Source organism: Notechis scutatus, chromosome Z (assembly GCF_049901735.1).
Source record: "Notechis scutatus isolate UNSWTSFEM ecotype Mainland chromosome Z, rNotScu1.2, whole genome shotgun sequence".
Taxonomy (NCBI): Eukaryota; Metazoa; Chordata; class Lepidosauria; order Squamata; family Elapidae; genus Notechis; species Notechis scutatus.
This window is the reverse complement of record NC_142025.1, coordinates 61,380,430-61,452,518: the sequence shown is the minus strand read 5'-3', so window position 1 is coordinate 61,452,518 and position 72,089 is coordinate 61,380,430. Positions and strand designations below refer to the sequence as shown.

At 39.3% G+C, this 72,089-nt stretch overlaps 1 protein-coding gene across 3 annotated transcripts; it reads right to left on the bottom strand.

The window, feature by feature from the left end:
* Window positions 1-32,159: 32,159 nt before the first annotated feature.
* Window positions 32,160-59,322, bottom strand: ARPP21 (cAMP regulated phosphoprotein 21). Of its 3 annotated transcripts, none has more exons than XM_026679534.2 (7): window positions 58,999-59,322; window positions 57,374-57,509; window positions 56,944-56,985; window positions 56,248-56,331; window positions 52,880-53,030; window positions 44,839-44,898; window positions 32,160-32,279 (listed from the first exon to the last, which is right to left on the bottom strand). In XM_026679534.2, the coding sequence occupies exons 2-6, from the start codon at window positions 57,506-57,508 to the stop codon at window positions 44,888-44,890; spliced, it is 423 nt and encodes a 140-aa protein (XP_026535319.1). In that variant the 5' UTR covers window position 57,509; window positions 58,999-59,322; the 3' UTR covers window positions 32,160-32,279; window positions 44,839-44,887. The 3 variants fall into 3 exon arrangements, with proteins under 3 accessions (XP_026535319.1, XP_087804180.1, XP_087804179.1); XM_087948054.1 differs by having other exon boundaries at window positions 32,166-32,270; XM_087948053.1 differs by lacking the exons at window positions 32,160-32,279; window positions 44,839-44,898 and having other exon boundaries at window positions 52,757-53,030.
* Between the last annotated feature and the right edge of the window lie 12,767 nt (window positions 59,323-72,089).

Here is a 72,089-nt window from a genome sequence, read left to right as displayed (position 1 = left end):
TAAAAGACATTAAGACTTCTAGAAGATCATCATGGAAGTGTGTATTTGAATTCTACCCCAGGAGGTGAAAATATAGAAAGAAGAAAGTGCTAAATGAAACTGTTTGTTCTGATTTGGTTTGCTTTGTGACTTTGAGATTTCTGTGAAATTTTGTTTTAAAAAAAAGGGGGACTAAAGATATTAGGGTTGCGTTAAAAAAGAAAGAAAGAAAAAATGGCATTATCTTTTGAAGGACTACAAATGGAATTTCAAAAACTGAAAAAAGAGGATAAGGGCTCTTCTGGATCTATCTTTCGCTTTTTGGAAATGGCGATTTCTACCTATCAAGAAATGTGATGACAGGAAGGCTGGGATGAAGGAGAAGAAGTCATCTTTAATGGACAAACACACTTAGTGAGGAAGAAAAGCGGAAGGGGGGCAAGGAAAAGATGAAATTAGAACTTAAAAAAGCAACCAAGAAAAAGAAAAATGAGATGAAAAAGCGATATGATGTCAGAAAGCAACAGAAAAGAAAATACAACAGAGAGGGAAGACTAAGAGAGTGAAATTGGAGAGACGGGGGTGGGTCAAAAAGTTAGAATGGAGAAGAAAGAAAGGGGGAAAGGAAAGAGAAGTCATAAAGGCTTTAAACAAGATGCAAAAAAACAATTTTTTTTCAGAGATAAGGGGTGAGATAATTTTTTTAAAAAATGATTCTGCAAAAGTACATAAGAATGCATTGTAGACATTAGTATTTGAAGCTGAGTTAGAAAATTAGAATATTATATGATTTAAAAATGTATTAAAGGGAAGTCATGATTTAATTATAGAGTTTAATTTCTTATGAAATATTATCTTTATTGTTTAAGAATTAATAATAGAATTTAATTTCCTACGAAACATTGTTTTTACTATATTATACATTTAATATTTCTTTTTTATTTGTTTTTAGTTTTATTATTACTTATCAAACTCAATATTATTTGTTTGTTTTACTATTTTGAAATGTAATACTTTGAATGTACGGAGCAGAATCAGCACGGAAAATATGTATTATTTTAAGTCTTATATAGGGGGAAGATAAAAAGTTGTCATACTTCAATCTGGGTTTACAGGAGAAATATTGTATTAGACAGAAAGGATAAGTAGGTGATTGAAAGAAAATGGACCAAAGATGCAAATATAATTATTTAATTGAGATGGAATAAATAAAATAGAATTAAAAGAATGAGTAGGAGAGAGAAAATATATGGAAAATAGAGAATGTTAAATAAGATATGAGATAGTATATTAAGTGAGTATAAATTTTGATTGATGGCTGTATAAAAAGAGTTTATTTATTTATTTATTTATTTATTTATTTATTTGATTTGTCAATTGTTTACAAGATAATAAGTACAAGTGTATACATAGTTGTGAATATATGAAATGGGTACATATAAGAAAAATAAAAGAATAAGAGAAACAATAGGACAGGGACGGTAGGCACGTTGGTGCGCTTATGCACGCCCCCTACAGACCTCTTAGGAAAGGGGTAAGCCGCCTTCCAAAAAGAAGTTTTATGTATTTATGTTTTGTGTAATGTTTGTTTAAGTCTGACAGGATGTGGAAGAATACTAATGAAAATATATTCAATGAGTATACATTTTTAAGGCAGAAGAAATATGATTAAATAGAAGGAAAGGGAGAAATAAAGAAAAGTTTTGAAAAGATATGAAGTTGATTAGATAAGATAAATATATATATAGAAGCGTGATAATTTGGAATTATCTTTTTTTTAAATAAGATGGTTTATTTATTTCTTCTAGAAAAGGTATTTTATGTTACTACATCCTATGTTTTGTTTGTGTGTTTAAAAATAATAATAATAAAGTTTGTTTAAAAAAAAAGAAAAGAAAATGCAACATTATTTAAACTTTCCATAACTGAAGACACATTGTCTCTGCATCTTGTTTTTCTAATTCCACAAGCTCAACAAAAATCGTTAGTGAGGTAACTGAATTCTCAACTTGAAGTGTAAGTATAACTGGTGAAGTGTAACTGGTGTGCAAGATATCGTTGAGGCTTTGTCAATAATTAAACATATTTTAAGATTTCCCCCTCCCAATAATTTTAGTAAATATTTTCTAATGTCTTTTGCAATGAAATCAATTATTTTTACTGCAGTTTTATGTGAATGCAATCCTATTCCCAGATCTACTCCATTTTTATTTTGCATTTCTATGTCAGAAAATGGTTTAGAGATCTTTGTGCTAGGTCTTAAACTATATTGAATACTCTACAAATAGTACCTAAATATTTTTCAGTCATCTTGTCTAGTCCTTTAGTTATTACATCCTGTTCACATTGCTTTAACTTCTCTGTGCAAAAGTTGTGAGTTTTAGATGAGAAATGCTCTTTCATTTTTTTCTAAGAGACGCTTGTTGCATCCTTTTCTCTACTGCCTCAATTTGGAAATGTTTCCATACCTTTGCTATGTGAACACTTTTTTTTTGGTAATCTCAATTTTTTTTGCAATACTTGCAACCTAATTTTTTAAAAACTTCTAGTCCATCATATTTCTCCTTAAAGTTGGTATACTGCTGCAATGTCCAGCAGTCAGGAAGATATTTTCAAGTCCGAGTTGTCAATTCTTTCACTAGTTGATGTGCTGCTTTCCCCAAGTTGGAGTGGTTGTAGTTGTGACTCTTTTGGATCTTCCAATCCTGTTTCCAATCTTGTTTTCTTGCTGAAAAAAGTGGCCAAACTCTGTTGCCTTTTCATCCTGTTAGGCTACTGCAAAAAAAAAAACAAAAAAAAAACAATGTTGTAGTTTGGACTCGTTTGTTGTTGTAAGTTGAGGACTACAGATAATGGAAGGGATGTATTTTCCCCAAACATTGTATAATCTGTTTTCATCCATTGCTGTGGACAATTTGTAATGAAAATACGAATTGTCTGAAATGGTATAGGGTTTCCTGCCTGAGCAGGAGGTTGGACTAACATCTCCATGGTCCCTTCCAACTTTGGGTCTACTGCTGGGCTCATTCCTCCCCTTTCCTTATTTTAACAAGATTAAGAAACAGACCTTGTAGGTCCAATCCTTGCCCCACCCAAGCAGGAGACCCTACACCATTTCTAACCAATGGCAGTCCAGTCTCTTCTTGAAAGCCTCCAGTGATGAAGCTCCCACAACTTCTGAAGGCAACTTTTGTTCCATGGGTTGACTGCTCTCATTACCAGAGCATGGGTGGGACAGTCCCTGGACATAGCAACTTACCAAAAATTAAGTGAGTAGTGAAGGCTGGCAAGTAAAGAAAGTGGGCAAGGAGCGGAGATCAGTAACATTCAGTTACTTTTAAGCGTGTCTGACAGTATAGTTAGTTAGTGTTTAAAAGATGTTATGGAACAAGTTTCACCAGACAAGACTGAGACTGAGTTTTTTTCTTTCCTAGCCAAGACTACTTTAAATTAGCTCAAGTCTTACCTGGACCAACAGTCCCTAATGTCTCTATAGCAGAGAGAGAAAGAAGCCAGAGGAAGTCATGTTTAGTTGCCTAAGCTTTTAGACTTTTCATCTTAAAAATGTACTGAAGCTTTTTACAGCCTTATGCAGGTATATATATATAGTACAAAAAAAGATATAATACAAAATCATATAAGAAATTAGATTAAGAATGAAATTCATAGGTATATTCACAGAGCAATACTGAATTCTTTTTCTGAAAATTATTCCTCAGTTTAAAAAACAGGAATATATGAATTAGGTTCAGTGTTGGGCTCAGCTTGTATTCAAGTCAAGTAGCTATTCAAGAGTTAATAGTGTCATGGTTAGAAAAAATGGTAAAGCAACATGCAGATTAACACAGTGCTAGAATTATGTTTGCACAACAATGGAAAAACAAAGAGATCCTTATAGATAAAAATGTAATTAAAAATATTAGAATGTGCAGAAATGAATACATTAAAACACTTAAAATTAAGGAGAAGGTTTTGGATACTTCTTAATGTGGGATTTGTTTTATCAATGGCTAACAGAAACAGAAGTTAGAAATCTAAAAGTATAAAAGACCAATTATTTGGGGGGCACAAAATTAACTGTACCCAACTGTACACCATGTAAATATTGACTTTTTAATGCTTATTAAAAAAAGAGCAACTTACCAAAAATTAGGCGAAGGCAGGCAAGTTGGCTGGCGGCAGAGGCAGATAGGCTGGAACCCGACTAGGGCTTGCCTGGTGGCGGCTGGCCCAGGAGTCAGGATTCAACCGGGTCTTGCTTGCAGTGGTGGTGGCCAGTCCAGGAGTTGGGACTCAATTGGAGCTTGCTTGTGGGGGCGGTAGCGGTAGATAGGCCGGCCTGGGAGTTGGGACTCAACTGGAGTTTGCTTGCGGTGGTGACGCTGGTGGCAGCCAGCCCTGGAGTTGGAACTCAACCAGGACTTGCTTGCAGGCTCAGCTCATTCACCCAGGAAGATCAGGGTCGCGGCAGAAGGCAGGCAGCAATGGCAGGCAGCAATGGTGGGTGAAGTCAGGCAGCAATGGCAGGCAGGTGAGATGAGGAGTGACTGAATGGGGCGGGGGTGGGGCCAGCCAGTAGCATGATTAGCCGGTTCTCCAAACTGTGCAAAATCATAACAAGCAGTTCCGTCCAAACCGGCTGAATCCCACCCCTGAAGATAATGATGGTCGCAATTTATTAAATTTATATGCTTCTCAGATGATTTTAGAATTTTTTCAGTATTGGTGTATGTGGGAGTGATTTTACCTGAATATGCTAAGTAAGTTTGTCAAATAATTGCTGTTAACTTATAGTGGGAAATGTATTATTTTGTTATGCCAGGTGAAAAAAATCCTCATCACTCTATTCTAATTATAGAATGTCCCTAACAGAGGCTATGCGGATTCCATCAAAATCTTTAAACAACAGCTTGATTGTGTATCTTAAGATCTTCTTAGAATAGAATGAGTTGGAAGGGACCTTGGAGGTCTTCTAGTCCAACCCCCTGCTTAAGCAGGAGAATCTATACCATTTTAGATAAGTGACTGTATAGATTCTTCTTAAAAACATTCAGTGATGGAACACTCACGATTTCTGGAGGCAAGCTGTTCCATTGGTTAATTAGGAAGTTAGGAAGTTTCTCCTTAATTCCAGGTTGCTACTCTCTTTCATTAGTTTCCAACCATTGTTTCTTGTCCAAACATCTGGAGCTTTGGAGAATAATTTGACCTCCTCTTCCTTGTGGCAGGCCCTAAAATTCTGGAATACTATCATGTCACCCCTAATTCTTTTTTTCTTTAGAGTAGCCAAATCCAAATCCTGGAGCTGTTCTTCATATGTTTTAGTCTCCAGACCTTTCATCATGTTAGTTGCTCCTCTCTGACCTTTTTCCAAAGTCTCAACTTCTTTTTTGTAGTATGGTGACCAAAATTGGTTGCAGTATTCCAGCTGTGGTCTTATTAGGGTTTTATAAAGTGGTACTAGTACTTCACGTGATCTGGATTCTATGCTTGCTTATACACCCTAGGATTATATTAGCTTTTTTGGCTGCTGCTGCACACTGCTGGCTCATGTTCAAGTGATCATCCACTAGGATTCAAAGGATTCTCTCACAATTACTGTTTTTGAGCCAAGTCTCACCTAATCTGAATTTATACCTTTGAGTTTTCCTGCCTAAATGTAAAACTTTGTTTTTCTCCATACTGAAATTCATTTTGTTGGATAGGGCCAATTGTTCAAGTTTCAAGATCTTTTTAGATCCTAAGCTTGTCTTCTGGGCGTTGGCTATTTCTGGCAGTTTAGTGTCATCTGCAAATTTGATGAGTTCCCCTTTTAGTCCCTCATCTAAATCATTTATGGTGATATTGAAGAGTTCTGGGCCTAGGAGCTGGAGCCCTTAATAATTTTTATGAGATTATGTTTTTAATCTTTAAAGATTACTAAACTGTTTTACAATTTTTAAATATTGTATCTTTAATTTCATTGATACAGATTGAATGCAGCTATCAATCAAATGAAGGAAAAGAAAATTAAAATCAAATAACAAAAAAACAAAGTTGAAGTAACCTCATTGATGAGGGAGGAATGTGCTTTTAAGAATACTGTGCACAGGAGATTTAATAATGGTAAAACAATCCTTAAACTTTTACTACAAGCAAGAGAAAAAACATTAATAATGTCCAAAAAGCATTAAGAGTTAAATGGGAAAGAATCAATCCATAGAAAGTTTCATATTACCAAATAACCTTCATGTACTCTGCTTCAGATTTATTTCACTAACATTGTCCCTCCTTCATAATCTCCCCCCATATTGCTCAGTGATTTGGGCTTATTTGTCACAATTTCTCCTCCCTATATAATATTTTTGCTTTGCAGAAAAAGCAAACAACTTGGGCCCAGGAAAGCTATTTTCTATTAAAAACAAAATAGTAAAAATAGAAAAAAATCTGATGGTTTTTTTTTGTACAAAGTTTTTTATTTTATTTTTATTGCAAACATATCTTCTTCCATTTGATGATGTGCCATCTGGATACAAATATCTTGTGCAATACCAGGGATGGGATTCTACTGGTTCTGTCCGGCTCTACAGAACCGGTGGCTCTGAAAAGCAGCAGACACAGAACTGCACTTGTTTTGGCTTCAAAATTCATTTCTTGAAGTGGACCATGAGACGAGACTCCTAAACGACTTAAAAAAACTATCTAGTAAAAAGAAAAATCAACCAAAAGAGCAACATGCAAATAAAACACCCCCAGGAGCAAAACAAATTAAACCATCACATCCAAACTTTAATTTTTAACTCTTTGCTTGCAAGAGACCCTCAGCACCAATACTTCTGTGCTATAGTGATCCCTATTTTTTGTAGTGCTGTGTTTATTGGTAACTTACTAACAGCAATTTTTAATCCCTAGGGGACATGTCAAGGAAAAGAAAAATTGACTCTGAGTGCAGGATCTTCAAAGAACAGTGGATTTAGGATTACTTTTTCATGCAGTACAAGGAAAGAGCTGTTTGTCTGATTTGCCAGGATTTAGTGGCTGTATTCAAGGAATATAATTTGCGTCGATATTATGAGACTCGACATAAGGACAAATATGATTGTTTGGTCGGACAAGCGAGAAAAGACAAAATATTAAAACTGAAAAATGGATTGACAACTGAGCAAAATGCTTTTGTGAAGCAGAAGCAGGAAAATATTTCCTCACTGCGAGCAAGTTTTCAAGTTGCCAAGCTAATAGCACGCACTGGTAGACCATTTGTAGAGGGAGAATTTGTTAAAAAATGCCTTCTTTCTGTTGCCAAAGAGATGTGTCCAGAGAGGACTGATTTATTTGGTACGGTGAGTCTTTAGGGACCTACAATTACACGAAGGATTGAAGAAATGGGGGACAATTTACATCTGTATTTGCAAAAAAATTTTTGCTATTTTTCATTGGCACTCAACGAAAGCAATGGTGTTGATTGATTCTGCACAACTTCTAATTTTCATTCCTGAGATAAATGATTGTTTTGAAATTACAGAGAAGCTTGCTGCACTGAAAAGCATCAAAGGAACAACAACAGGAGATGATATTTTTGAAAAGGTTCATCAAACTGTGAATGATTTGGAGCTGGACTGGGCTAAACTAGCCAGTGTGACAACTGATGGCACTCCTAGCATGGTGGGGTGTGTGAAAGGAGTGATTGCACATATTAACAAAGAGATGGACAAACACAACCACTTGCATCCAATAGCCATACACTGCCTCATCCACCAACAAGCTCTGTGTTGTAAGTCACTGAAATGGGACTCTGTCATGAAAGTTGTGGCGTCTTGTGTTAACTTCATTAGGGAACATGCACTAAACCATAGACAGTTTCAGGAATTTCTATCTGAGCTAAATGTTGCCTATGGAGATATTTTGTACCACACAGAAGTCTGTTGGCTGAGTCGAGGGAGTTTTGAAATGTTTCTATAACTTACTTCCACAGGTTTCTGCTTTTCTGGTTTCACAAAATAAAGAAGTACCAGAGCTCAAAGATGAAGAATGGATCTTTGCCTTGCCTTTCTGACAGATGTAACAGAGCTACTCAACAGTTTGAATGTGCAACTTCAAGGAAAGAAGAAGCTCATCTGTGATATGTAAAGTAAAATTGGACCTCCTCATTAAGCAAGTGAAGAAGGAAAACTTCTGTCATCTCCCTACTACTCAAAAGCTGTCAGCTGAAAAACCAACTATTGCATTCCCAAACAAAAAGTGTGTAGAATCACTGGAAATGTTGCAAAGGGAGCTTCAAATTAGATTTAAAGAGCTTCGTGCACATGAACAGGACATATAGCTTTTCCAGAATCCATTTTCTATTTACATTGAAATTGTTGATTCAGTTTATCAAATGGAACTGACTGAATTACAGAATTGTGACTCTCTTAAGGATACATTCAAGTCAAGCAGCCTTATTAATTTCTGTGCATCTCTCCCCTCTGAGACATATCTTAATTTCAGGAATCATGCATTCAAAATGGTAACCATCTTTGGCAGCGCTTATGTCTGTGAACAGACTTTTTCCAGAATGAAACACCTGAAATCTCCAACCAGATCCAGATTAACTGATGAACACTTGCATCACTTGCTACAACTAGCAATTACAAATATGGAACCGGACATTGACTTTCTCATCAGCCAAAAGCAGGCCCATACTTTCCACTGAATTAGTAGTAGATTTATGTTGGTTAAAATTGTTCTTTGTTTTAAAATTTAAATATTGTATTATTTCATTTTTTAAAAATAGAGATATGTACAGTGTTCATAGGAATTTGTTCATGTCAAACTATAGACCGTTATCCCTCCTTAATGCACTATTGGAGGCTGGGGTTGGGTGGGATTGTGTTGATTCTTGCCTTCTTCCTCCTGCTTCCAATGTCTCTCAATGCCCATCTTGGGGTTTTTAGTTACAGTCTTAATTGGTGTAGTTCTCAGTCTGGTTTATTTATCTGAAACATATGATCAAGAGTTTTTTTGAAGGAAATCCTGTTTGTTTTATTCTTTTTTTAATGGCCTATTTTAAGGAACCTGAAACTGCTGTTGTAATGAAGTTAGGCAAGTGGCAAGAAAGAAAGAAAAAAGAGTGCAAGAAAGTGCACTCCCCCTTTTGGGGGGTTGTATTAAGTAAATAAATTTCTTGGATTGAGCAAGTACAACTTAAGGACAAAGGCAAAATGGACTGCTAAATTGGCCACGCCCATTTCACCATACCCACCTAGTCACATGACCACTTGGCCATGCCCACCCAAGCAGTCCGGCCCCCCAACAGTCTGAGGGACCGTGAATCAGCCCCCTGTTTAAAAAGTTTGAGGACCCCTGCTTTAAGCTATAATAATAATAACTATATAATGCATTTCTAATCCTCAAGGAATACTGTGAACTACTTTAAAACAAAAATACAGCAGTCTGTGTTTTGGTGAAGTTTAAATAAAAGAAGTTCAGAAAAAGTGCATAAGAAAACAAAGAAGTGTCCTAACTCCACAAGTTATTCCAATCCTTCATGAAATGAGGAAAATTACATAAATAGCCAAGTAATTAATTTCATTTTTAAGGAGTATTCAATTTAGAATTTTGGAAGATTGAAAAATTGTAGATTGACTTTGCCAATCTCAAATTATATTATCAAACTAATTTAACATGAATCTCAGAATGACAGGACCCCAGAAAGCTTGCATTTGGTATCTTTGTTTGGAAAGAAAAACTCTATATTGAGTTAGTTTATTTTAAGTAGGGCACTACAAATACGGAGTAAATATAGAAGTCCAGGTATATCATTTCTTGCTCTAACACTAAATATTTATGAAGATAAATGATTTATATATTGCAAAATTTAATAGAACAAAGGTGAAATATTTTAAATTCTCTTCTTGGAAAGCTTAGATATTTATTTTATTCCATAAAATTCAGAACATTTGATGGATATTATTTATACATTTATAATAGAATGGGAAGAAAAAGAATGCAAGCTTAAATATATGTAGAATTTAAACAAATCAACTGATAAGAAATAATGTAAATATCAATAGAAGAGAAATGACAAATTGATTGTGAATATTACAGAGAAAACAGGTACAGGATGTTTCTTTATTGGTAAATAACTCCACTTTAATTGCTACTGGAAATGTAATAATCAGTTACACTGAAATCCATCATATGTATGTATGTATATATGTATGTATCTATCTATCTATAAAAAAAATGGTGTCAGTATCATAACCTTCAATAGTTCTCAAGATGATTCATTAAAGAATAAAACTAATTTTAAATACTTTCCCCACCTTCCATCTGTCTTCCTGGTAAATATTATTCAGCACTATATTCCTACAAATTGAGTTTGCTATAAATACCTGCCATGATACCTCATGCTTCTGAAAATAATATATAACTTCTTTTTTAAAATAATGTTGGAATGAGGCAAATATAAAGTTGGATGAGTCAATATAAAAATAAGTCTGTTTTTTTTTAAAAGTAGGATACAGAATTTAATTGAATCTGAAAATCATTTATCGGTTATAATTTTCCACATGATCTTGTACTATGTCTGAAGTTTGGATTTCCCTTACCATAAAGCTTTAACATAGTAGACTTTGTTTAATTCATTATAATAAATTATAATATTATAACAAAGACAAACTTTCTTAAATTAGATAAAAACTGCTATTGTTTTGTCCTATTATTTTTATTATACTGGTTGTTTTTGTTAATTATTTTTGATATGCTTTCAATAATAATTACAATAGATGTAAGGCCACCTTTTGTGTAGTACTAGTCTAAGGTTTCTTTGATAAATTATTTACTTTTGCATAACTTTCTTGTTTCTTTCTTCTCTCTTTTAGATTATACTTTTAATGTACAAAAATAAAATAAAAATGAAGGCTTCCTATGCATTAAAGAAACTTGTATATCCCTAAATAATTCTAGTGGGTCAAGCTATTGCTTCTTAACAATTACTGAATCAATTAAGCAAATGTAAGAAGACAATATACTGTATAGCAATAAGAATAGTACTTAGACATATACTGTTTTACAGCCTTTCTAACCATTTTACAGAATCAGCATATTGCCCCCAACAATTTGGTCCTCATTTTACCCACCTCAGAAGGATGGAAGACTGAGTCAACCTTGAGCCTGGTTGGATTTAAACTGCCAAATTGCAGGCAGCCAGAAAGCAGAAGTAGCCTGCAGTATTGCACTCTAATTACTGAGCCACTGTGGCTCATACTGTGAGGGCAGAAAAGGACTGAATCTGTGAAGCTATCTCCATGTGACAATACAAAACCATGTGGAAAGGCCTTGCCCATGCCATAAAATGTATTTATCATTATATCCTTTCTCAGGGATTTTCACATTGATATGGGAAGAGGTACATATACAACATATACTCCAAAGAACACATAGCAGATTTCTTTGTTCCTAAATATACAGATACAATATTCATGTTTTCAGGTGTTATCCTGAAGGCTAAGTATACCTTTTCCAGCTTTCTGGTTCAAGCAAAACTTTGCGAAGGTACTATTATTACGACTTTGTACTGCAGAGTTAGTGACATACAATAAAATGCATGTCCATTTGTTGAAAAGAAATTTAACAATTTCATTTGTTGTCTTTCTTGCAGGGATTATAGGATTAAAAGAATAATAGAAGAAAAGGAATATTCATCCTTTAATAAACTAGATTTATTAATGTACTAAAATCATCTCACTAAATGGATTTATTTCAATCTTGGTAAAGTTTGAGTAATATTTCCTTTACATTGATAGTGGGATTTAATTAATGGAAGCCAACTAACCAACTAACCAAGTAACAAATATATGTAGGAAACATACTACAATAGTAATGGGGGACTTCCATTATCCTGATATCAATTGGAAAGCTAATTCTGTACCAAGTGAGAAATCAAATAGATTTCTAACCAACCTAGCTGACAACCAAAAAAGATAGAACAGGGAACTACATGGAAAACCATACTGGATTTAATTCTTACAAACACAAAAGAAATGATAGAGGGAGTTGAAACTGCAGGAACCTTGGGTGAGAGTGACCTTGTGATGGTAGAATTCAACAACACAAATACAAGCAATAGAACATAATGATACCAGAGTCATAGATTTTAAAAGAGCTGATTTTAATAAACTCAATGAGAACTTTGGAAAGATTTCTTGGATGAAAATTCATTGAAGCTGATTTTAATAAACTCAAGAATCTTGGGAAACTCTGAAAATTACGATCATAAAAGTCCAGACCAGCACAATATTACTGAGAAAGAAAAACAAGAAATCCAAGAAGAAACCAGCATGGCTGCACAAAGTTCTCTGACAAATTGAAAGACAAGTACAAAAAAATGGAAAGAAGGACATACAACTAAGGCAGAATATCAGCAGATAGCCAGAATCTGCAAAAACGAAGTCAGGAAAGCAAAGGCTCAGAATGAACAAAGATTTGAAACAAAAGTCAAAGATAATAAAGAACAATTTCTTCCAACATATAAATAACAAGAAAAAAAATCAAGGAAACAATTGGTCCACTAAAGAGTGAAGATGGCAAGAAAGTAACAGGCAACAGAGAGAAAACAGAGTTACTTAACTCATTTTTTGCATCCGTCCTCACACAAAAAGAAACAATAGTCCAATCTACATAACTGTAAAAAAAGAGAACACCTATCTGATCTTGATGACGGATTACATCCCAGAGTTGGCAGACGTAATCTCAGAAACACTGCACCACATCTTTCAAAAATCCTGTAGCAACAGGGAACTACCAAAGGACTGGAAAAGAACTGATGTGGTTCCCAACTTCAAAAAAAAGGGGGGGGGGAAACAGAGCCAGGAAACTACAGATCAATCAGCCTAATATCAATACCTGGAAGATACGATAAGGGGCATGCATAAGTGCACAATTGTGCCTACTGTCCCTGCCCTATTGTCCCCATTTATTTGTACCTATTTCCTGTATTCTTACTGTCAGGCTACAGAACTTTTCCCATTCAATCAACTAGAATGAACTTCTGAGAACATATCAAAACGTATCAAAAGGAATCCTTTATTGAGATGAATTCATGTAGAGGTTAAAAGCAACATCTAATGTCTCTCAGGCATGCAGAGATAGATAAGGGTGTTTAAAACCCCTCCCCTTATCTTGATGTGTATTTAGTAAAACAAAGAGCCAAGGTGTTAATTTCCCCCACCCCCTTTTTACAACGATCTTTTTCAGAGTTTCCCAGGGCATACCTAATTCCCCCACCCCCTTTTTAGAACAATCTTTTCCAGAATTTCCCAGGACACATCTCACTGTGGAATTTTTATGGTCTCTTCATCTCCTGGCTGCCTCTCTCAGAGGTGATGGGTTCCGGCCATCTGGGTTTCATCCCTCCATTGTATCATGTGTAGGTTATACAAATTCAATATAACATTAAATGTATTCAGGTTACATCAAGAAGGATTTCTTTATCAGTCTTCCCCCTTTTTCTTCTTCCATTGAAGAAATGACAGATACACGGATCTGATATCCTGTCCTCCTTTAAAAAAAAATCATCCATTACATTTGCAATTTAGGATGGTTTATCAGGGTATTTTAGGTGGAACTTTCATAGTAATGTGGGTGCTTTTACGTGTCATTTGGCTACCCACTCATCTTCTGAGGAAGGAAGGTGTTTCCAAGCTACTAAATATTGTGTGGATCCATGGTGAGTGCGCGAATCAAGGATATCTTTAATTTCAAAATGTTGTTCCCCATGTACCATGATGGGAGTTGGAGGTGTGGGAAGGGGGTGTCTGAGGTTTGAAGTGATCTCTGTTTTGAGCAAGCTACAGTGAAATACTGGATGACTCTGCATAAGTGTTTTGGGAAGTCGAAGCTCTACCGTCACAGGGTTAATAATTCTGGAGATGGGGAGTGGGCCAATAAATTTTGGCCCTAGTTTCTTAGAGGGTTGTAATGATTTTAAGAATTTTGTGGACAATTTTGAAAGGTTTAGGATAGCAGCATTTTTATTGATCCACTCCTTAAGGGAGGAGATTTCAGGTTCTTTGGTGGGTAGTTCCGACATGGGATTGAATTCTTGGCCCATGGCTACCTGGAATGGGGTGAACCCTATGCTGCTATGGACTAGGTTGTTGTATGCTACCTCTGCAAAAGGAAGAAGGTCAGTCCAATAGTCCTGTTGATAATTAATAAAACATCTTAAATATTGTTCTAATACGCTGTTAACTCTCTCTGTCGAACCATCCATCTGGGGGTGACTTAATGACGACAACCCCTGGGTGGAGCCTAATAGGTTTAAAAACGCCCGCCAAAATTTGGATGTGAACTGAACACCCCTATCTGAGATAATCTGTTGGGGAGCTCCATGAAGGCAACAAATGTGTATTAGAAACATCTTTGCCAATGCCTTGGCAATTGGGATCTTTTGGCATGGAATAAAGTGAACCTGTTTGGAAAAAAGATCAGTTACAACCCAAATGACAGCATTTCCAGCACTTTCAGGAAGTTCCACTATAAAGGCCATAGAAATCTCTTTCCAGGATGCAGAAGGGTCTGCTCCTGTCTGTAAAAGTCCAGGAGATTTTCCTTGTCTTCTCTTTGCAGCAGCACAGGTGCGGCAGCTCGCAACATAGTTTTCAATGTCCTTTTTGAGAGACGGACACCAAAATTATCTTTTGATGAGGTGCAGGGTTTTTACAAACCCAAAGTGTCCCACTATGTTGGAGTCATGGCAGCGTTTCATGAGATCCATTCTCTGGCTTGCAGGGACATAAAGTTTGTTTTCTACCCAGGCCAGTCCATCTTTGAGTAAACAAGTGTTTTTGTTAGCCTGGAGCCAGTCGTCCTTAAGTAGTGCCTCCTTAAATATTGACATCGTTGTGTCTTCAGTCAGTGATGATTTTTTTTTCTCTTGTGCCCGGGTGATTACTTTGGCTGCTGTTGTATTGGGGTTTTCTGGACAGTGCATCTGCTAAGAAGTTCTTTCTCCCAGGAAAATATTTGAGAGTGAAATTAAACCGTTTAAAATATTGAGCCCACCTTGCTTGTTTTTTGGAGAGTTTCCGTGGATTTCTCAGGGCTTCCAGATTTTTGTGATTGGTCCATACTTCAAAGGGGATTTGGTTTCCTTCCAGGAAATGTCTCCATGTGAGCATTGCCCACTGCACAGCATGTGCCTCTTTCTCCCATATGCATGTGCCTCTTTCTCCCATCTTTGCTCAGTTTCTGTCAGTTTCTTGGATGTATAAGCCAGGGGTGGGATTCAAAATTTTTAACAACCGGTTCTGTGGGTGTGGCTTAGGTGGTGGGTGTGGCTTGGTGGTCATGTGACTGGGTGGACATGGCTTGGTGGTCATGTTATTGGCTGCGTGTGGCTAACTCAATATCACTCATATCAAGGCACGCATCTTCTCGTCTGGCATTTCATGACTGTGGGGATGCTGCAACAGTCATAAGTGTGAAAAATGGTCATAAGTCACTTTTTTCAGTGCCATTGTAACTTTGAATGGTCACTCCATACAAGCAAAGTACCAACAAAGGAGGGGAAAATACTCCAGAGATGTTCCTGAGACAGGAAGTCTAGTCCTGCCAAGAATGTAATAAGGGTTAACGGAGAGGAAGTTTCTGTAAGCAACACCAGAATGTTTCCTTCCTGCCTTCCTTACAGGATTAGGCCAGTAATTTCTTCTAACAACTGGTTCTCCGAACTGCTTAGAATGTTAACAACCGGTTCTAGCGAATAGGTGCGAATTGGTAGAATCCATCCCCTGGCATAAGCGCATGGTTGTAATTGTCCATTTCCAGTCTTTTGGAGGAGGACTGCTCCAACTGCAACATCACTAGCGTCTGCTTGGATTACAAAAGGTTGTTCAGAATCTGGGTGCTTAAGGACCGGTTCTGCTGAGAATAGACGTTTGAGTTTTTCGAATGCTGCTTGGCATTCCACTGTCCAGATAAGGGGTTGCCTTGGTTTGAGTTTCTCCCCCCACCCTTCGTTTTTAGGAAGTTCCTGATAGGGAGGACGATGCTTGCAAAAGCTGGAATGAACTGGCGATAAAAGTTCACAAACCCCAGGAAGCTTTGCAGTTGCTTGGGGGTATGAGGTGGGTCCCAGTCCAAGGTGAATCTGGCATATTTTAAAACTGGTCTGGCCAACTAGGCTGGATGAGGAACAGAGTTCAATTTTCTTTCCTCTCTGTGCTTTTAAGAAAAACCCAAGGTTATTAGTGAATGTTTTAAGTTTACTTACAAGAAAAGTTTCATCCTTGCATTTACTGTGTGTTTAAATGATTTTACCTGATCATCTTTTTCCTGAATCCAGTTTTTTCCTTTCTCATCTGTTATGTCTCCATTTTGTTGAAACTGATTTATCTGTTTAGTAACTGCAATACTAATGTGTTATTCTTCTTCATCCTCAAACTATGCCTGCAAGCTATCTAACCTCCCCCCCAAAAAAAATCTTTAATCTTTTTACAATGCCTTTCCTGGTAGAATTACCAGTGAAGGGGGGAGGGGACCCTTGTTCTTTGTCTTCCAGCCCTGCTACATGTGGAAGCAGATGCTGCCCCTAGAGACATTCCATCCATTGGAGCCAAGGAATTGGGTTTGGATCCAGCCTCCACTGAAAGTCATTACAGCAAACCAGAGTGGGGCAGACCTTCCCAAGCCTGACTGACCACCCATACCACCAGGCCAAGCCTATGCCACCCAGAGACATAAAGGAAAGGACCCTGAGATGGACCAGTAAAAGACTAAAAGACTCTTTTCAATCCCCAGAAGACAGTTAGAAAGATTATGGGGGGAGGGTGGAAATTCATTGTAATTGAAAATTCATTGTAATGTGAAATCCATTGTAATGTTTTCTTTCTTGTTTCATTTATATTGTAACCAGTTTGATGTACTCATGTAAGAATTGTATTTGAGATTGGCTGGCCCAGCAAGTTCTGAACACCTTGGTCTTCTGTCTGGTGGGAGGGAAAATTGTCCAGCATGTTTGTATTATCTGTATTGTAAAACTAGCTGCATACGCAGGCACATACACAGAGACACACCATTTAGAATTAGATAGGTTATCCCTTTCACCTACGTCCACACAAAGGAAGATGCTGCTAGCTTCAATTTTAAAGTGTTTTTGTTTTGTTTTTTGTTTGCTACTCTGAGGCACTAAGGCCTAAGCAGTCATATTGCCCTGCTAATTCCATGGGGGAGAAGGCATCTTCCCCAGGCAATTCCTGCAGAAAAGAGATCTCCAAACCCCAAGTCCTGACTGTGACTCACAAATGATGCTGCCCAGTTGCCCAGTAAAGCAAATATGTTGCACTGGTGGTCTCATGAGTAGAAGTCCCAGGGCTCATTGTATGTAACTTTAAAAATACTAAATAGCCTGGATTGCACACTGGCTAACCTCAATTTGGCCTCACAAATCCTGGAAGCTAAGAGCTAGGCAGGTAGTAACCATAACCTTGGAAATGGGCAGCCTGTAATTTAAAGGTTGTGAAGAATGTAGAGGCTTGTGCTTACAACTTGACTGTAAGCTCACAAAAAGTACATCAAACATCTGAAAATTAATTGGCATGAAAAACTGGATACTGTTTAAAAAAAACAACACAGAAGTTTTTCCAGGCTGCTAGATCTTCATGGTTGAAAGCTTTTGGGAGCAACTGAAGGAATTCTTTTCTATTGCCTCTTTTTTAAATGCCTTTCCTTTGCATCAGAAAAAAATTAAAAGCACCCATCAAGTCTCCCTGATCTGATCACCTTTTAATCTTTTGTCAAAACTCTTAGTGTTTTGAAAAGAAAAGAGGAATTGTAGGAAGTTAGCACCCACCCCTCTCCTAGAAAATTGAAATAGCCCAGGAAATATTAAAAAGGCAAAACATTTCCCCTAAAAAGAGAAGCAGAAACTCAGAAGCAGAAACTTGCCCCAGAAGCAGAATCTCACCCCCACCTTTGTTAATGGGTGGGCCATTAAGGCCTGGGCCAGAATACTTTACATAAGAAAGATCTCCAGGTAAAGCTATAACAATTGCCAAAAGCCCTTTTAAGGGCATAAATCATCCAGCAAGACTAGACCAAGCCTGGAACTCAGGACAGCCTACAGAGTTGCCCATAGGAGTCTGACAACCAATCAGAATACAAGCTCAAATACAAATCCCAACAGAGGGTACCGAGGCACTCTCAGTACCTCAGTCCTTTTTATTGATCTCTTCCCTTTCACTCTGGAGCTCCAGGCCATGTGGTCCTGTCCACCATTAAACCTTCCAAGCAGCCTCCATGTTTCCAGTGTCTTTTCCCCCACTTGGAACTGAACCCAGAAGGATATTTCTTTCAACACAAGGAACAACAAAAGTTTTTCTGTTGCATTCATAAATAATAAAGTAGTGGGCCCTTTTTCTTTTTGCCAAAATATTAATCAAGAAATGTTGTTTTTTAATTCTGCTTAGAGTACATGCCAGAAGTGGTATCCAGCAGGTTCTGACCAGTTCTGGAGAACTGTTAGCAGAAATTTTGAATAGTTCGGAGAACCAGCGGTACCTTCCCCCAGGAGTGGGGAGGGAATGGAGATTTTACAGTATCCTTCCCCTGCCATGCCTACCAAGCCACGCCCACCAAGCCACGCCCACAGAACCAGCAGTAATTTTTTTAAATCCCATCACTGGTACATGCAATATAATTTTGGAAAAGAAGATAATTTTTATAAACATCTTTATCATTACCACTACCATTCAGCTGTTGGATCAATATTACTTTATTGATAAGATATAAATTTTGCACCATCTGAGTATTTGGATTATAACAGAAATCCACATGGCACAAACTACTAGGAGTTCAGTATGTTAGATTACTTATTACCATGCTTATTGTCAGCATAATTTTGAGTAGTGAATCCCTCACAGTCATACAATTCAAATCTCTATCAAGTTAATTAAGAAAGTGATTACACCATGGATTTTAGCACCAAGAGTGGTTAAATAAAATTCTGGGGTTATAATAAATTTATGAAATGTATTCATGCTTAGCTAATAATTAAAATATTTATGGATTTAAATATTCCATACTTTTAATTCTTACTAAAGGAAAAACTTTGATGTAGGCACTGAACCTATCAGCAAACCTTTAAATCAAATGTGTTTTTTCTTGGAATCATGCACAGTGACATGTATTTTATGGCATGTACTACTAAAGTAGCAATACATGCAGAATTGCTTTGTTGATTTCACAGGATACTTTTATATTTTAAGAGGAGAATAATGTAATTGATTCTTTGAGCCAAAAGCACTATTTTTAGATCAGAGAGGCAGAAAGAAGAAAAAGTAACAAGTACAAAGGCTAAATAAGAAAGATAAAGGTATTAACTGTCTCAATTGATATGACTCATGTAGCTAATTATTTAGTTTCAAAATTACTATATATAAAGACTGTTTCCATTATTTGCTTTCATCCATCAATTTTCTTAGAGGTATACCATGAGCCAGGTACATTGAATCATTCATAGAGAAATCATATGGACTGGTTTACATTTTAATTGTAACATTCAATAATTAATTAAACAAAAATTAATCCTCATAGATCTGGTGCTTTCAATAAACAAATCGGGACAATCTGTATCTACAAAAGTTTCCTGGGCCCAAAAAAGTGGCTGAAAAAAACATTAAACTTGTAGAGTGGCACGTAATCTGACAATGCATAATTGGAAATCAAGCATTACTGTAAAGATGCACAAATTATTTCTCCCTATGGGACAAATTAGCTTGAGCCAAATAGATCAAGAAATAGGTAGCTCTATTTCCCTGTGGGCATGTTTAAAAGATCTACTCTTTTACATGTGCCTCTCTTTCATATATTGTAGCTTACCTTATATGCATCCACTCACACATATCCCCTCATACTAAAAGATACATCATTCTGCACTGCAATTAGGGTTTAAAAACGTTGTTTCCTTCAATAGGAACCTCATTAAAAGCCTCATTGGCATACTGACTGTTGAGTCCGGCGCAGGAAGGAAGCTCGGAGTCAGTGACAAGTTCAGCTCTTTATTGTGCTCCAGTACATGCTTAGCTTTAAAGGGAAAAACCTCGGCTTTTTATTCTCAAGCCGCGGCGACCAATGACATCGTTTGAATCTCCCGCTCTTGGCTTGTCCAATCGCGGGAGATTCTTGAGCCAATCGGTGCGGCTCGCTCGGCCAATCCGGTCGCCGCGCGCTTTAGCCAATCACGGCGCGGGGTTTACAAGAATGCTAATTAACTGTACAGAACACCCCTCCCCTCTTGGTTTGTTCCTACGTAACGTAGTCCCGTAAGTAGGCGGGGCTCCGTACCTGTCTACTGGACTTGCGCAGGTCAGTTGTTCCTTGGTTTTCGACCTGCTCGGTCGGGGTTTTGTTTCTCTTTGTCCATGGGATGGAATCGTCTGGAAGGTGTTGCCTGGCCTGTTGTTGCAGCTCCCTCCCGGTCTACCCGGGTTGGTCGAGCTGCGACTTTCGCCGCTCCCGCCTGGTCTTTCCGGGCTGGTTGAGCTGGCCTGGCTGCTTCTCCCTGGTGAGGCTTCGAGTTGGCTGTTATCTGGTGAGTATTGCTGGTTATATTCTATCCTTCCTTGGCCCCCTGTATCTTCCCTCCCCCCTTGGTTTGTGTTAATGGGGTTGCCTGTGTTTGCTTGCGTGTCGGTTGTGTTTCTTGCCGTTGATCTTAATTGATCGATGTGGCGTTTCCACGCTTGTCCGTCCGTTGTCTGCAGTCTGTATGAGTGGGGGCCTGTTTGTTGGGTTATAGTTGCCGGTACCCATAGTGGGTCTCCGGTAAGGTTTTTTGTATAGACTTCATCGCCCGGTGTAAATGCCCGGTGTTTGCTCGATGAGTCTGGGGTTTTTCCGGGTTGTATGTGGGGTGCAGTCTGTCAAGTGGGGACCTTAGTTTCCTCCCCATTAATAATTCTGCCGGGCTTTTGTTTGTTGTCGTATTTGGGGTTATATGTTGTATTAGGAGCATTTTATTTATTTTTTCTTGTATGTCCCCGTGTTCGATTTTCTGGATGGTTTTTTTAAAAATTGAACCATCCGTTCCGCCCTACCATTGGCCGCCGGATGAGCCGTCGCTGTCAGTGCGTGTCGAATGCCCCGTTCCGCTAGGAATTTTTAATTCAGCGAGGTGAATTGGGGCCCGTTGTCTGACACGATGACATCCGGGAGACCGTGGGTCGCGAACAGTTTGTTGAGTACCCTGGTGACAGCTTCAGTTGTGGTGGTTTTCATGTTGCTTACCTCCAGCCAATTGGAGTAGCGTCCACCGTGACGAGGAATGTGTTTCCTCTTGTGGGACCGGCAAAGTCTATATGTATTCTAGACCAAGGTCCCCTGGGGTCTCCCATTCTAGTATTGGTGCGGCAGGGGTTTGGTCTGGTGTCTTGGCAGCGTGATCACCTGGCCACCCAACCCTCAATATCCTTATCTATGCCTGGCCACCAAGCGTAGCTTCTGGCCAAGGCTTTTGTTCGTCGATGCCGGGTGCCCTTCATGTAAAAGTTTTAATACTTTCCCTTGCAGCTTTTCTGGTATGACCACCCTGTCCCCCATAACAAACAACCTTTCTGCAAAGACAGTTCTGTTTGCCAGTTTCTGAATGTCCTGAATGATTAGTCGTTGTCTTTTTCCGGCCACCCTTTTTCTACCCAATGCAATACCCGCGCCAGACGTTTGTCTTTATTAGTTTCTCGGGCAATGTCTGGCGCGGTTATGGGTAGATCGGGTAACGCCTCTATGCTGAGGGTGGTCGTTGTGGGTGCTGGGTCGTCCTCGAGGTCGGGTAATGGCGAGCGGCTCAGTGCGTCTGCATGGGTGATTGTCTTACCGGGCGGTGTGTGAGCAGGTAGTCGTGGCGGCGAGGAATTCGGACCACCTTGTCATCCTGGGGATAGGATGTTCGGTGTAGCCTTATTCCCCACCAGGATTCCTAGTAACGGCTTGTGGTCTGTGATAATTGTGAATCGGCGGCCGTAAAGGTACTCGTGGAATTTCTTTACGGCAAATGATGGCAAGGGCTTCCTTGTCCAGTTGCCTGTAGTTCCTTTCTGGCTTGCTAAGTGTTCTTGAGAAAAAGGCAATGGGTGCTTCTCTCCCGTCCGTTAGGGCATGGCTGAGGACGGCACCTACGCCAAAAGGTGAGGCGTCGCATGTGATGGCGAGGGTAGAGTCTCGTTGTACTGTATGAGGACGGCATCCGAGGTTAACAGGTCTTTTGTTTTCCTGAATGCGGCGTCCTCACGTGTCCCCCAGGTCCATTTGCCGTTTGTCGAGGAGCCTATGCAAAGGCTCCGCCACGGTCGCCTTTTGGGGTAAGAATACGTTATAAAAATTGAGCAGTCCCAAAAATGCCTGTAACTCTGTTTTGTGTTTTGGATTCGGGGCTTCCTTGATGGCTTTTACTTTGTTTCCGGTCGGGTGGATGCCATGTCGGTCTAGGAGGTACCCCAGGAACTCGACTTGCTCTGTGTAAAGCTGGCATTTTTCCCTTTTCACTTTTAAACCGGCTCTCTTGAATTTCTCAAGTACCTCCCTTAGGCGACCCTCTAGTTCTTCCTGGTTGGCTGCTGATACTAGTACGTCATCGAAATAAGGGACCACCCTTTTATTCCTTGTAGGAGTCTCTCCATGAGGCTTTGGAAAATCCCGGGGCCACGCTGACTCCAAACTGGAGTCGGTTACAACGAAATGCCCCCGGTGGGTGACAATAGTCTGTGCCTCGGCGGTTTCTTCGTCGACCGGCAGTTGCTGATAGGCTTGTGCCAGGTTGAGCTTCGCGAAGACTTTGCCCCCCAGTGAGTGAAGTAGATGTTGCACGACTGGGACGGGGTATGCGCTTTGTTGCAAGGCGCAATTGAGGGTGGCCTTATAGTCCCCACAGATCCTTACTGACCCGTCTGGCTTAACTGGGGTGACTATTGGGGTCTCCCACCGGGCGTGATCAATGGGTTGCAGAACCCCCTGCTTGACGAGCTTGTCAAGCTGCTCGTCTATTTTCCCCGTAGTGCGAAAGGCACCCGCCTCGGCTTTAGGCGTATGGGGGCGATGTTTGGGTCTAGACTGAAGGAGATAGGGGCCCTCGGTACTTGCCTAAAGTGCCGTCAAATACTTCTTGGAAGTCCTTAGCCAGCTGCTGCTCCCAGTCGGCTTCCTCAATGTGGTTTATTCCGGTGACCTCGATGCCCAGTGGTGCGAACCATTGGAGTCCTAGGAGGCTGGGTCGGTTCCGGTCCACGATTGTCAGGGGAAGTTTTGCGGTGCGGCCCTTGAAGGTCACCTCGAACTGTCCGGTCCCGATGACGGGATTCGGTTCCCTTGGTAGTCCTTGACTATCAATTTTTGGTTCTCCAGCCCTGCCTTGTGGATGTTAGGCACCAGCTGCTTGATTTCTTTCCAGGCGATCATGGAGAGGTAGGATCCGGAGTCCACCTCCATTCGGCAGGGCTCGTCCTCGATGCTCACTTCCATATAGACCTTTCGGTATCGTTGGTCTCGGCGTGTGTCGTGAATGTCTGGTGGGTTTCCTCCCTCTGTCGGTCTTCCCGTTTCGTCGGCCCCAGCTGTCTCTGTTCCAGCGAGTGTCGGCTTGGCGCTCTCGGTGCCTGGGGGTGTTGTCTCGGCTCCGGTTGCTCGGTTCTCGGCGTCGGGGCTGTAAGTTTTCCTAAGCCGGCAGACTCGGGCGATGTGGCCCCTCTTATTGCAATGCCGGCATGTCGCGTCGAAAAAACGCGGCAGTCTGCTCGGTAGTGGTTTCCCCGCATCCTGCGCACTGAGTCCCCCGACTTACGACTTCGTTGGTCTCGTCGGTCTCGTCCTGCCTGGAGCCGATGGACGTCTTCTTCTTCTCCTTCGTCCGGGTGTCCGAGGCAGAGTCCAGGTCGCCGTGGTGTGTGGCGGTTTCTCGGCGGCTTGCCTCGGGGTTGTCGGCGCGGTCCCGTTCTCTGCCTTCCGCAGTCGGGCCGCTGATTTCTTGGTGGCTTCGGCTGCGGACGCTTCTGCCAGGGCGACATCAAGACTGATGTCGCCCTTTGCCATTAGGCGGCTCTTCAATGCCTGGTCCCGGAGACCTAGGACCACGCGGTCCCGGAGGATGTCGTCTAGTTCCTGGAACTCGCACATACCCCGAGGTCCCTCAGAGCGGCTATGAAGTCGTTGACGCTCTCATCCTGCCGCTGGTTCCGCCAGTAGAATTCGTCTCGCCGGATGAGAATGGGTACGGTGGGAGCGTAGTGGTTTTGGAGTAATGGCGCAAGGTCGGCCCAGTCCATCGCCTTCACGTCGGCGGGTTTGGCGAGGGCTTTCGCCATCTTGAACACTGCGGGCCCGCAGTGTGTCAGAAAACGGCCCTTTTCTTGTTCCCGTTTGCGTCCTTCAAGTTGCTACTCTCGAGGAACATTTGGAAACGGTCTGCGTACGATTCCCAGTCCTCGGTAGCCGGGTTGAATGGCGCGGGCGGAGTGAGGCCGGCCATCGCGTCGGTCTTTGTCTTCCTCCGGACACGTGCTTGGTGGTTCTTCCCTGGATCCCACCTTCGTCGCCAGTGTTGAGTCCGGCGCAGGAAGGAAGCTCGGAGTCAGTGACAAGTTCAGCTCTTTATTGTGCTCCAGTACATGCTTAGCTTTAAGGGAAAAACCTGCGGCTTTTTATTCTCAAGCCGCGGCGGCCGCGACCAATGACATCGTTTCGAATCTCCCGCTCTTGGCTTGTCCAATCGCGGGAGATTCTTAACGGGCCAATCGGTGTGGCTCGCTTGGCCAATCCGGTCGCCGCGCGCTTTAGCCAATCACGGCGCGGGGTTTACAAGAATGCTAATTAACTGTACAGAACACTGACATAAATGCTGCTCCTGAGAAAGAGGACAGATCTTGGATTTAAACTGTGCCAGGAACTTTCCTAGTGTTTTCTACAAGCCACACATTTTCATTTATTTTAATGTTAGATAATTTAATATTTGCCCATATATTTTTATTTATGTGTCTTCAGTGTTTTAGGATTTAAGAAGCAAGGTATACATTATTCAGACTTGCCTTTTTATGATATCAAACTCTTATATTATGAGATATCTGTTTTTCAAATAATCAGATGCTTAAATTTATTTGCTATGCAAACTGAATTAATTCACAATTAAAAGCTGAGGAGGAATGGTAACCCATATGGAAAAAAAAGAGTTTATACTAATAAATCATCCAATCTTGAAAAGGCCTATATTAAGGGTGGGGGGAGTTGCTTGGAAATGCCATATTGCTTTAAAACGTGGTCATTAAATGTACCATTACCCCATCATAGGCTGGACTATTCTGGGTATAAATCACATCTGTTCTTCCAAAAACACTTATTATCAAGTGATAATAAGAAAGTTGGAAAATAGACTTCTGGTTGCAGCACCGCAGTGGTGTGGGGAGAAAAGATTGGGCTCCATCTTTTTGTCTCCAATCTGTGCGTCTGGAGGCCCCCCGAGGGGCACACAAATCTTGGAGAGATCAGCAAAATCACGAAGAAGCCCGAGGTGGAAGTGGACTGCCTGCTACATTGTAGGGAAATTTCACAAACTCCAGCGTGTGAGTGATCAGCCATTATTGGCAGACTGAAGCCGCAGTGATCACACTAAATGAGGAAGGAATAATAGCAACAGCAGCATGGACATTGAACTAACTATTGAATGTGATCGTGTAGAGGCGGAGAGTAATTGTCAAAGAGGAGAGAGTTTAAAGCTGATTGGCAGAACTATGAGTCTCGGAATAGGAGCAGAAGTCCAATAGAGAAACGGTGATCCAGCGGGGAGAGCATAGGGCTCAAAGACAAGACATTAGAGGTGGTGAGATTTGATTACCTAATAGTGGTTAAATGGAATTTGAGTACTGGATTGGAGGACTGAAAGATTGTGGAAATGGGACTTGCGGTGGATGTTATAAGTGTGGGGAAGATCAGAAGAAAGAACACACAGTAAGAGAGCTGGACTAAGAAAGGAGACGACCATCTTAACTTTAAAGGACAGGAAAGATAGCTGATACAATAGTGCGTGACAAAGCAAAAGACATACGAACTGAAAAACTATACAAAAATTGGAGAAAGAGAAAGAGTTTGATTAATGATTAATAACTGCTGTTAAATGCTAAATGAATTGATGATATAGGCTTATGATTTAAGTGTGAAATATATTATTTAATTTGGATAGATAATTGAAAATAATCAGTGTAAGACATTAACTTATGGTTTATTTAATACTGGGAACTAGCCCTGAAAAGAAATGAATTGCATAGTAAATTTTTAAATGATTAATGAATGCTTAACTTGTTTAGTGTAAGGAATTGATATGATTAATGACTTATTGTGATTAATGAATTAAATATTATTAGTGAATTAAGCAAAATTTATGACTATTTAAGAACTTTATAAATCTTTTGGAATAACTTACCAGTAATTTAAACAAACTGATAGATATTGAGGAATTTTGTTATTAGTATTTACATGAATAGTATTAATAGAGGCTAGTAATTTATAGACATTAACAAAATAGAACTTAAAGCTAAAAACATTGAGATAGGATATTAACTTTTATAGAATTTCCCTCCTCCTACTAGTTCTCTCTTTCCCCTTTTTTCCCCTCTTGGACTTAATATTCTTCCCATCTGCTTCTTCTTAGTATAGTTTAGGCATTAACAGGTTAACCTTCTCTTTTCTTACTATAAAATATAATAAATTAGCAATATATGGTAAATATTAGATTAGTAATCTGAATTGGTAGTAACCTACGATAGCTGAACCAATATATAGAAATATTGAACAGAAGAGATAAATTGGAGAGAAGTAAACTGTGGATGGTAAAGTGGGAAGAAGTATATAACAAAATAAAGAATATGACAACTACAACAACTTTAAAAGGAAAGAAAGCAATCTCAAGCTCATCAGTATCCATTGCATCCCAGCGGGACAGAAAACAATAGAGGGGATGTTGGCTGCAGACAAAACGAGTAACTCTGCTAACATGCAAGCAATGCAAGCAACGCTGTTATCCATCCAAGAAACAATGCTGAAAGTACAGGAGAAAATGTCAGCAAATCACATCGACTTGAAGACGGAATGGCAGAGATGAAAGACAACATTCAGAAACTTGATGGAAAAATAGAAATGATACAACAAACGATGGAAAAGAATGAACAAAAAATAAAAAACATAGAGGTAAAGGCGGAGCAAACAGAAAAAAAGTGGAAGCAATGGATAGGAAAGTGATGGAAATGAACAGAGAGCAGGAGGATTCAATAATTCATTTGGTGATGGAACATGCAGTGTTCTATTTGCAATTTCAAAATGTGCGAGAAACGAAAGATGAGGACCTGGGAGCCATGATGGCGCAACTGATTGTGGAAGCACTGGAGCGAAACCAACAAGAGATTACAAGAGAATTGGATGAGGTTTATAGGGTCCATATGAACTATGCAAGGCAAAACAAACTTCCAAGGAAGGTTCATATAAGATTCACGAGGAAAAACATGAGAGATATTGTATACAAGATGGCGAAGGATGAGCCGATGATCTATAAAGATAAAGAAATTGCAACCCTAAAGCAGATCCCGAGGTGAGTGAGAGACCTAGGAAAGAATATAAATTCTTAGCATCATTCCTAAACAAGCAAAACATCTGGTTTAGATGGTTGGTGCCAGAAGGAATGTTCGTGACTTGGCAAGAGAGGAGAACAAGAATTGATGCCATCGAGAAGGCACAGGAACTATACAAACAACTGGCAGGAATAGAAGAAGAAACGAGCAGTAAAGAAGAACTGGAGAATAATGACCAAGAGGACCAGTGAGAAGACCGACAACAGGAGGTGTTAGAAGAAGAACAAGAAGGAGGGGATAAAGAAGAGAGAGAACAACCAAGAAGAGAAGGACTAAGAACAAGGCCACAGAGAGAAGCAAGAGTTAATAGAAGACTAAGACAGAATTACAACTAAGACGATGGAAGAAGAAATCAAATTAATTTCAATAAATATTAATGGGTTGAACTCCCCGGCTAAGAGAAAGCAAACACTGGTGAAATTAGTGAAACAAAACGTTGATGTCATATGCTTACAAAAAGTACGTATTCAAAAAAAACATAGTAAATGTCTAGAATTTCCTAAATTAGGCGAATTATACATAGCATTGGCAGACCAAAAGAAAAGAGGGGTAATTATGTATATTAGAAAAGGGATAAATGCAAAACAAATTTATGCAGAAGAACAGGGAAAAATTTTGATGGTACTGCAAAGACAATTACTATTAGTGGGGATATATGCCCCAAATGTGAATCAAAAAGAGTTCTACCAAAAGCTATACGAGAAAATAGTGGAGACGGGACAGGATAATATATGCTTAGTCAGGGATTTCAACGCCATACTAGATATTGAAAAGGATTACACTAGTAAAGAACAAATTAGGAAGAAAAAAAAAGAATTACCTACCAAAACCATTTTTTTATTTAATAAAAGAAGCTAACATATATCCAGGATATATGGCAGAAAAGATACCCAAACAAAAAAATTATACCTTTTACTCAAGTCCCCATAAATCTTGGTCGAGAATTGACATGGTATGGGCAAATAAGACAATTGGAAATGAAATATACAAAGTAGAAATAATGCCCAATATATGGGCAGATCATAATCCGCTAAAAATTACTTGGAAAGGGCAAAGGAAAGGGAAAATAAGATGGACATTAAATTCACAAATTTTGAAAGAAAAAATACACAGAGAAAATTAAAAATGAATTGGAAATATTTTTAGCATAAATTTAAAAGAACATACCAACTTGCAGAATTTGTGGGACATGACAAAAGCCTATATGAGAGGGGTATCAATAGCCTATACAATTAGGAAAAATAAGATATAACAGAAACAACAAAATGAGCTGCAGAAGATTAAAGAATTAAAAAATGAACTCCAAAAAAGACCCCAAGAATATGACAATGAAAAAAGAAATAATGAAGATTAGACAGAAATTAAACCTGACATTTTTTGAGGAAAGAGCATGGAATTTAAAATTTATAAGACAAATTTTTTTGAATCTGCAAATAAGCCAGGTAGATGGCTAGCCCATAAGTTAAAAGTAGAAAAAGAAAAAAGATTAATTCAACAATTGAAAGATCTGTCAGATGAAGGGAAAAAAATACATTGCGCTAAGCTATTCTGGGGAGTTGTATAAACAAGAGGAAGTTATGGAGGAAAAGATAATACAATACTTAGAGGAGAATGGTTTGGGTTCAATTTCAGAAGAACAAAAGGAAATAATAAATAGAGTAATTACACTAGCAGAGCTCAAAAAAGCAATAGAAAAGCAGAAAAATGATAAAATGCCAGGACCAGACGGCTTTCCCAGTGAAATATATAAAAATATGTACAAACTGTTTGAACCAATATTACTAGAGGTATATAATGAGGCACTATTAGAAGCTAAATTACCAAAGTCCTGGTCTGAGGCATACATTCACCCTAATTTCGAAGGAAAATACCGACCAACAAGTGATTTCAAATTATAGATCAATTTCCCTACTAAACACAGATTATAAAATATTTATGACAATTTTGGCAGAGAGAATGAAACCAATTTTAAGTGAGATTATACATTCGGATCAGAATGGCTTTTTGCCAAATAGACAAATCAGGAATAATATTAGAATAGTGTTGAACACAATTGAGTATTATGAAGCACACACACACTGAAAAGCAAGCAGCACTAATCTTTTTACATGCACAAAACGCTTTCGACAATCTTAATTGGAAATTTATGCGACAACAAATAACAAGAATGAATTTTGGTACTAACATATTTAAGACTATAAACTCTACCCAAACAGCAAGTGTACTAATGAATGGAGAACGTATGGATGACTTCGAGATAGGTAAAGGAGTGAGACAAGGCTGCCCATTATCACCTCTCCTATTTATTTTATTCCTAGAGGTACTACTTGCCACAGTCAGACGGAACTTGAGAATAAAAGGGATTAAAATCAGAAATGAAGAATACAAGGTCCCAGCTTTTGCAGACGACCTTGTATTCATAGTGGAAGAACCAATTGATAATGGACCAATATTACTTCAAGAAATAGAAAAATTTGGGGAAGTCGCAGGATTGAAAATAAACAAAAATAAAACTAAACTGATAATTAAAAACTGCAAAACAAAAAATAGAATTACAAAGTAAAATGGGACTACAGAGTGAAAAAAAATACTTGGGAATATGGTTATCTGCTAGGGGCTCATCAATAAAAGAAGATAACTATACCAAATTAATCAAACAAATTAGGAGAGAATTAGAAATATGGGGAAAATTACAACTATCAATATTAGGCAGAGTGGCAGTGTTGAAAATGAATATCCTACCAAAATTGATGTAACTTTTCTAGATTATCCTGATAAAATTAGGAAAACCATTTTTAATGAACTAAACAAAATAACAACGAAATTTGTCTGGCTGAGTAAGAAACCATGCATTAAACTAAAATTGATGCGGGATAGTAAAAGCAGAGGTGTTTTTGGGCTACCAGAATGGGAATTATACTACCAAGCAGCGATATTAAATTGGGTCAAGGACTGAGTCAAATTGAGAGATAAAAGAATACTAACAATAAAAAGTCATAACCTCCAGGAAGGTTGGCATGCATATTTGTGGGAGAAAAAAAGGTAAAACACACATCTATTTTAATAGTTATTTAATAAGAGATTCATTATTACAAACATGGAGAAAAATCAAGAACAAGCATTATATGAAAATACTACGTTGGCTGTCAACCATGGAGGCCATGATGCACCCAAATAGATTGGACTTAAGGAAAATGATAAATTATAATGATTTATTAGGTGCCCAAAGAAAATTAAAATCAAATCAACAACTTAAAGAACAAGGAATTACAATTGATTGGTACAATAGATATAAAACAGACTGAGAAGAATTTGAATTTGATATGGGGCAAAATCAATTGGACAAAATTCTACTTGGACCTGAACAAAAATTTATATCCAAAGTGTATAGATATCTGTTGGATTTTAAGATAGAAAAGGAAACTGTTAAGAATACAATGATTGCATGAGCACAGCATTTTGCTTATAATATAAATTTAGAAGAATGGGAAAAACTATGGAACATAAATTATAAATTAACATGGGCCTCAACATATAAGGAAAATTTATATAAAATGTTTTACCGATGGCACTTTGCTCCGGCAAGACTAGCTAAGATATACCAAATACCAGCTCAAAATGTTGGAAGTGTCAACGAGTTGATAGTACTTTTTATCACATATAGTGGCCCAAGGCCAGGACTTATTGGACCAAAATTAAAGATTGGATACAAGAAATTACCGGACATCAAACTGAATTGAAACCGGAACTCTATTTACTGGGGATAATTAAAAAGCAATATCCGAAAAAGATAAAATATATAATATTACACATATTGACAGCTGCCAGAATAGCTTACGCGCAAATGTGGAAAGAGCATAAGGTCCCAACGGAAGATTAATTCTACAAAAAATAGCAAATTGTGCTGAAATCGATATGCTCACACTAAAAATGAAGGAAAAAGAAGAATCTGACTATTACTCAGTTTGGCATAGATGGTACGAGTGGCTAGAAAAGAGAGATAAGAATTGAAAAAGATGACTACATAGGAGAAATCTCAAGAGAGTGATACATACGGTAGATATGTAGATAAAGCTAGGTATTAATAGTAAAGATAAAGATAAATAGATAAAGCTAGGTATTAATAGTAAATATAAGTAAAGATAATAATTATTAGTGATATGTACGAATAGATGATGGAAATATAAGACAATACTCAATGCTGATGCAAATGCTGTTAAAAATGTAATTATGATTTGTACTGGTGGGAAATAATAAAAATTGTTTGAAAAAAAAAAGTTGGAAAATAACTTTTCATTGTAGAGGCACAATACAAAACAATTTTCTTGTCCACTGAGTAATTTGCTTCAGGACATTTTCTGAATTTGGTGGTCTTCAGAATGAGACTGGGATTATCCAAGTGAGAATGAATGGAAAAAAATTAATTACTCAATATACAGTATAAGAAATAAAATAAAAGTATAAAGAAACACTTGGAAATAATGAATAAAATGCATACAGAATTTTTAGGAAAGGGGAATCAGAAAACAAAAAGAGGTAGTACTTACATTGTACATAGTACTACATGTTGCAGGTCTTGTTGATAATTACAGATTTTCCAGTGTGATCCACATTGTTATCCATACCAAAGCAAGCTGCCAATCTGTGCACTAGCATTCGCTGATACGATGACATCTGGAGAAACTTTTTATAATGATTACTGGAACAAAACGTCAAAGGGCTCAATATGATGCTGCCCTGACATGATGGATTAATAGCAATCTACTTTTTAAACAGCTAAAATCACACAGATTTTATTATGAATTCTCTGCTTCTTCTATTCATTTATTTCCACTCATTTTCCAGTTATTTATATACCATCAACATTTTAAAATTATTTAAATAATATTAATAATATTTTTATGTATAATGATAAAAAAATTTATTTTTATTTTTATTAATGATAAAAATAGTAGACATACTGAAAACCTGAATACATACATAAATGAATTCCCATAGCATAAATCCCTGTGGTTCGCTGGACCTTGCCCTGCCCTCCCCGTACCTCCCCAGGCCTCGCCCTGCTCTCCCTGGGTCTCCCCATAGTTCCCCGGGCTTCCCACAGGCCTTGCCCTGCTCTCCACAGGCCTCACCCTGCCTTCCCCAGGTCTCCCTGTAGCTTGCTGGGCCTCACCCTGCCCTCGCCGGGCCTTCCCGTAGCTTGCACGGCCTCGCCCTGCCCTCTGCAGGCCTCCCTGTAGCTCGCCAGACCTCACTCTGCCCTCCCCGTAGCTTGCTGGTCCTCACCCTGCCCTCGACGGTCCTCCCAGTAACTCTCGGGCCTCGTCCTGCCCTCTGTGGGTTTCCCCATAGCTGCCCAGGCCTCGTTCTGCCCTCCGCGGGCCTCCCCAGAGCTTGACGGTCCTCACCCTGCCCTCACCATGCCTCCCCATAGCTTGCTGGGCCTTGCCCTGCCCTCGCCAGGCCTCTCTGTAGTTCCCTGGCCCTCACCCTGCCCTCCACAGGCTTCCCCCATAGCTGCCCGGGCCTTGCTCTGCCCTCCCAGAACTCCCGCAGCTTGCTGTTCCTCACCCTACCCTCGCCAGTCCTCCCAGTAACTCCCGGGCCTTGCCCTGCCCTTCATGAGTTTCCCCATAGCTGCCCGGGCCTCACCCTGCCCTCCGCAGGCCTTCCTGTAGCTTGCCAGGCCTTGTCCTGCCTTTGCTGGGCCTCCCCGTAGCTCGCCGGGCCTCACTCTGCTTTCTCGCGGGCCTTCCCCTAGCTTGACAGTCCTCACCCTGCTCTCGCCAAGCCTCCCGTAGCTTGCTGGTCCTCACCCTGCCCTCAACGGTCCTCCCAGTAGCTCCTGGGCCTCGACCTGCCCTCCGTGGGCCTCCCCATAGCTTGGCCTGCCTTCGCTGGGCCTCCCCATACCTTGCTGGTCCTCATCCTGCCCTTGCCGGTCCTTCCAGTAGCTCCCGGTCCTTGTCCTGCCCTCTGAGGGTTTCCCCATAGCTGCCCGGGCCTCGTCCTGCCTTAGCTCGGCCTCCCCATAGCTCGCTGGGCCTCGTCCTGCTTTCTGCGGGCCTCCCTGTAGCTTGCCGGCCCTCCCTGGCCCTCTCCGGGGCTCCCCAGGCCTTGGAAACTGGCAAAGAACATAGAAAACCTCAGTCACAAGACTGTGTGGGATGTTGTAACTGGTCATAAGTGTGTGTGCATGTGCGTGTATGTGTGTGCATCACTGTCAAAACACCAAAAACAGATCAAGTAGCTCTGGGGAGGTCAGTCGTAAATTAGAACACTTGCTAAGCAACTGCCCATTAAGCGAGGACACTTATATTTGGTTTGCCAGTCACCTAGCCACACTCACCCCAGTCACATGACCGCCTAGCCATGCCCACCCAGTCACATGACCACCAAACCACACCCACAAATTAGGCCATGCCCACAGAACTGGTGGTTAAGAAATTTGAATTCCATTCCTGCATAGAACCCAAAAGGTGTTTACATCTTGGCCCCAAAGTTCTAATGGTCATCCCCTCCCATAGTCAATGACTGGGGTATTCAACAACTGGTCTGCATTTAGAGCTGTTTACAGCATTTTGTGGCCATGTGAATGTGATTTATGTTTTTGCCGGAAACCACAATTTATTTCCAGTTTCAGCAAAAATGCCCCATATTAAACAATGAGTTCACTTAACCACTGTAGCAATTGATTGTTGACCATGTGTTCTCTTCACAACTACTGCATAAAAGATTGTAAAATGAAGAGAGGGGAACTGACGTCACAACAAAGTAGTGTGGATAAGCAGAGCTCCACAAAGTCCAACTGATTTCTTCAAGCCAGGAGGCTCTAAAGGGCCGAAAGTCACCCTGGATGGGGTGATGAAGGTAGAGGGGATGCTTTGGTGGTCATGGGGAGAGTGCAGTCTCCCCATTTGACTTTTAAAAAGTCCTTGAACTGGTGGAAGAGAAGACGGCCATTATGGCTGAACCAAAGCTATGACAGCTGAAATGGAAGAGAAGAAAGAAAAGATTCTGACAATGTGCTTGATCTGGGTAGGAAAGGATTTTCTAACTTTGGCCGTGGAATTTTCCCTAAAACACACCCTTTGGAAAGTGGGACTCGACTGATGTGAATAGCGGCGACTAAGACCAGAGCCACTGTTAGATCTGGAAAGGAAAGGGGGGAAAATGGAGACAGAAGTAACCTTAAAGATACAGGATAGACTGGACTGGCTTGTTTTCAACAATTTAAATTGTTTTAAAATATTGGATTATATTGTCACCTGGATTTGAAGGACTTAGAAAAATTATTGAAAATATTAAAATAATTGAAAAAAATTTTTTGAAGACATTTTATTCGCAGCAACAGCAGAGAAAAAGAGTAAGAGAGAGACCAACTGGCCAGGGAAGATATCATTGAGCTGAAAAAGGGGGGGGAAAGTGAACGTTGTTTTGACTAGGACAAGGACAGACAAGCTGGAATACGCTAAACCAGTGGTTGCCAATCGCTGGGCTGTGGAAAAAATTTGGTGGGCCGCAGAAGAAATGGCCCCCAAAAGCAATTAATCTGGGCCATGCAGTTCTTGTGTCTCCTGGCTCTTCAAGGGACCCCGGAGTCATGTCCATGAGATGCACGTGCCAACCAGCTCCCACACACAGCGGCGGTGGCAACAACAGTCCCCTCCCCTGGCGCCCGCTGTCTTCTCTCCCCATTAATTATCCAGCTTTGGATTGCTCCCACCTCTCTCTCTCTTTCATTCCCCCGCGCGCCCACATGGAAGCAGGCAAGGAAAGGAAGACAGAGACTTGCACAGCTCTCAGTTCCTCCAGCCCTTGCTGCCTCTCCCAAAATCAAAGCCTTGGAGATTCAGGCAAAACCCTGCAGCAGTAGCACCCAAGTTGCCTTAGCATGCTCGGTTAGTTCATAATTGCCCTACTCAGAGAAGGAGGTGCTGGAAGAGGAGGTGACAGCAGTGGAGAAGCAAGTCAGGTATTAAAGACCTGGGAAGAAAGGCAGCAGCTGCTGCTCGTGCTTCTACAGGATGGCTGCAGCAAGTACCCATTGCCGCCGGTGCCAAGAGCGAGCATGCTAAGCCAACTTGAGTGCTACAGCTATGGCGGCTTTGCCTGCATCTCCGAGGCTTCAGTGTTGGGTGAGGCAGTGAAGGCTGGAGGAGCTGAGAGCTGCACATGGCTCCATCTCCCTTTCTTTGCCTGTCTCCAGGTGGGTGGAGGGGGAGAAGGAAAGAGAGAGGCAGGAGCAATCCAAAACTGAAGAATTAATGGGGAGAGCGGGTGCCAGAGGAGGGGACTGTTGTTGCCCCTTTCTGCCTTTGCTTCTCCCAGTGGCAGTTGCCCCAAGGCCCCTGAGCTCCCAGGAGTCCCCATGCACCTGGTTCTGGCTCCCAGATAAGTGCAGGGAGACTTGCAAGGCCAAAAAACAGGCCGTGTAGGGGTGCGCCCCACGCCCACCACACACACAGGCCCACACCCCATCTCCTGAGGTTCCAGGGAGGCTTGCCTGTTTTTGGCTGGCAGAAGACTTCTGGGGGGCTGGAATGCCAAAAATTCCTGACATTGCAACCTGTGTGGCCTTCCTTTCACTGGGACTGCCCCCACCCCTGTTCTGTACGGTCATTACCATTCTTGTAGAATCGCGCAGTGATTGGCCAAGACGCGCGGCGAGCTGATTGGTCGAGTGAGCCGCACTGATTGGCCCGCTGCGAATCTCCCGCGATTGGTGGAAACTGATCGCGGTAGATTCAAAGCGGTGCCATTGGCCGCGGCCGCCGCGGCCAAAGAATAAAAGCCACCGTTTTTCTTTCAGACCCGAGCCGATCTCGGGAATCAATAAATGAGCTGAACTAAAGTCACTGGCTCCGAGTCTCCTTCCTTGCGACGGACACGACACTGGCGACGAAGGTGGGATCCCAACCCTGATCCCCATCGAACACGTGTCCGGAGGAAACGAGACCGAAGAGATGGCCAGCATCGTACCGCCCACACCCTTTAATCCGGCTACTGAGAATTGGGAATCGTACACCAACTGATTCCTAATGTTCCTCGAAAGTAGCAATCTAAAGGATGCAAACGGGCAAAAGAAAAGAACTGTCTTCCTCACACACTGCGGGCCCGCAGTGTTTAAGATGGCGAAAGCCCTTGCGAAACCCGAGGACGTAAAAATGATGGACTGGGCCGATCTCGAGCCGTTGCTCCAAAACCACTATGCCCCCAACGTGCCCACCCTCATCAGGCAGCACGACTTCTATCGGCGAGACCAGCGGCGGGCGAGCATCGGCGACTTCGTGGCTGACCTGTGAAATCTCGGGGCATGTGTGGGTTTACGGATATGGACGAGGCACTCAGAGACCGCGTCATCCTGGGGCTCAGAGATCCAGTCCTCCAGAGCCGGCTGATGGCAAAAGACGACATCGCCCTCGCCGAGGTCCTTGCAGACGCCACTGCAGCCGGGCGACCCGGAAATCGGCGGCTCGAATGCGGAGGCCCGGCGCGGGGACCGAACGCGACCACCGAGGCAGGCACGGCAACCGAGACGCTCCGAAGCAAGCGCCGAGAGACCACCACACACCATGGCGACCTCGACTCCACCTCCGACACCACGGACGAGGAAGAGGGCGTGCATCGGCTCAGGCAGATCAAGACCGGCGCGATCGACAGAGTCGTAAGTCGGGGCAACCGTGCGCTGGGTGTGGAGGCTACCACCCTCGATCGGAGTGCCGATTTTTCGATGCAATATGCCGGCACTGCGATAAAAGAGGCCACATCGCCCGCGTCTGCTGACTCAAGAAGAACTACAGCCCCGGCGGCGAGGCGGCAGCGACCGGGGCGAGACGGCACCCCCCAGGCCCAGAGACCGCCAAGCCGAAACCGATGGAACCGAGACGGATGGGGCCGGCGAGGGCGGGAACCGGGCGGAGAGAGGAAACCCACCAGACGGTGCGTCATCGGCCACTCATCCAGCGCAGACGCCCGGAAAGTATATGTGGAAGTGGGCATCGAGGGCGAGCCATGCAAGATGGAGGTGGACTCGGGTCCTACCTCTCCATGGTTGCATGGCGGGAAATCAAGCGCCTGGTGCCCACAATCCACGGAGAGGACTGGAAAGCCAGAGCCTAATTCTCAAGGACTACCAGGGGAATCGCATACCGGTAGTCGGAACAGGCCAGTTCGAGGTAACTTTCAAAGGGCGCACAGCAAGGCTTCCCCTGACGATCGTGGACCGAGACCGCCCCAGCCTTTTGGGACTACAGTGGTTCGCGCCGCTCGGAATCGAAATAACGGGCATCGATCACATCGGGGAGGCCGACTGGGAGGACCAACTCGCAAGGGACTTCCAGGAAGTGTTCGACGGCACCCTAGGCAAGTACCGAGGGCCCCCTATTTCGTTCAGCCTAGACCCCAGCGTTCCCCCAATACGCCTGAAACCACGGTGGGTACCATTTGCACTCCGGCCAAAAATCGATGAGAAAATAGACAAGCTCATCAGACAAGGGGTCCTCAAGCCAATCGACCATGCCCGATGGGAGACCCCCATAGTCACCCCAGTCAAGCCCGATGGGTCGGTGAGAATCTGCGGGGACTATAAGGCCACCCTCAATTGCGCATTGCAACAGAGCGCCTACCCCGTCCCAGTAGTGCAACACCTCCTACACTCACTGGGAGGAGGCAAGGTCTTTGCGAAGCTCGACCTGGCGCAAGCCTATCAGCAGCTGCCGGTCGACGCAGAAACTGCCGAGGCACAAACCATAGTAACCCACCGAGGGGCTTTCCGCTGTAAGAGACTCCAGTTTGGAGTCAGCGTGGCCCCAGGAATATTCAGAGCCTCATGGAGAGACTCCTGCAAGGAATCAAGGGGTGGTACCCTACTTCGACAACGTGCTGGTGTCGGCAGCCAACCAAAAAGAACTGCAGGGCCGCCTGAGGAGGTCCTAACAAAATTCAAAAATGCGGGGCTGAAGGTTAAAAAGAAAAATGCCAATTACACACGAGAGGGTCGAGTTCCTGGGGTACCTTTTAGATCGGCACGGAATTCACCCAACCGAGAAAAAAATCAGAGCAATCAAGGAAGCCCCCAGGCCGAAGAATAAAACGGAACTACAGGCATTTCTAGGACTGCTTAATTTTTACAATGTTTTCCTGCCCCAGAAAGGTGACCGTGGCGGAGCCTTTGCATAGGCTCCTGGACAAGGCGGCCCGTGGATGTGGGGAAACGCGAGGAAGCGCGCTTCAACAAAACCAAGGACCTGCTCACCTTGGATGCCGTCCTCATCCAATACAACGAGACCCTACCGCTAGCTGTCACATGCGACGCATCACCCTTTAAGCGTCGGCGCCGTCCTCAGCCACACTCTCCCGATGGAAAAGAAGCACCCATCGCCTTCTTCTCAAGGACCCTCACCAAACCGGAAAGAAACTACAGTCAGCTGGACAAGAGGCCCTGGCTATCGTTGCCGCCGTCAAAGGTTCCACCCAGTACATCTACGGCCGGACCTTCACCATCGTCACCGACCACAAGCCGCTGCTGGGAATCCTGGCAGGGAACAGGGCCACCCGAACATTCTATCCCCAAGAATGACAAGGTGGTCCGAATTCCTTGCCGCCTACAGCTACCGGCTCACACACCCACCCAGTAAGACAATCACTCATGCAGACGCCCTGAGCCGCACACGCTACCGGACTTGGACACCGACCCAGCACCCACGGCGGCCACCCTTAGCATAGAGACTCTGCCCGATCTACCCATAACCGCGTCAGACATTGCCCGTGAAACCAATAAAGACAAACATCTGGCACGAGTATTACATTGGGTAGAAGGGTGGCCCGAAAAGGGCGACACGAAACCTTCAGGACATTCCGGAACCGCAAACAGAACTGTCATTACAAAAGGTTGTTTACTTTGGGGGACACGGGTTGTTATTCCGGGAAAAATTACAGGGAAAAGTATTGAAACTGTTGCATGAGGGGCACCCAGGCATCGTAAGGACAAAGGCCTTGGCCAGAAGTTACGCCTGGTGGCCAGGAATGGACAAACGAATCGAGGCCTGGGTGGCAGCATGCAACAGATGCCAGGAAACCAGGCCCAGCCCTCCTGCCGCCCCAATCCTGGAATGGGAAACCCCTAGGGGACCATGGTCCAGGATTCACATAGATTTTGCCGGGCCCACGAAGGCCACACTTTCCTCATCATGGTAGAGCGCTTACTCCAACTGGTTGGAGGTAAGCAACATGAGAACTACCACCCGGAGGCCGTCACCAAGGAACTCAGCAAACTATTCGCAACCCACGGCCTCCCAGACGTCACTGTATCCGACAACGGGCCCCAATTTACCTCGCTGGAATTCGAAAAATTCCTAGTGGAGCGGGGGATACGACACGCATTGACAGCGCCGGCACATCCGGCGGCAAATGGGAGGGCAGAACGGATGGTTCAATTTACAAAAAAAACTATCCAAAAGATAGAAAACGGGGAAATCCAAGAGAAAATAAACAAAATGCTTTTCATACAACACATAACCCCGAATACAACAACCAATAAAAGCCCGGCAGAACTACTGATGGGGAGAAAATTAAGGTCCCCACTCGACAGACTGCACCCACATACAGCCCAGAAAAACCCCCAAACTCCTCAAGCAAAGACCGAATATTTAAAACAGGCGACACAGTATACGCGAAAAACCTCACCGGAGACCCACTCTGGGTACCAGCAACCATAACCCAAGTGACAGGTCCACGCTCGTACCACTTACAGACAACCGACGGACGAGCATGGAAACGACACATCGACCAATTAAGGTCAAGAACAGCCACGGGAAACACAACCGACACGCAAACAGAAGCAAACACAGAAGGAACCCCCAACACAAACCAAGAGGGGAGGGAAGGCCCCAAGGACCAAAACCCACGAGAAAAAAACCAGGAATACTCACGGCAAGCAGCCAGCTCGACACCTCACCAGGGAGAAGCAGCCAGGCCAGCTCAACCAGCCCGGAAAGACCAGGCGGGAGCGGAAACCGCAGCTCAACCAGACCGGGTAGACCGGGAGGGAGCTGCGACGAAGGCCCGGCTCAGCCTTCCAGACGGTCCCATCAACAGGGCAGAGAGCAACACAGAACCCGACCAAACCGGCCGGGAGCCAAGCACCAACTAACCTGCGCAGGTCAAGTAGACAAGTACGTAGCCCCGCCTACTTACGGGACTACGTTACGTGGGACCCTACCAAGAGGGGAGGGGTGTTCTGTACGGTCATTATCATTCTTGTAGAATCGCGCAGTGATTGGCCAAGACGCGCGGCGAGCTGATTGGTCGGCGAGCCGCACTGATTGACCCGCTGCGAATCTCCCACGATTGGTGGAAACTGATCGCGGGAGATTCAAAGCAGTGCCATTGGCCGCGGCCGCCACGGCCAAAGAATAAAAGCCGCCGTTTTTCTTTCGGACCTGAGCCGATCTCGGGAATCAATAAATGAGCTGAACTAAAGTCACTGGCTCCGAGTCTCCTTCCTTGCGACGGACACGACAACCCCAGTCCACATGGAAAAGTCACAGCCGTGGTAAGCATGGCCATTGGCAGCTTTGCCAAACTCCGGAATGAGATGGGAATGAGAAGGAGGCAGGCAGGAAAGGAAGGAAGGAAGGAAGATGAGAAGGAAGGAAGGAGAAAGAAAGAGAGGTTTTTTTGTGGAGAGGTAGCAAAAGAAGCAGCATCCCTTGGCTGGGAAATGGGCAAAGGCAGAAAGGGAAAGTAAATTTCAGACCCTGCAAACCAAGAGCAGTTTCTGATGCTCGCTGGAAAGGAAGGAAGGAAGGAAGAAAAAGGGGAGCCCAAACTTTAAATCCCCAGGGCTGACATTGACTGGCTGCCATTTGATTTATCCCACTTTGTTAGCTAGCCTTCTTTAGTTCAGAAGCAGCCATGTGGGAGAGGAGGAGGGGGTTTCTCCCTGAGTGTTTAAAGTTTTATTTATTCATTTATTTATTTTATTTTGTCAAGCGATTATTAGATAACAGGTATAAGTATAAACATGGTTATGAATACATGAAATGGATACGAGTAAGAAAAAAAAGAAACAACAGGAAAGGGACAGTAGGCACGTTGGTGTGCTTATGCATGCCCCCTTGCATCCAGGTTTTTTTTCCTCCAGCTCTGGGAGCGTCATTTCTGGGCTGGGAGCTTTTTCCTTTGGATTCGGAAGAAAAGGAGGTGGGAATGGAGGAGGTAGTGATTGGGCTTGTAAGGGTCCAGACTTTGGATTCGTCTGCTTTGCATGTGTTTGTGTGTGTGTGATTTCTAAGGTGAACATTTTGATAAAGATCTCTCCCACTCTAGCTTTCCTGCTCAATTGCTAGCCTTCTTTAGTTTAGAAGCAGCCACATGGGAGAGGAGGTGGGTGTGTTTTTGTTGCTGTTTCATTGCCTGTATTCCGGGACCTAAGTTGATTAGCTGTGTAATTACCAGAGTAAGCCCATTTAACTTTAAATGTTTTCTTTTTTTCTCTCTGTCATCCCTCCAATTCTAAATGAAACTTGAGGACTTGTCCTTAGTTATCAGGGAGTCACTTTCTGGTCAGTCCTCCTGATCTGGCCTCTTTTAGATTTCATCAGCATTAAGGTATTGCCTGTAACATGTACTTTATATATAATATTTACCTTTCAAAGCAGATTGAGGTGTGTGTGTGAGAGAGCAAATCGGTGGGGTTTGTGTTTGCCTGCAGACAATCTCAATAGGGTTTATATAATTTGAAATCTGTTCATTTTAAATAAAGTAAGAAATACAAATTAATATTGCTGGAAGTACTAGCAAAAGGTCATACCATGAGTTAAATGCATCAGAAATCAATTTACAATACATAAGATAAAGGTATATGGTGCATTCAGAGAAATGCAATGCTGATGGATTTTAGAATGGTTCTCTTTGCCAAATCTGGGGTTTTTAGTTACAGTCTAAATTGGTGCAGTTCTTGGTCTGGTTTATTGTGTGGTATTCTGAAACATATGATCAGGAGTTATTTTGAAGGAAATCCTGTTTGTTTTATTCTTTTTTAATGACCTATTTTAAGGAGCCTGAAACTGCTGTTGTACTGAAGTTGGGCAAGTGGCAAGAAAATTTGTGCTCTTTTTCCCTTGCAGGAGTCTTATTAAATAAATAGATGCCTTGGGTTCAGCAAGTACGCCTTAGGAAGAACAAAAGCAAAATGGACTGCTAAAATTGGCCACGTCCACCCAGTCATATGACCACCTAGTCATGCCTACTTAGCCACACCCACCCAGTCACATGACCACCTAGCCGTGCCTGCCCGGTCACATGATCAACAAGCCATGCCCACAGAACCAGTTGTTAAAAAATTTGAATCCTAAAAATTCGTATTAGTGGTCTTTGGGATTTAAAACCATAAGTTTGGTGGTCCCTGAGGTCCAAAGGTTTGGCGACCCTTGCACTGAACAATACCTGCAAATTGATTATACGGTGTTTGGAGACAGACTGTGAAAACATTTAACTTTTAGAACCTTGAGGATTACAAATATGCTGGACAGGGTGAGAGTGTGAAACAGTTTGAATTTGTTTTGAAATTAAGTGGAGGTTGCAATGGGACTATTTTATGAACTGTTCTAATATTGGCTTTCTTGGTGTGATGAACAATTGGGATAGTGGGATTTTGATAGATTATTGTCATGCCCCTGGTGGAGACTGACTCTGAGGAAGAGGAGAAACAGCCAACAGGGAGTGGGAGTGTGGCTCCAGAGGTGGTGGAGGAGGCTGGGGAAAGGCAGAGGCCGACTGAGCAGTCAAGAGGAGGATCCAGGCCCATCCCCTATCCATCCTAGGTCACGCAGGGAGGAGAGGATCAGGGAAAAGCGAGGTCTACTCAAGAGGAGATTACCATGATCCTCCTCGTGGCTTGCTGGAGTCAAAGTTAAGTGTTTACTTTGAAAGAGGTTTATCTTTGCTGGCGTTCTTCCCATGGACTCTCCTCAGTTATTTTCCTGGAGTTTATGATTAGTTATCTTGGCTTGCTTCGGAACTCTCGTCAATGCGGTTTGTTTTGGTTTTCTTTTTGCCTCATTATTTACTTTTGTGACTTTAAACTGTGCCTAATAAAACAGTGAAGTTAAGTTGAAGGCCTTACCGGACTTCAATGTATGTTTTGGGTTTGGGGTTATTTTAAGAGACTATGGGTCATCACAATTATTGAGTAATTTTTAATGCATTAAAATAAAACAAAATGGAACAACTACAAGGGAAAATAAGTATATTACTAAAAGAAATATTATTGATGCTCCAAGGCACGCAGGAAATGATGATAAGGAATCATAGGGAGATAAAGGAATTGATAAATGACATAGTTATGAGACCAGAAAACCATGAGCAAATGACATTGAATAATGAACATGAAATCCAAGAAGTAGACAAGAAAATAGAAAGATCAGAAGAAAGGACAGGTATAAGAAGATACAAGATCTCAAGGGAGAAATATAAGAAGATACAAGATAAAAGAAGACACAAGATATAAGAAGATACAAGATCCCAAGTGAGAAGTATAAGAAGATACAAGACATAAGGAGATACAAGATCCCAAGGAAGAAATATGGGAGATGTGCCAAGAAGTCAGTAAGAGTTGAGATATGAAAACAGGCAAGAGATAAGGGATAGGTACAGCAACAAGAGTTGTTTTATTATGAATGATTATAGAAATTAGAATTGGGGAAAATAGTATTTTTTTAACTTGGGAACTACTTTATTAATGGTTAGAAAATAGAAGCAGAAGTTAGAAATTCAGAATTAAGGAAGATACATAGGTAAAGATGAAGTAAATGTGTAATTAAACAATGAATATTGAATAATTAGGATAAGCAAACATTATGATTAATAGGCTTAGAAGATAATGGTTACAAATGTGATGTTTATATGATGTTTATAATGTTTGATATAATGAACTGATTATAGACCAAACTGAACAGAGTGTTTAATTTTTTTAAAAAATTGTAAAATAAGACTGGTCACATGATGAACCACTTTACAACTGTTACAACTTACAACTGTAATGGGCAGGACGAGCTGTAATAAAGTCAATATATACCGATTAAGGAATATATAACATTCCCTTTACTGTACGCTGATAAACATATATTAATAATTATATTCTTAAGAATACAATAGAATTGTTTTGAGAATATATTTCTGATATGTTTTAAGCAAAATATGTCACAAAACAAGAAACAAGTACTGAAAACAAACTTACCTCTCATAACTAATAAAATCAATGATTTCCTGCTCCATTTTTAATAATATCATTCTATCCCTGTTAATAAAAGAAAAATAAGAAAAAAAGAATTGAATCTGAGGGCAGAAAAACTGGCAGCAATGTCTGAAATATTTCTGATACTACACCAAAGAAATTCGAGGTCTGAGTTCTATTTATGAGTATCACAAATACGTTTAAGTTCCTTTCCTAATGGAAGAATTCATTGTTTCCTATTCAAAAAGAATGCAGGCATAGTGCTCTTAGGATAGGTTGGAAAAAAGAACGTAGAATTTTTTTGTACCTAAGTGAGGTATTTTACATAGATAGTAGTGTACATTCTATTATCCTTGTATTTAAAAAAATAAAAGTGTCTAACAAGACACTAATCTTCTTAAAAATTATAATTTGTATCAACCCTCTGATTTCAGTATAGCTATAAATATGACATATCCCTTATGCTGTACTGTTCAGAGAAGAGGGTGATTATTTTAAGGCTGTTCTCCACAATTAAGTCTTACTGTCATTATGTTCAAGTGTCAATAATCACAACACACAAAATTTGGATTTTGGGAGGTTAACAATAAAGACTATTTCCAATTGACTTAATCATTCCAGCCAAACTGACTTCATTCATTGAAGAAACTAGACTCAAAAATATTTTGGCAGGTTGGTTTAATGTCAAATGTTAGAATCTTCACTATCGTGAAAAGATAATAATAAAAATATTGCTCTATGAAATGCTTTTATGGGAATTTGCAACAGCTAAGATTACAGATACAAAGGGAAAGTTCCTACTCAACAAGTTATCCTTGATCTATTTAATGACATTAATATTCTCTTTATGAAGATTTACTTGGCTCTAAGCGTGCCTTTCTTCAGAAAAGACCCTAGCTGGTGGATGATAGGTAGTGGAACTTATCTGTTAATCTTTTCCCTTATGTGCTATATCTCTATTTCATTTTGTATTTATTTTTTAAATATGAATGCCATGAATTCCCAGAGGAAAGGGGTCAAGCTATTTTCCAAGGCACCTGAAGGCCAGGCAAGGAATAATGGATGGAAACTGATCAAGGAGAGATTCAACCTGGAAATAAGGATAAATTTTCTGACAGAACAATCAACCAATGGAACAGCTTGCCTTCAGAAGTTATGGGAGCTTTATCATTGGAGGCTTTCTACAAGAGATTGGGCTGCCATTTGTCAGAAATGGTCTCCTGCTTGGTTGGGGGTTGGACTAGACAATCTACAAGGTCCCTTCCAACTCTGTTAATCTAAAATGATTCATCTAATCTAAATGAGTCTTTGGATTTGGCTTCCAATGAAAAATAGTATATGATTCAATGAGTGCTCTTCCATGAACAAAAGACCTATTCCATTTAGAAATATGTTTCTCATGAAGTAAAAAAGTCTTGAAATGGAGAAATAACCCCAAATCTGGAGACATTTTTTTTCTGTTCCTGTAAAATTTATCATGAGTTTCCCCAAAGATTTATTGCCCACCAGAAGTTATAGGTTAAATCTAGATATTTCATCTGTTATTATTCATATTGTAACATAATTCCTGAATTAATGTACATTACATTACTATACATTTTATTTTAACTTTTCCATGGAAAGTGATTTATTTATTTATTTTTCACTGTTATTTGCACTAAACCCTTCATGGTTATTTTGATTTTCAAGATAACATGCAAAAACATGAGAGTTTCTCATGAAAAAAATATCAGATATTGCCCACACTGTGTATTGCAAGATGGCTTCAGATCTTCCTCCAAGAACTGGGCTACAAAAATATAATCCAAAGAACGAAAGAGCCCTGATGAGAAGGAAAGTAAACGTTAAAACACAAGAATTCTGGTACACAGTTTTGTTTGACATGAGACACATAACTGCCATTAACGCAGTAAAATTTGTGTTCATTTCCTCCTGTTCTTTCTATCTAAGGCAGGAGTGTCAAACTCAAATCCCATGGGCCATATCCAGCCCCATAGGGTGCTTAAATCTGGCCGGCAGGGCCGGCCTGGAAATAGCAAAGGACTGGCCCGTGGTGCCTCTTGCAGCCAAAATGGGGTGTTGGGGAGCATGCACAACTGAATATTTAATATACAATATTAAGCTTTAAAAAAATAAATTACAAACTGAAAATAAATGAGTTAAATAATAGGCATATCTTGAATTCTGGAGATACTGCATTTGCTTGAGCAAATGTAAAACGTAGAATAACAAACAAAAGTACCTTTGGATTTGTTTGCATATTACACTATTCCAAAATTGCTGGTATACACTATTGGATTATTACTGACTGGGGGTTGGAGAAACAAAACATGGAAGCTCTTTCCCTGATTTGTTCATAAATAACATCCATGTGATAGCATATAACTTACTTACTGCTAAACTACAAGCCTAGGTTTTGTCAGGACCAATGCTGTGTGTGTGTGTTATATGCATACATATTTGGCTGTGTTTACCTGGTTGGATCTAAAATAAGCTAAAGAATTTCTACAAAAGTAGAATATCTTGAGAAATCAGTAGTTTCTATTTAAAGAAACACAGTGAATGATAAACATACAGTATATTAAAATAAAATAGCAATAGTATTTAAATTTATACAGTGCTTCACAGTGCTTTACAGGCCCCTCTAAGCAGTTTACAAAGTCAGCATATTGCCCCCAACAATCTGGGTCCTCATTTTACCGACCTGGGGAGGATGGAAATCTGTGTCAACTTTGAGCCACTGAGAATCAAACTGCCAGCAGCCAGGAGTCAGTAGAATTAGCCTGCAATTCTAACCACTGAACCACCACGCTGTCAAGACTCCAACATGCACCCCCATTCAAATCATAAGTCTCTAGCCGCATCTAAAAAAGATTGATTTATAAGGAGTTGACATGTTGGCGTTTCCCGGTTGCAGCCGACTTTGACGCATCATTCATTTCACCCTTGACCTTGGTCTACCCCCCACCCCCTGGATGTGTATTCTCCAATGAGACACATCCATAGCCAAGAGTCATCAATCATGCGCTCCAATAATAATTTTGCAAGCCAGAAGCTTCGGTTGCCAAAGCAATTATCTCAAGCATTTAAGGAATGCACTGTTTTCCCCCTGCTTTCTGCTAACAACTAAAAAGACCAAAGAAGTTTTTTTTAGTTGACACATGGTCCTATAAACACTTAATCTATCATTTAAGTTTTTTGTGGTGTGTGTGTGTGTGTGTGTGTGTGTGTGTGTGTGTGAAAGATAAGAATATTTTGATTCTGTCATTCAAATAAATTGTTTTCAATTTATTTATAAAATTTATATTGCTGCCTATACGCTATGGAGACTCAAAGTGGCTTACAGAATATAAAATCACATTTAAAACAATAAAAACTAACAAAAAGAATCAAATAAATTAATAAAGTACAATATAACAAAACCACTCCCCAACTCCCACCCCTGCCTCTACAGCAGGTCACATGAGCCCTTTAATGGGCTCCATCCCGCTCTGGATTCCCCAGGTCCATTGGCAGAACCAGGTCTTCAACGCCTTCTGGAAGAATTTTAGTGTGAGGGCCATTTTAATTTCTGGGGGAATGATGTTCCAGAGAGACGGAGCCAACACGGAGAAGGCCCCTTTTTTGGGCCCCACCAGGTGTATCTCCCTCAGGGATGGGACCCGCAACATTCCCTGCCTTTCCCTCTGATGGGTTGGGTAGATGTGACCAGCAAGAGACAGTCCCTCAGATAACCTGGTCCCAAGCCATGAAGGGCTTTAAAGGTGACAACCAGCACCTTGAATTGCACCCGGAAGCAAATCGGCAACCAATGCAGCTCCTGCAGGAAAGGTGATACATGTGCACACCGGGATCTGCACAAAACCATGTGGGCTGCTGAATTTTGCATCAACTGGAGATTCTGCTCTACAAGGGAGAAGAGCGTGTTGCAATAGTCAAGATAGGAAGTGACTAGGGGATGAGTGACTGTGAGCAGGGACTGTTGGTCCAGGAAAGGGCATAACTGGTGCACAACCCGCAGTTGTGCAAAGGCCCTACTGGACACAACCACCACCTGCTCTTCAAGCAGGAGTTGTGAGTCCAGAAAAACCCCTAGATTACACACAGGGTCTGTTTGGGGTAGTGCCACCCCATCCAAGACCAAAGGTGGCAATTCTCCCTGAGCCAATGAATCTCAAACCCAAAGCCACTCAGTCTTGCAAGAATTTATTTTCAAGCCGTTTCTCCCCATCCAGCCCCTAACAGCCTCCAGGGACTACAAGAGGGAGGACACAGCAACACTTAACTTACTACGGGCTGAGACGTACTGCTGAGCATTATCAGCATATTGGTGATACCTCAGTTCATGGTGATGGATGATCTCACTCAGCGGCTTCACATCAATGTTGAATAGAAGCCCTGCAGAACCTCATAAAGCAGTGGGCAAGGGCTGGATCTCTCCCCTCCTATCAACACTGACTGAGAGTGGCCGCAGATGAAGGAAGTGAACCTGGACAGCACAAGGCCTCCTGTTCCCATTCCCCAAAGCCACCCCAGAAGAATCCCATGATCGATGGTATCGAAAGCCCCGCGAGGTCAAATAGATGCCAAAGATCATCCAAACGTGCGACCAATACCATTTCTGTCCCAAATCCAGGCTTGAATCCTGACTGGTAGGGGTCAAGATAATCCGTTTCATCCAGAAACCTTGGAGCTGTCGTACAACCACCTTCTCAACAACCTTCCCCCAAAAGGGAAGATTGGAGACAGATCGGAAATTATCCTACCAGGTAGAGTCCAGCGATTGCTTCTTAAAAAGAGGGCAGACCACAGCCTCCTTAAAGTGCTGTGGCACCATCCCCTCCTGTAGGAAAGCATTAATCACCATCAGAATCCACCCGCCTGTTACTTCCTGGGAAGCTTTCACAAGCCAGGAGGATCATGGATCTAAAACACAAATGCTTGCACGCATACTCCCTAGGATTCTGTCCCTTCCTCAGGAAGAACAGGACCAAACCGTTCCCAGATAACTGGGCAAGAACCTGCCTCAGGGGTTCAACCAGACTAGCAACCATGCTGGCATCTAACTGGGAATGAAGTCAAGCAATTTTGTCTTCCAGAAAATCTGCAAATTTCTCAATGCATCCTTTCAGGCCACCTTGGCTCACCTTAAAGAGGGTCACTGTGTGATTATCAGCAGACCAGGTAAATGAGGTGAATGTAAGGGGGCAGAACACTAGATCGGTACTAAACACCAAGGTGGTGTTTCCCATGGCTGCCCCCCTTGTCTTCCATATCTCCCGTTATCCAACACCACTAAAATAGGAGGCTCTCCTCTGCCTTCCCTGAGAACCATTCCATCCCCCAAAACCAACACTCTTCCTTAAAAAGGGAAAAACCTCCTCCCACTGATAGGCTGTTGGGGGAAAGGTGAGCCTTACAGGCACTATAGCACTTGCTCTCAGCACCCTCAAACTCATATCACCCCTTCCTCATTTGCTGCATAGGGGTCATCCAGCCCCCCCATATCTCCCAAAACACTCAGAATACATCCACTCAATGCACAAATGGTACCCTGCCCAGTTGCTCTCACCCACCAAGCAGGGAGCCACTCCTTCTCCCCAGCTCTCACCTGGGGGAAAGGACCAATACACTAACCTCTCACTCAACTTTCCCTTCCAGCCCCAGGATTCCCCAAGCAGCCTTCCCAAGCCCGATTACAGAACATTCAGAGGATTGCAGAAGCAAGATTGCAGAAAGTAGCCAGAAAAATAGCCAGAAGGCCTGCTATGCTGCACGAGATATTTAGCAGCTGTGTCAATGTCTCATGAAGTTCACAGTTCCAAGTTCCCACTTGCCAGTTAACCTCAGGAAATCCCAACGACAGTCTGCCACTCTCCACAGCATTATTAAGCACAAGTAGGCCCAGCTGCCAACAAAGGAAAGAGAAGCTTGTTTTCTTCTGTCAGCTCTACCTCCATCAGATGACCCACACCGTCAATTCACAGTTGCAGCTGCTGAGTCTTGGGTTCTCAGACTAAGGTTTAGCTTCAGCCAGGGGAGTCCAGGGGGAGTCCAGGGAAGCCACACAATCGTAAAATTATTCACTTCCTCTGCTCCGACTCACCGTCTCACTTTACAACTGCCACTTTCTGATTATTCCACTCTTCCAGCTCTCGGCCTTATCAGTTTCTTCATGTCTCTATTTCTTCAACAAATTCCAGCCTCTCAGTTAGTTTATCAAGCTTATCTCTTTCTTGCCTTTCCCTCTACACACTCTTCCACATACCAATCACTACATTCCAAATTTTCCAAAACCCTCTCTGCACAACACTTCGGAGCACCATCTACAAACACATGCAACTGCTGTCACCATCTTTAAAAAAAATTCCTGGAATTATCTATTAAATATATATCCTTTGAGTAAATCCATAATGAATTCCAGAATTAGAATGTAAGCATTATGTTTAAAACAGTTACATAGCTTGTATTCCAGATCTAGTTATCATGAAAGAAAAAGTTTGCATACCATAATAATATCCTAGAAGGCAATGAGGTGAACAAATGTGCAGTAATTGACAGAAAATGCATATAGATTCTAGTTAGTTATGGTATAAATTACTACTACTGTAAAGATTCAATGTATTTATTTAAATTGGACTGTCAGCACATCAGTGCTAGATTGAAACAAAATAAAAATCTCATTCAGGTAGCCTATGACATCATCATTTGTCGGGACTGGATATTTCAAGCAGATAATCTTATATACTATTTATTTCTATGGCATTTTTATGCTGAAAGTTATCATAGTAATAGAACATGAATTTATTGATATAGCATACAAAATGAAAATATAATCATAATTTTTTTAAAAAATGAAAGTAACATAAAATATTAAGGACAATTTATAAATGCAACTACAGGAGCTGGATTTTAACACATTTCTTAGCTATCACAATCCAACACACTTTAGCTGAAAGGATAGCAAGTTTGAATGAAGGACATTCCAAAAACCTGGGATTTAAGCTTTTTTTCTTGGATGCATAAAAAGAAGTCACTACTGTGCACCTCAATTAGAGGATAAATTCACTGCAATTAGAAATTTTTTTAGATAGTCACCTCTATGTTACTTTTTATATTTTACATATGTGACATTTATAATAATTAATTACAATTATGCAGTGTAACATGTGTGAAAAAGTCTAAAAACAAGAAATTATTTGTCAAGGAAGAAAGTGGTAATGCTTCTGTTAAATAAGTGATAACACATGCAAAGCAAACTATTATTACATCAATAAGTTCCTATGCTGGAGCACTTTCAATAATGGATAGAAAAGTCTACAAGCACAGGGTATAGGTTCCTCTAAGCAACAACTCAGTTAGTGTGTATTCTTCTTTCGTTTCACACTGTCCCTGCCCTGCTTCCACTTCTCTTCTTAATATAAACTCTACTTATGGATTTCAGTATCAGGTTGAAAATATGTAGATAGGATATATCATGCATTGACTTACAAATAATACTTTCTATTATACTATTCCTAATGAGCCATTTGTATATCATTTTTATGAAAAATATTACATATATTTTCAGTTTTGATGATGCAATACAGCAGCATCTCTATGGTGGGAAAGAGAAGGAAGCAAACTGCAAAAGCTGTGGTCCGCCATGGCTGATCTCAAAAAACTTTTGGGGAAGATTAATGTATTCCTTAGAAGAGAACAAATTTTTCCACTTTATGTATTTATTTAAGTCTCTTTATATGGGTGTACATATTGTCAAAATTATTATGACTTTGAAAGTTTAAAATATCCCTTCAGCACATATTTCAGATGTAAAGAGAGTTGTAAAGAGAATTTGTTTTGTATATCACATTTGTTATATACCAATATATATGTATTCTACATTTAATATATAAACTATACATATACCACAATCCCACAAACAAGTACAGAATATAAAAAATACAAACTAATTCAAATACAGACAAAAGTAAATACAACATTCAAAATGTCTCCATGTGACTATAATAAATGACTAAATAATGACTTAAATACTTTTGTTCACCTTTTGATAACATTCTTATCTTGTTTTTTTCACTGTTTCTATTTTTTTCTTTGTTTTTATCCTTCTCTTTTCCTTTCTCAGATTCATCTTTACTAGATTTATCCTCTTCTCGTAGGTTGGGGAAGTTTGAAAGCTGTAGCTGTATTGATTCCTGTTGAAAAAAATATAATAATTTAGGGCCAGATTCAAGAAAACTGGCATGGCTTCCCAAATGCATAGGAAAGTGCAAGCTTAGAAAAGCTGGAGCCAAACAGTATTTGATACACTTAATCTTAAGAAAATATAATGTATTCTTAGGGATAATTTTTGGTTGGTTGGATAGTACAGTATCACTGAGTATAATAATTTAGTCGGTATTATTGAGAATCAGAATTTAGTTTAAAAAAATTAATGTATAGTTCTTCATTTGTTTGCAGTATATTGCAATAGATTCAATAAGAATCATTTTAAATAAAATGCCTAATAAAAGCATAAAGAGATTATTCCTAGGATGTTAACTATAAATTATTTATATTAAAATGACACTGAAATCAGAATTCACCTCAGTGAAAATTGATTGAAAAAATTAATGGAAAAAATAGACAATATTCAATTTCTTTAAAAATACAGGACATTTTTAATTAAGTGTACTTAAAATTAGGAATGTAATAATCAGAACTTGACAATGTTCATATGTATGGTTAATTTTATTTTAGACCAGGAATTATTAATGTGTTGTTTCTTGAAAAAGGCCTATTCTATATCTATAACTAATGTTGATAAATGAAAAGTTCAAATTACGCCCAATCTTATTAATTAAAATGTAAATTAAAATATAACATGAATTTCTGCGTTGATTCTAAAGTTTTCTCAAATATTTAGCATGCTTCCAGTTACATGTACTTTGGAGCAGTATCAGAGAAGCTCTGTGCTAATTTTATTTGTATTAGCAATGCTTGAAGATTTACATGAAGCTGTACTAATTTGAACTCAAATGTGCTTTCTACTAAATAAATTAACTTATGAAATAGTATAATCATTTTTGTAAATACTTACAAATTTAATCTATGCTCAATGTTTTTTCTTTTTAAAGTATTTTTTTATATTATGCATGTCAGGGGAAAAGGAAGAACTAAATGCTTTTCTGCTGAAGACAATCCAATACTGTGGGCTAAGACTCACTGAAATGATATTCATGGAACTTAATGGAAAAAGTTTTAACTGACTTTCACATCTCCAGTTGTTTATGCTAAAGTCAAAGTGATTCCTAAGTGCACTTGCTGTTTTACAAAAAAAATGGGGGGAAAGACAGACTACAAACAATTTAATACAAACATATAAGCATACTGCATTGTATATATTCTACGTCATACATATAACATAGCATCACTATATAGTCTTTGCATTAGAAATAAACACACAGGAAAACTGCAGAGTCGTTGAAAAATCCGGTGTTTGTTTCTTATATTTGTTTTTTATTGACATTTTTCAATCACAAAATTACAACGTTGATAAGTACATTCATACAAGTTAAGCGTAAGAAACACAAAATATTGAATTGCAGTAGTACACCAATAAGCCAATATAACAATGTTAGAGGCCACATTCCTTTTAAAATAAGGACAGAGTGTGAGATCAGGTAAACTTTTTGATCAAGTAATACAGGTAAACAAGATTTTTCCTGCACAGGAAAATCAAGGCAAATTTTCAAATATAATACAAACATCAGGTTTGTAGTACAATCCATACTCTATAGTTCTGGCAATGTACCATACATTTTTTGATGACTTACTCTGTGCTTTGTAAACAGCTAGGTAAACCAATAAGGAAAAATCCAACTTAACTTTAAAACGAATCCATTTCCATTGATATAACTCTTCCAGGTTCCTTCAATCAATGAAATGAATATACTGATCTAACTTTTCTATGGAAAATTCATCAGTCTTTAAACCAAATAGTATATTTGTTATTTAATTAATATATGAAGCCAATTATCCTCAATATGCAGCTTTGGTAGGAGAATATACTTAATCCTTGCATTTTGGAGTGATATGTTATGGTGAGTCAAGTAAGGACGATAAGAAATGGCACTGGGGCATTATAGAAAAGATGTTTGCTTCTAAGTTTGCTAATCCCTATAGAATATAACATTCTTTTTTCATTTGTAGAGAAAACATCAGAAACTATCATGCAACATTTAGTACAATCTGATATATTTATATATTTCTCCTTTCAGATTCCATTTGACATGATAAAAAATACAAATAAAATGCATAACAAAAGCCATACATTTATAATAAAGCAAGTTGAGCCAAATATTTGAATCATTTTCAAAATAACTACCCACAATTGATAAAAGAACCTGTTGATTGTTATACTGCATAAATATCATCTTAGTGCAGCAAGAGAATATATAAAATCCCCACAGCTTATTAAGATATGGAACAGTGAATTTTGGTCATTCAAAAAACAGACAGAGAAAAAAAAACCTCTCCAGAGGAGAAGTGAATTCAAGTTAATAGAGGAAACTTTTAAAAAGTACACTTAACTGTGATTTGATTTTTGTGCTAACAGAAGTTTGTGCTAACAGAGCTAACAGAACATTCATTTCATCATTCCTCTCCCTCTCTAGGGCCGATCTCATTCTTCAATTAATATCTGAATCTTCAAGTAAAAAAGGTTGAGAAAAATAATTTTCTTTCAAGTAAGAAATAATTTCTTTTGGTTTCTGTGTTTGTTAAATTTATGTTTTTAAGCAAATAGAAATGTAAGTTTTTTGCAATAAGTGCTAAAGGAAAAATGGACAAAATTCTGAAATATATTATTATTTTTTACTTAAATCATACAATACTACTACAGACTCATAAAATACATATTTTGCAATATTGAAAGATTGGTTCCAGGAATCAGAAAAATAAACCATCTGGAATACAATGCACTTTTTTTTATAGATTACTATTATTTATAGGGTCAAAAATTGAGCTGTAACTATAAACTAAAACAATAAGATTTTCTATGAAGATTTTGTATGACTTAGAAGCCAGAGTGATTCAATCTTATATCTGGTGTATCCTTAAAGGAGATAGCCTTAGAGAAAATAACAATTATAACTTTTTGATTTTTCAAAAAAAATATTAATCTGAATTCTTTTGAATTCCTTTTGATTGTTGAAATTTTCAGGGGCTCTGGAAAAAAAGAGCAAATAATACCCTGTGATATACTGTTGATCATGTATATCAAAGAAATATACTAAAAACATTAAAAATAAAGTATGCTCATGTGAAAAGCCATTTTTATTCCCCCAAATTATTATTTTTATAAATGTACACTGTTATCATGCACAGGAAAAGGAAAATTATTCATGCTGCTTAGAAAACTGTTTTAGATACCTGATTGTCAGTGTCTGATTCAAGACGAGGAGATGATTCTTCACAAACAGCAAGGCTTCGTACAAGTTTCCCCTTTCCTCCCGACTGAAATAGAGAAGTAAAGTAATTTCTAAACAAATAATATAATAGCATGTATGTATGTTTATATCCATACATACATGCATAGATGATAAAACTAAAAAAGAGATTAACTGGTGTGCAAGAATAAACTGCTCAGCTGCTCTCAGAATAATGGATGAGTAATTGAAATTAGGATATCTGAAAAATAAATCAGTACTTTTGAAAAACTTGATTAAATTACAATGTAAACTTTCATCAAAAGTTTGAATCTTCAAAACCATGATACTTATCTGCAACAAATTAATTTATATATTTATATAAGAAAGTATAGTTTAATTGTCTCTTTCCATCTTTGAAAACTAGACATCTGTAAGCTGAAAGCATCTGTAAGCATGAAAGCATGAAGTTTGGCAAGAGAAGAAAAAATAAATGTAATGTAATTTCCCCCCTTAAATAGCAGAATTACACAAATCAATTCATTAAAAGAGCAGCAAACTGTACTGAGGCAAAAATTAAATAAAAATCTGCAACCATAAATTAAATGAAAGTTATAAACTTTCATTACCAGCCCTGTAATGTAAAATTTTATCCCAAGCCAACTTATTGCAATTCTGAGCAACCAGACAAAACCTCTACCTTGAATCTCTTTTTCTGCTGGTTCTGGTTAACACTTTGTAACTGTGAAAAACAAGTGACAACACATTCAAATGTATTAGTAGAAAATATGCATAATAAAAATAATAGCACTTCATATGGTAGCTATCAAATAATTTGCCTTTATCTCTGTCACTGATACTATTAAGGCATAAAGGTGTTTGTTTCTATATTAGTAAATTTATTTATATGGTCCAGATTAAATAAAAATTTCTGCGTCTAATTTTTATCCTATTTCTTTCTTGTTATGTATGTTAGCATGTTAGCGAATATTAGCAAATCTTTCAGAAGCATTCACCACATACTAATATTTGAAAATGAACAAAGGGTATCTAAAATTATAATATCTAATAAAATTAAAATGAGAAAAGGAATTCAGCTTTATTAGAAAAGATATGCCAATTCTTATTACCTGGTCTGATTTGCCATATCCTTCTTTTTCATCTACTTCTGAACTTTCTGTTTTGTTAAGAATGCAATTCTCTGGTTGAGAGAGAGCTGAGTCTAGCTCATTTCCAACTTCTTCTAGTTTATCTTGCTCAGACATTCTCAGAAATTTAAAGAAAAGTTTTTAATGACCTAAAATGTCAAGTCATAAACAAACAATAGACAGGCAGAAATTTATATCACTTTATTCCCATTTTATTGCATAATACAACCCAACAGAATTCAGTACAATTCACACAGTAGTGGATTGAAGAATTCTAGGTGAAGGCTAAAGAGTTTAAACATGAACAAATAGCTTGGATTAACTGAAATAATCACAATAAAGAACAGAAAAATGAAGATTTTTATTTATCTCCCTCATCTTTCATTCTGTAGTTGCAAAATTTGCACATGTGGAAGAAAAGTTTCACCAGGAAGATGTTGCCACAAAGTAGTAACCAATTTAGGTGTGGCAGGGCAAGAAATATACATTTTTCTATTATACAATCTCTTTTGAAAAAGAAAAGGAATCAGCACATACCAACCCATTCAATCATTCATATGTGCACACATATGAAAGAAAGAAAGAAAGAAAGACAATCTTAAAGAAATAATGACTCAATAAAAATATTAATTCTTCACTTGGCATTAAAAATCTCATACTCTTCACGGATAGACATCAAACTGACAGCTCCACTATAAAATTAAAAAGCCCTTTCCAAATCCCATCTCATTCTCCCATACTGTTAAAATCCTCCCAGAAACTCTTATTAGATAGCTCTCATGAAGATCTTAAAAGCAACGCTTTGCTCTCATTTCACAAGTTATTTGTACAGAATTTCAGCATAGCTTTTAAAATTAAAAATATTCATAAAATACCACTCTGATACCTCCATACTGATTGGTTGTCAAATATATCTCATGAATAATTTAGTACTTTTTGTTCTTCTCACCCACTATGTTTTAAAGAAAAAAAAAAGTAAGAAGGAAAATATATTGGAGAAAGACAATATGTTCTTAACAAATTTTACTATTTGTCCTACTGCCTATATAATGATGGTTATTTGATAGATATAAATTTTGTTGTGTTTCTTTTGTAAACAGTAATTCATACTGAAGAGATGCCTCTAATCTTTGTTCTGGTTTATTTTAAAAGAAAATGTATAGCATACACTGTGGTCAGAAATTCAGAAAATTGAACATGATTTTGTAAATGAACTAAGGACTAAGAGGACTAAGAACACTCTTCCTTTCAAGGTTTGCAGTTCTTTGTATGAGCAGTGTGACAAAATAGAAATAAATGAAAATGTAAATTTATAAAATCAACAAGTCATTTTTATTAGCACAATTTTTGGGGGTGGGGTGGGATAATAACATCTCTTTGTAACTAATAAGCATTTATATCAAAATTAATATCTAGATTCTTTCTTATAATTTTAAATAGTTTTAAGTTTAAAATATAATTTAAAATATAATTAGCATGAATTCTACAAATTGTATGATCTGGTATGTACTCTAGCAATTATATTCATGCAAAATCCAACATGTATATACAGGTGCACGCATAGACAAAAGCTACTGCCATTAGGTAGATACAAAGGTGTGAATTACCTTCAATAGTAATTCTTGATACCTTCCCTTCAGCTTCTGTTGCTTCTCAGTGGTTAAATCCACACAAGTGATCGATGACAATGTGAATGCCATGACCCCATTAACAATTCAGGATGCCAGTTTCCATGCTGTTCCTTTATAGAATTTGACAGATCACTGTCATCAACCTGGCAAGAAAGGAAAAAAGAACAAAGAATAAAATCAATAATAAGAGTTATAATCATAGTTAAAATTAAAAGATAAAATAAAGAGACCAGATTTATAACCCTAATGACCAGCTTTAAGCAAATCACTTTCACAGCTTGATCCAGCTCCACCAGTCTCAAAAACTGTGCTTCTTCTCTAATGAAGGCTAGAGCAAGCTGTTCAACTTATAACAGCTCCTACGCACTGAGCTAAAATTAACAATTGCGGATTATGTGCCAAAGATTAGTCACTTCAATTTTAACCTTTTTTAGTGAATTCTAACATTTTGTATTTAAAAAAAGTATTTTATGTTTGCTTCAATGGAAATCAATATTGTCCTTAAAGTAAAGAAGGATGTTATCTGCTCTGTAAATGAAGCTACAAATTCAAATTGTTCTCAAAGAACAATAAACACTGGTCTCAATAATACAAATGGCTGATTTAATAAGCTCAAAACATTGAAACAGTTCAAAGGAATTACTAGTTCTAAAAATAGAAATTAGAAAGATGTAAAAGAAAAAAATGATGTAAAAGATGGATGTAAAAGAAAAAAATGATGTAAAAGAAAAAAATGATTACTGCAGGAGAGACAGAAACATCCTAGGTATTTGGCTAAGGTATGTCACGATTACATTTTAGAGAACTTGGTTTGGCAGTTGACCCAGAGATGGGCAAGTGTTCTGGCAAATATGAGAACGTAAATATAGCATTTGTAGCTCCTTAAACAAAATGTAGCTCTTCCCAGGAATTTGCAGCCTAATCATCTCAGGAAAAGAAATAGCTGCTTTAAGGAGTTGCAGACATGTTCACTTATGCTTGTACTCCAGTGTCCTAAAGGTGCTTTTCAAAAGCTGTTTCTTGCATGAGAAGCAAAACATTGTCAAAGAAAAAAAAACCAATAAAGTCTAGTTGCCTTTGGGAAAAGCACCTTTGGGACAACCATGACCTGGATGAGAATCTCCATAGACATTTACCCCAAACAATGTTTGTTATACCGTGTTTCTCATATAATAAGGCCGGGTCTTTTTTTTTTTTGAGCCCAAAAAATGGCTAGGCCGTCTTTTTGGGGTGACTTAATTCCCCCCTTGCATCTTTGGGCGGTGGGCGGCGACGGCTTGGATGTTGACCTCGGCATTGGTGAGGCACTTAGTATCGGGGTCAACACCGGCAGCACCATATCTGGGTGTGCAACAAAAGTACTTCCTAACAGCAAGCCCCCCCACCATTCCCCCCCATTTCGCATGTTTTAATATAGGCCTTAATTTGGGGGGAGGGGCTTAATTTCATTTCATGCCTATAAAACATGCTGGGACTTCCTATTGGGGGAGGCTGTATTGTTGGAGAAACAGGGTATTGAATCAGAGATACTCCTATTAACAAATGAAATTGCGATTCTAGCTTTGAAAAAATACATGGTCTATACAATGCTACTATGCTACTAATTGTAACTTTTTTTCTTCCATTCAATCATTTCTAACTGTTGGAAACTACCATGGCAAAGTTTTTTTCAGAAGTGATTTGCCACATTGCCTCCTTCCAAAGACTGAGAGAAACTGACTTGGCCAAGGTTATTCAGTTGGCTTCGCGCCCAAGACAGGACTAGAACTCACAATCTCCCATGCTGATGCTTTAACTGATATAGCAAACTGACACTTAGTTACAATTTATATTGTGAATTGCAGCAACCACTGTAAGATGCCTCAGGCATATTCAATATACAATATATTCTAATTTTCCCCTTTTTAGATCTTTTAGATTTTTTGAGCCATAGCATATTTCACAAGTCAATATCTATTCTCTCATTTCTACTTCTATTCTATTCTCTGTATTTTTATACAACAACATTATCTCCCTACTTCGTATTTAATATTAGCTGAAACTTATTAATAAAAACACAGTTATCCCAAAAATATTCTTAAAGCAATACAAAAAATGAAGTCGAAATACCTTAAGTTTAAGAAACCAATTATTATCAGACTAATTGAAAGAATTATGTATTCACCTAAAAACAATGCTTTCAAAAAACATAATAGTTATTATTTTATCTAATAGAAAACATAATGGATGGAGAACAATCACTATAAAAAGTATATTAATGATTTCTAAATTAATCCAATGACATTTACTTACTCAATTAATAATCAATTAATAATCAATTAATCAATCAATTAATAATCCATGAATTTCTGAATGTGTTGCTTGAAAACAATGCAAAGGGTAAAAATCAATTTCTTTAAAATAATTAATTTTTATCAAGTGATTAATTGATTTATTGTTTTTATTGATTAGTATGATTGAGCCTTTAGTGCATATAGTATAATTACTGAATATCTGATTAGTAAAATCAGTGATTTAGTGAATTTAATTGACCAGTGTGTTTCGTAATTACTGTAATAAATAAGGCTGTTTGTTACTTAGCAAAATTATTTGATTAGAGTGATTTGAATAACCAATTGATTGATTGATTGATTTTTAGTAATAAGTAACCTTACTTTTGATTTGTTCTCTAACATATCAATTAACATTTATTAATTACCAACATTCATTAAGTAACTGTCTACCTATCACATTAACTAGCTATTGTAATTGATTAGTGTACTATTGCCATTGACCATTCCAGCCAAAAACTCCAAACCAAAACAAAAGAAAAATATCTCTACCAATGACCTCCCAGACTCCTGCACATGTTTCAGATGTCTTGAAACCATCAACGAAAGCGAAATTTACATCAAATGCCGCCTCTGCGACAATCTAGCCCACCCTGCCTGCTTAAACGCAAACAAAAGCCTAGCTGATATGGTTAAAAATTCAGATACATTCTTTTATCTATGTCCATCATGTTCTCCTAAGCTAAACAAACTGAGTACCCTGCCTGACAGAGTTGAAAGCATAGAATCACTCACTCAATAGAAGAACGCTTAGCAACACGTTTTGAAACAACTATACAAGCAAGCCTAATCTCTCTTGAAAAAAAAATACAGCATAGATAAGTGAGTACCTATCAGCTAAAAATCCCACAACAACTACAACTACAATCAAAACTACAACCAAAAATAACCACCAAACCACAGCCACAAACTATCCCATCAAATAATTCCACAAATAATATCTCCTTACTCATCAGAGACACCTTGGAACGTGAACAGAAACATCCAAATGCCATCTTATTTGGTCTCAAGGACACCAACGAATCAGACTACATCACCAAAGTTTGTGATATCATAAGCAACTCAAATACAACAAACATCTCTCCTGAAGATATCATTGAAATAATCAGAGATGACCCTGGGTGCAAATACAATGACAGCTCTGTGGCCCCAAGATTTTGTAGAGTTGTATGCAAAAATGAGTCCAGCAAACGCATATACATTCATACAATAAATGCCATTGCAAAAATCAATCCCAACCACAAAAAACTTCGCTCAAGACCAGACTTATCCATACTGCAAAGAATCCACTCCCGTGAACTCCGCGCAGAACTCAAAAACCATCTAGACAATGGAGAAAAGGACCTGTACATTGACTACAGAGTTGATTGCATCAAAAGAAAGTCACACAACCCACAACTCCGCATCCAACCCCACCCCATCCAATCCAACATCACTCAAAACTAGGCACGCACACTCCTAACTACCTCTGTTCCAACTACAACTGGCCTTAAATGCAAGCTACTCAATGCAAGAAGCCTTGTAAATAAAATACCTGAATTTCTCCTCTTACTAAATACGGATAAATTCGACATTATATTTGCCTGTGAAACATGGCTCAACGCATCTCTCCCTGACTCCATTACCACTGTAAGAAACTATCATGTTTACCGATCAGATCGTGAAATCTGTAGAGGAGGTGGTCCCTACATCTAAAAAACATCCAAGTTACCCAGGAGCTTGCTATCCCTGAGACCATCGTCTTTGAACTGTCCTTAAATATCACATTTCGGTTCTTACTATGTTACAGAGCCCCTGATTATGACATCGAACATGCAAACAAGCTAAATACACTACTAACATGGGCAGCATCCTGCCCACACGCTTTTATCTTTCTTGGTGACTTCAATCTACCTCATATTAACTGGACCCTTAACGAATGTACAACTGAACCCACACATGCAACTTTCTACAATGCAGTAACAAATCTGGGACTAGAACAACTAGTAACCAACAACACTAGACTTAACAACTGCCTCGATCACATGTTCTGCAATAGTTTGAATTCAATTTATGGAATACAAATTAAAGAACCCTTTTCCAACAGTGACCACAACATGATTGACTTTTGTCTCAATATACATCCACACAAAAATCATCACGACGACGGAATTCCCAATTATAACTTCAAAAAAGGCAACTATGATCTTATAAACAACGATCTCTCATCCCTTGATTGGCAATTTCTATTCTCTGGATGCAATACCATAGAAGACCATTACAACATCTTTTTACTTGAAGCCAAAAGAGTCATCAAACTATCTGTACCATTAACAACTCCCAAAACCAGAAAAAACAAAGTACCCATAACAATAAGGAAGCTTCAATCCAAAAAGAAATCACTTTGGCAGAAAAGAAATCTGGTAACATTGCCAACTTCAAAAGATGATACAAAAAATTTATGCCACCAGATAAAAACTGAATGCACCAATTATCACATTAAACAAGAAGAAAACCTTCTATGCACCAATTCAATCTGCGCTTTCTACAATTTTGTAAACAACAAACTAAAAGACTCAAGGTCCATCCTACCCCTGAAAGGACCTAATGGTAAAGACTGCAATGACGACACTATTAAAGCCAACCTCTTTGACACATTCTTTGGCTCAGTATTTGTAAACAGCAATGGATCATGCCCAGTATTTCCTTGTCAAATCACAGACAACTACAATAATACATATCGATTTTACAGAAGACAATGTTGAAAAAGCACTATGCAATCTAAAACCATCTCTATCTATTGGACCGGACGGAATATGTGCCTACTTCTAAAAAAAGCTATCCACTGCCATAGCCGAACCTCTAAGCATAATCTTTGAAAAATCTTTTGGGACCAGCTCCTTGCCAAAACTATGGTCACAAGCCATGGTCATCCCCATCTTCAAAAAGGGAGACCCCAGCCTAGTTGAAAATTACAGACCAATCTCTTTATGCTGCGTCACCTGTAAAGTCATGGAATCAATTATTAACCAATCCATCATCCTCCACTTAGAAACAAACAACCTACTCTAATAAACAATTTGGTTTCAGGAAAAAACTATCCTGCAATCTGCAACTCTTACACTGCAAAAACATACGGACTACACAACTCGACCAGGGCAAAGCAATAGACGCAATCTACATAGACTTCTGTAAAGCCTTTGATTCAGTGGTACACAACAAACTACTCCTAAAACTAAAATCTTATGCTATCTCTGGATACCTGCATAACTGGATAGGAACATTCCTGTCAAACAGAAAACAAATGGTCAAAATTGGGAGCCTCCTATCAAATTCTGTACCTGTTAACAGTGGTGTCCCCCAAGGCAATGTTCTAGGACCAACTCTTTTCATACTCTACATAAATGACCTCTGTGATCATATCATAAGCAACTGCGTGCTCTTCACTGATGATGTAAAGCTATTCAACACCACAGACAATACTGCTACCCTTCAAAAAGACCTTGACTATGTATCAGAATGGTCAAACAAATGGCAACTTCAAATCTCAACAAATAAATGCTCTGTCCTACATATTGGCAAAAAAAAATATCAGAAAATAAAATACAGGCTGAATAGTCAAGACCTTGTTGATGATCCAAACTCTGTCAAGGATCTTGGAGTACTCATCTCTAAGTGCTAGAGCCCACTGTAACTACATATCCCAAAAGGTGTTAAAAGTTGTTAACCTAATCTTACGTAGCTTTTTCTCTGGTAATATTACATTAATAACTAGCGCATACAAAACATTTGCTAGACCAATACTCGAATACAGCTCATCAGTCTGGAACCCACATTACGTATCTGATATTAACACAGTTGAGAAAGTCCAGAAATATTTCACAAGTAGAGCTCTCCACTCCTCTACTCATTGCAGAATACCTTATGCCACCAGACTCGAAAATTCTAGACCCAGAAAACCTAGAACTACGCCGCCTTCGGTCCCATCTAAGTGTAGTATATAAAATCATACATTGCAATGTCCTACCTGTCAATGAATACTTCAACTTCAACCATAACAACACAAGAGCAAACAATAGATACAAACTCAAGGATAATCGCACCAAACTTGATTGCAGGAAATACGACTTCAGCAACAAAGTGGTCAATGTCTGGAATACTCTACCTGACTCTGTGGTTTCTTCCCAAAACCCCAAAAACTTTAACCTTAGACTGTATACTCTTGATCTTACCCCTTTCCTAAGAGGTCTGTAGAGGGCGTGCAGAAGCACACCAAAGTGCCTACTGTCCCTGTGCTATTGTTTCTTTTATTTTTCTTATATGTATCCATGTATTCATAACTATGTTTTTACTTATTCCTATTATCTTGTAAGCAATTGACAATAAATAAATAAATAAATAAATAAATAAAAATAAAGATTGTGATTTTAAAAATAATCCTAGTTAAACTGAAATAAATCTAATAGAAATGAAGGTTGAATGCATATTGAGTCATCCAATAATCATCAAATGTAATTAAATTTATGAAGTAAACAGTTTTACTTTCTTACACTAGTTTGTTCAAAAGCAACAAAAAGTAGGCATGTTAGAATGTATAGAATCCAGATTTAATTCTTTATGATCACATTTTTGCTTCAATTCATACTAAATAATGAAAATGCTGCTAACAATTTTTCAATTACAGCAACAATTACCATTCAAACTGCATTGTAGTCATAACTACCCATGTTGGCTTATCCAATCCCTATTTTATTCTAGGAAAGGACTCCTATCAAGATAAACTCCAACAAGACAGGATTTGGGAATTCATTCCCTGAATAAGAGATTTGAATAAAAATAACAGACTGTGACAACCAGGATCCATAGAAGGCTTTATTAAAGATATTTGCAAATAGGACCCCAACTCCCAATTAATTAATTAGGAGAAGGAGACACTCCCTTAAAATGGTTACAGTCTTTTATACAATATCACATTTAAATGATTATATAATGTTTCCTGTTTTTCACACATAGGAGTTATAGGGACTTTCATCAGAAAGAAATGGGTAGACCTGGGTACTTTTCCATCCTATAACTCCTCCCAGACTCCTCCATGGAAATCCCCTAGCTCCCATCATCATCAGATTTCCTGTTATGTCCACTTAACCTAATAGGTCAATAACCAACATCTGTTAATGTCAAGGCGACCTCGTATCTTCTACATGGAAACTCAAGCCAAAAATAAAAAACTCCACTTCAGCCAAGGACATAATATTTTTAACTTTGCAATAGCAAGTTACACAAACATGACATTCTTATATAAATGTTCAAATATATTTCTAGAAGGTCAGATTAAGAACAAAAAATGGAATCTCTTTGGTTCTATATCTTCTTAGGTGTAATAGGTAAATATATGGTAAATATGTATGTTTTTTCCACAGAATGAATTCAAGGGTCATTCTATTTACTACACTTCAAATTCAGTTACATAAAACACATAAAAATCCCTTTCGTAAGATAACTAAGTCAGGGGTGGAATAAGACAGGGTTAAATACCGGTTCGGGATTTACGAGGTTCAGTGATTTATGATGTGCTTCCCTGCACACTGCAAGCGCGTGCTTGTAAATCGTCATCAGCACGCTGCGTGCAGAGAAGCAGCCTTTGAAACAGCCCTCTTTTCCTGCTTTTTTAACTGCAGCTGTGCCTTGTTTGGCAGCTGAAGTTGAAAAATCAGGAAATAAAGATCAGGTAAGATAGCAGGTGGGTGGGTGGGCAAAAACATCAGCAGACATAGAACCGGTTCTTTGTCTGCTGCTCTTCAGAGCTACCGGTTCTACAGAGGTGGACAGAACCGGTAGAAACCCACCCCTGAACTAAGTTCAACTATACTTTAAGATGCAGCATCATACAAACTTACAGTACTTGAGCCTACATGCCATTCCCCTATAATCAACATATTTTATTCTAGGGACTATACTTAAAACCAAAATATTAAATTATCATTTTGGATTTGGACACACACACACACACACAAATATAAACCCAATCAAAATAGGGCCTTTCTGAATTCATGTAATTAATTCTTATATTTGTGAGCTACCTACATCTAGTGTTTTAGGTATTTCTGACTCTCAGTTATACTCTTCATTTTATACAAATCCTTTTCCAAATGTTCAATATTATTTAAATGTGACTTTGAATCTATTATAAAGGTCAAAATCCAAACTTAGCTTTGTATACATGATTCCAAATATTTTATTATTTTTGATAATATTAATATTATATCTAATTATTTACATATACTGTAGTTAAATATTGCTAGGCATTATCTTGAATTTCAATGCAGATTCTTCTTAATGCTAGGTAAAGCAATAATAAAATACATTTAAAATATATATTTTATACAGTTTGAATAAATATTATATACTTAAAATATTTTTCAATATATGAATATATTATTTTTAAATAAAATAAAATAAATGATATTTTTATTTACAAGGCCACTACTGAATACATATTATCCCATTAAAATTAATTTTGCTTCTAAATTATTTAGATACAAATGTATACTATTCTACAGAATCTAAAATGCTTTTAACCACAGACATCAGGAAGTTATTAGTCTATAAAATAATATAAAGGAGCACATATGATTCGGGAAAAATAATGGTGCAGTGGTTAGAATCTAGTATTGCAGGCTACTTCTGCTGACTGCTGGCTGCCAGCAGTTCCACAGTTAAATTCTCAAGGTTGACTCAGCTTTCCATCCTTCTGAGGTCAGTAAAATGAGAATCCAGATTGTTGGGGGCAATATACTGACTCTGAAAACCACATAGAGAGGGCTATAAAGCACTGTGGAACAGTATATAAGTCTAAGTGCTATTGCTGCTCAGTCTGGCTATATGTGTATGTGTATATCTCAGCAGGCAGCAGCATTTGTTGAGTAAGATCATACCTGCTTAGTAGTTGTATGGGAATAGAGAGAATATGAAGTATTTATAGCAAATCTTTATACTATTTTTTTTTTAAAAAACCAAGAGAATTCAATTTGAAACATTTGCTATTGTACAAAACCTGGTATAACTATACCCAAATATTTGCCAAGGGTTAAAAGCAAATTGAGGACATTTTCATACAAATATAGATATCAAGAAATTAGTTCAAATTTCTCACTGAAGTAGAAGAGTGAAAATAGTTGAAGATTTCTGATTAAGTTTTCAATTATATAGTCAAATTGAATTAAATATGTGTGAATTAAATTAATTCTCCTGATTATTTCATAAAACCAGACTGTAGTGTTGCAACAACTTAAGAGCAGAAATAGTATGTCATACTTTTATACTCAACATTACCGATACATTATAAGAAACAAAAAGTTAACTCAAATCACTAAGAGTATATTCCCTGGAAATACGATTTTATGAATCTTACCATCAGTTTTTTTAAAGACATTAAATTATATGTAAAATCTAGATTTTACAGCATTCCCAAACTTTTTTCTTTCTTACATTACTAATTTAATAGTCAATTAAATAATCAATAATATTTATTTGACCAGCAAAAATTTCAAACAAAATTAAAAGGGAAATAAATGCAATAAAATACTAACAGCTAGCAAAATAAATCACAAAATATAACATTCACCCCTCTTACTATATTAATAGTTATTTATCCAGGTGATAAACCTAAAACATGAATAGCTTTCAAATAAAAATGAAAGCTATATATTCTCTATAGTTCACAGTTAAGTTGTATAAACCAAGTAATATTTTAAAACAAAATATGTCTTTGACCAAGTACATCTGGTCAAGCCACAAGATAAAAATTATGTCCATTAAATTGATTTAAATTCTGAAGGAGGAGGTTCATGTAAAATGTATCTGGCCTCCCAGGAAATTTATCTATTAGGAGTACAATGTAGATGAACCTAATGTCTCTGTAAAATTTATAACATAATAATATACGTATCCTCACCACATAGACAAATACGCTTAGCTGCTAGAATAGCCAACAGTTCAGAAGATAGGCTTAAGATAAAGAAGGATATCAGAGCGTTTGCAATGTGACTACTATTATGAGACAACCCAGGAGCAAAACAGCACAGAGACTGACATTTAACAGTGGTTTATATATAAGACATATACAGAAATATATGTGGTAGGCAAATACCTGACAAGCAATCAATCTTCTTAACTCTACATGGAGAACTCTGCAATGGATACAGGACACAAGGAGAGAGAATATGCCCTCTAATGGCTGCCTTATATAAACATCTCTTAAAGTGGACTCCTTAGTTTAAAACCAGCAATACCAATGCTGATTCATCATCATTGCATCAGCCTTATATTGCTTCAGCCTTACATTGCATCCACCTTACAGCTGGTTAGCTCTTAAATCCCAATATCTTAACACTCCTGCCATTTAAAGCTGAACAGCTGATAATCCAAATGCTTTTAACATAGCCCTTATACTTTTTCACAGATACGGGCTTTGTTAACACATCAGTTTACAAATACTGATACATCTTATACATATACATTTACATCCTTTAACAAATGTACATACCAGGTTAATTCTAATTACAGTGTCAGCATACAATATTACAAGCCATGTGCAACAGTGCTTTACACTGCAGTTCATTATTGTGTAATAATGCATCTGTGTAACACCATTTGTGCCCTGCTGCCTTTGTCTCTTCTGGCAATGACATGATCTCCTGGCAATTATGGGGTTCATACCTGACACTGTATGCTATAACCTCACTTGCAGTGAACAGTTCTGGAGGTATAACCGTTATTACTCCTCTCAGATCTCCTTGGAATTATGTTTCTGAGTTAGTTTCCGGTCTCTCCTCTTCTATACCTGTATCTTCTGTGCTTTTGCTTTTTATTACAGATCTATCATCTTCTAAATCTATATCTGACCCAGTTTTCTGTCTCTCCTTCCCTGTCTCACCTTCCAGTAAACTAAGACTACGCATTGGCAGGAACACCTCATGATTAGCATGTATCCTGTTCCAATTGTTCTGCTCTGCACAACTAGCAGATCTTGAAATCACTACTTGTTTCGTACCATCTGTAAACCTGTATCCTTTTCTTCCTCACTCATACCCAACAAATCTAAGCTTCCTAGCCTTTTTCTATCCTTTTCTCCTGGTGCCCAGGCATAATTGCCAAATGTTCTTAAATGAGCTAAGGAGGGTTTCCTTCCATGTAACAGGAAATATGGTGTTTCCTATATTGCCACACTCCATATCCTGTTAATGATATAATTCATGTCCTCATGGCTTCTTCCCCCCAGTATATTTTACTCATGCTTGCATCAGCAACCATGCGTCCTTCATGGTCTGTATTACACCATTCCTCCTTTCAGCCACTTCATTTTCAGCTGGCAAATATGGATTCGTTCTTCTATGACTTATGCCTAGACTGCTTAACCACCTTTGGAATTTCTCAGACATAAATTCAGTCCCCCTGTTTGCAGCTGGCTTACTTTACACCCATATTGCCACTCTACAAGTGTTACCCATTGCCTGAATTGTTGCAATACTTCAGTCTTGTTTTTCAGCAGATAACAATACCCATATCTACTGTAGTCGTCTACCACGACTAAGGCGTATCTAGCTCCTCCTAAAGAGGGTGCCATAGGGCCAACCAAATCAGCATGAACTAATTGCAATACTCTGTTGTTCTTGTACTTTTCTTACTTATAGGATACATTTTGGATTTTGACTCTTTACAAACAGCACAATCTAAATATACATTATATTTCTTTAACTTCAGCCCCTCAGCTAGGTCTGGCATATTTTTCAGTATGTTAAAACTTGTACACAATTGTCATGTTTGGGAACATTCGTAAGTACACGTGCACAACTATTTTCCTGCCTTCCCAGAACATACAGGCCATCCTTCTTAACCCCTCATGCACGTTTCTGTCCATTTTTCTTAATGATGTACTGCCTCCCTGCAAATAGTATTTCATAACCCTGCCTGTCTAACTTGGATATACTCAACAGATTATGCTCTAATGCAGGTACATATAAGACATTGTACAATGTATCACTTATTTCTGGTATATAAACATTATCTTCCCCTTTTACAGCAGCTCTTTGTCCATCAGCCAGACTAACTCATGTTTGAATTACTGGTTTCAAATCAGAAAATGCTTGTGGAGTGTTAGCAATATTCTGGCTTGCCCCACTGTCCAACAACCACATATTCCTGGTGTGTTCAGTCGTTGACGCTGCCAGGGAAAATGATGCTGGAGAACCGCTCTACATGTGCTGAGTAGTCCTGCGCCCTGGTCTCGCTGCGCCTCTCTGTTCCTCCTCTCAGGGCAGCGTCTCTGGAGATGCTCAGTAGAACTGCACATGTAGCATCTCTTCACAAAGTTCACTGTCTCAGCTGCTCTGCCGCTATCCTGGACCTTTGTAAATGCTAGCCTCTAATGAGCGCTCTATCTTCCCTTTCCTGGTCACCTCGCCAGCTGTTTCTGCTCCTCTAACGATCAACCAATTAAATATGCCATGGTTAAATCCTGCTCTTGCATAGACTCGACTAATGCCTTTCCATTTTTCCTCTGGTCCCCATCATCCAGGACTGTTGGGGGATTCGTAACAGTTGTCCACAACTCCTACCTTTGCAGGTACATCTCCATCTTCACATTCCATTTGGCCGAGACACCAAGAAACCTCCTTCCATTATGCTGACAGAGGCCATGTTGCCACTAACGATGATTTAAACCACATACTCTGGTGCAAGCTCCCACTGAGTTACTCT

Bases quoted from the DNA above. Each gene is read 5' to 3' on its own strand.
- ARPP21 (XM_087948053.1), bottom strand. From the start codon at position 57,508: ATGTCTGAGCAAGATAAACTAGAAGAAGTTGGAAATGAGCTAGACTCA. The intron at 56,986-57,373 runs GTAATAAGAATT...TGTTTTTCACAG, and splicing joins GATATGGCAAATCAGACCAG to TTACAAAGTGTTAACCAGAA. The intron at 56,332-56,943 runs GTAGAGGTTTTG...TCTCTATTTCAG, and splicing joins AGCAGAAAAAGAGATTCAAG to TCGGGAGGAAAGGGGAAACT.